This window comes from Microtus pennsylvanicus, chromosome 11 (assembly GCF_037038515.1).
Source record: "Microtus pennsylvanicus isolate mMicPen1 chromosome 11, mMicPen1.hap1, whole genome shotgun sequence".
In the NCBI taxonomy this organism is placed as follows: Eukaryota; Metazoa; Chordata; class Mammalia; order Rodentia; family Cricetidae; genus Microtus; species Microtus pennsylvanicus.
Window position 1 is genome coordinate 30502211 of NC_134589.1, and position 72089 is coordinate 30574299.

The window sequence follows — 72089 nt, forward strand, 5'->3', positions numbered from 1 at the left end:
ATTTTTTTTCTCAAAAATGAGACAGATGAAGGAAAATAGTAACATCTCAAAATCCCTATACTGTGAAAGTTGATATGTGTACTAGAAATGAAAACATGTCATGGAAGCATACTATTTTCCTTTCAGTTAAAAATTATTCATTCACCCATATATCCATTCATTCAACAAATTCGTGTTAAATAATAGCTACAGAGTATGTGGAAGGCATTGAATTTTCCAATATGTGGTCAAATTTAAGACTTTATCAAGTAGGAAAGACACAGAGAAACCCTTGAAAGGAAAAGATATTCGATATCCAATTGAGTCCCTGGTGTAATGTTAATTAACCGAAACGGAGACTTTGCTTCATACACTATTTTTAGAAATGGCTGATTCTTTTGCAGCTTCATTAACATATAAGTAGAATAGCAAACAGAATATATTTAAGGAGTACAATTGAGAAGTTTTGACACACGTCTTCCTCTGTGAAACCCACACTGCAATCACGATAATGAGCGCATTCTTCACCTCCAAGGTTTCATTGAACCCTTTTTATAATCCTTCCCTTTGTGTCTCCCAGGTTTTCTACTCAGGCAGCAATTGGTCTGCATTCTAGCAAAATAAATTATTGTTCATTTTCAATAATTAAACAAAAATGAATCGAAGTCTAACTATATTATTTCATATGTCTTTTTTTATTCACAAAAATTATTTTAAGCAGAATCCACTTTCTTGTATGTATCAGTCATCCATTCTATTTTTATAACTGAGTAGGATTTTACAATACAAGTAGATGAGTTTGTTTCTATATTGAATATTTGATGAGTGTTTGTGTTCCTTCCAGGTTAGAGATATTAAAAATGCAGATTCTGTAAACACTCATTTACAACTCTTTGAATGGACATGTGATTTCATTTTTCTTGACATTTATCTACAAATATGGAGGCCTGTTATGATAGTGAATGAATATTTAATTTTAAAATAAAGTTCTAAATAGATTTTGAGAGTGATTGTACAATTTCACATTCCCATTATCAATGTCTCAGAACTTCGCATGCTCTATTCCTAGCTAGCCCTTGTACGATCAATATTGATAAATATGGTCATTCTAATTAATATGTAGAAATATGACATTTGGGTTTAAATTTTGCTTTTCTGCTGGCTAAGGGTATTGATCCTATCTATTGGCATTTATTTGCAATTTCTATATAGCACACAGGCACAATGAGGTGTCTGTTCAAATAATTTGTATTTATTTTAATTGGATTTTTGGCTAATTATTGACCTTTATGTGTTCTTAATATATACAGGAATATAAGCTCTTGGCTGATAATCTGTTCTAAAGGCATGTGTTGCCTTAGATTGACTTTTAAAATAACAAGAAAATTTTAAATTTTGCTAAAGTCATGTCTTTTTATAATTTGACATTTTAAAACATCTTTGACAATTCCAAGATTTTCATCCTTGTTTTCTTCTACATTTTATAGTTTGAAGTTGTGGTAATGATCCAATACTTTCTTTTCAGTGCTGGGATATATCTATTAAATTCACCATGTAGCTTACTCACAATTAGAGAGTTGGCAATATTCCTGCCTCAGCCTCCCAAGTACTGGACATAGAGTTATGAGTTGACATTCCCAGCTTAGATAGATCAATATTAATGGGAACAGAAAATATACAACTATTGAGTTCTCTAAATTATACTATACTTGGGCCAATAGTAGAGCTATGGGGAACAGAGCTAGGCAGAGAAAACTAAACTGAATGCTGGGAAAAAGAAGGGCAGAGTCAGAAAGAAACCATGTAGCCCCACTAGAGTCAGATGAAACTTTAGCCAGTAAGCCACAGCCATGTGGCAATACACAGATTAATAGAAATGGGTTAAATTAATATGTAAGAGTTAGCCGATAAGAAGCTAGAGCTAATGAGCCAAACAGTGATTTAATTAATACAGTTTCTGTGTGATTATTTTGGGGCTAAGCAGCCAGGAACCAACAAATGGTCTCCTCCTTACAACACAGAAATGTTTGTTTTGTAACATGTTTCATAGGGTGTAGTTACTATATTCTCTACAAATTCTTTCTTGTATAGTACCTGCTATTTCCAGTGCATTTTCTCCTTCAGTTGAAGTTTTCATTTATTATATTTAATTTAATATTTTATGCTTACATTTTATTTTCTGTGTATCTGTGCTTTGTATGCACCTATGCCTGTGGACCATGTGTTCACTTAGTGCCCATAGAGCCCAAAAGCTTATGCTGGATCTCCTGGAACTGGAGTTATTGATGATTATGTGCATCCATGTGAGTGCTGAAAATCAAACATGAGTCCTCTGAAAAGAGGCAAGTGCTCTTAATCACTGAGCAGTATCTCAAACCCCTGATTTTGGGGGAAAAAAAAAGATTCTATGTCTCTGTTTAGCAATATCAAATTTTTTGCAACTTTTTGAGCGCTCAGTTTAAAATTATAACTATGATAAGGTTTTTTCCTAATTCCGGAATCTCTTTTACTCCTCCATATTTGATGTTGGTTGAATTGTCATCATATATGACATGTTATCTTCTTCTTTGTATGCCTTCAAGCTTGTGTCCAAATGAGAGATCCTGTACCTTTTACTTTCCACATAAGAGAACATTTTACTCCTATAAATATCCTTAACTTTGTTCCCTTACATAGCTAAATGACATGGAATCAATTTGATTATTCCAAAGTTTGCTCTTAAACATTTGAAGGTGATCATACAGAAAAGAAAATTAAATGTAGGACTAGCTTTACTTCTCAATTGAGATAATATCCTTGAAAGCATTCTTACAAATTCCTCTAAATTAATAAGAGTATTTTTACTGTGGATGATGTTAAGACTGTTGTTGTAAGATCCCCTAGGAAGCGTCTATGTGGATGAAATGTTTTCTTAGCCCTGAATGATTTCTTCACAAGGAAGCATTCAATTTAGTTATTTCTCTCTCTCTCTTCTCTCTCTCTCTTTTTCCCTTCCCACTTCTAATTAGCATACTGCCTTTGACTTTTCCCTTGTCAGACTCTGTCTGACTCACTGAAGGTTCTAGAACATTTTATCTGTTACTTCCCTGTGATACTACTTGAATAGTCCAGGATCTAATTTAGAGCGATATTATAATTTATCCTGTTTGTTTTTTCTCATCAATTTCACTGTCTGGTGATGTCCTGTAGTAGTAAGAGCGGCGGGGCTGCATCCCCGGCATTCGGCCGCCCCCACAGCTAGCTTTACCTGAAATAATTACACGGAAACTGTATTCTTTTAAACACCGCTTGGCCCATTTCTATCTAACCTCTTCTAGGCTAGCTCTTGCACCTGGACTAGCCCATTTCTAATAATCTGCTGTAGCCCATGAGCTGGCTTACCAGAAATGATCTTAACCTGCGTTTGTCTGGAGTGTGAGAATCATGGCGACTCTCTGACTCAGCTTCTTTCTCCCAGCCTTCCTTTCTATTTATTCCACCCACCTAAGGGTGGGCCTATTAAATGGGCCTAGCAGTTTCTTTATTGCTTAACCAATGAAATCAATGGATTGATATATGACACTCCCACATCACTTCCCCTTTTTCTGTTTAAACAAAAAAGGAAGGCTTTAACTTTAACATAGTAAAATTACATATAGCAAAACAGTTATCAAGCAAGAATTATAGTTACAATATTTATATCTATTTTATCATTTATCATAACTAAGGAAAACTATATCTATTTATTCTTCAAGTCCATCAAAGACTCCAGAAGGATATAATACTACATAAGTAAACAAGAAATAAGAAAACTCTAGAAATGACAGAGACATCTCTCTGCCTGGACAGTCGCCCAAAGTTTTTTTGTACCTTTGGGGCAATGTCCCATATAAATCAATGCTTCATATTCATTTTATTATTTGAGATTGAAGGATATGGTCCTATCAGTCCATCTTGGAAAACTTACATAATTCTGCTTCATTATGTTTTTGATTTACAATTGGAGTTTGCTGCACTAGTTTGCAATTTATTGTGCCCATATGTTCAAACTAATTTCATTTTCTGCTTTTGTGGGTGTGTTCTTTTGAAAATTTTTGTGTTCAAATTGCCAAAAAAAAAAGGAGTTGGTCTTCAAGAACAAAAAGGAAAGGTCTGTACAATATTACATAAAAGTGTCTCATTTTAATAAGACTATTGCAATGCTTTTATTAACATTTCAGATAGTACAACAAGGGACCATTTCAATGAATATCAAACTGTCTTTAGTTCCTTTAGTGATATGAGGGCAGGAAATATTTAATATGAGGTACATAAAATCTGCAGGGATATAAAAGCTGGTAAAAATTTACAAGGAGCTAAGTGGTTCAAACAAAAGAGATTATGAACAAAGTATCATTAAGTGTTTTTCATGTGGATGCCAAGTATTGAAGAAAGTGGTATTGGTTGGTCTTTTACATTGAAGTATTCCATATTATTTTGAATGTTCAAGCCACTGGATTGCAAGTTTACTGCAAGATGAAGTGCTAATGTTGTTTCTTATAATTCAAGTGTCAAGATTAAAAAAATAGCACAGGAAATCATGGTCACTTATCATTCCTTACAAACTTCTCAAGGTTAATTGCTTACTGTGACCAAAATGGAGCATGAAGTAAATCAAAATGTTTTGCAAAGGGCAGAAATTATCTCTCAGTTGTCCTCAAATTTAAAAGTGAAGAGTAAATTTTTTCCCTACACTGACAGCTTTTCTCATAACTAGAAAGTTTTCAGAAAAGCATCTGATAATAATTGTCTTCTAGTGTCTCTTGTCCACCCTTGTATCTCTTGAAGTCACCACACTTTTCATCAATGACATTTTCTTTCCACTCGTTTCATTGCCACCCAGTTAACATCTACCTTCACCAGATGTCTGAACTGGTAGATAAGGGAGAAAGGCCTCACAGTGCAGCAGCAGCATCCTGAACTCAGAGAACTGAGATTGGGAGATAAGACTTCAAGTGAATCTTTAGACCCTGAAGTCTATTGACACGGGTGCAAATTATTAAACATTTTTGCCAAAACACTGTGGTTGATCACATCAAACTTCAAGCTTTGGAAGTGGAAGGTTGCCACTTAAAAACTGTCTAATAGCAAAAGTTGGCAACGTTGCAAAGATATTATACAGAAAAATACAAATTTGAAACTGTCTAAAAGAAACCACATTTTAAATTTTTGCAGAGCAAATATTTTAAAAAACAATGTTATTTTGTTGGATTAATAAAATGGAAAAAGTGAGTCTACATAGATACAGCATTCTCATTTAGGAAAATGATAAATACAATTTCCAGGCAATTGCAATCATTAACTTAAATTTTTAGTGCTAACTATACGGAGGATGATGATGCAGTGGAATCTGTGTTAAATTCAGTCAATCATCCATAGTAGAGACTAGGCAATATTTTATTTGGTTTATTTTTCTATTAGCTTAAATTATTGAATAGAGGATTATGCATTTATTTCAGAGTTTATTTCATGAATATAATTTTAAACCTAACTGATTTAAAAATATTTAGCAATTTAACATTTCTTTCTGAGTAACTTAAGTCTGAGAACTTTCCCCATAAGCTTTAATTGTGTTGGTCTGAATAAAGTCTTAATTTTTGAAGGAGTTTTCTCTACAGGAGAGGGAAAAGTCTTAGAGCAATGCATTCCTTTGCTTACACATATAAGCAAATAATTACCTTTTTCTACATTTCTTAATATTCTTATAGGATGCACCATTAAGTTAAATTAAGGAGAATAAACTGGTGGTGGTCCTGGTAAATATTCCACAACAACTTAGAGATGCTGTCTAAATATATACACTATAAACAATAACCAGTATTTTTTAAAATGAGAGTCAAACACTGCTCTACACAGCCTGGGATATTTTCTTCAGAGCTCTATTGATTCCTCTCTTTCTTCCCCTTAAGTGTAAACACCTCCATCTGCCATTACCATCCAACCATAACAAAAGCTGCTCTTCCCTGTCACTCAGAGCTATTGATTTTCCTCGATGCTAATAAAGGTTAGTGACCAGCAGAGTGCTACTTTTGATTTAAAAAAATATATATAAAATGAACACCTGTCAAGAAACACACATTTAGTAATTACTAAAACAATATTAAAAAGTGATTTCAATGAGAAGTGAGTGAAGGATATTGTTTCTTAATTAGGGGATGCTTGAACACAATTGCCAAGTAGCATACAAAACCCAGTCAATATCCTAATGCTAACCAACCATAATGTTTGTGTTTTAACTATTCTCCAAAATCTAGATTATTTATATCTACTGCTAGATGTAAATCCTTAAGTTAATGCCTGCCCTTTCCAAACTGAAAAGTAGCCTGGTCAAGAAAAAGTCAATCAAAAGGGCAAACCTGGATCTGCATTCAAAGGACATGCAGTAAGCTCTTGTGTCAATTCTAAGTTTTCATAATATTTTGACAGTGCCTTGAACATAGCTGACATTTACTAGGTATGTGTGGAATTGGATGAATGGATACCAGCTGGATCTGAAGTTTTCATGGCATGTTGTGGGTTTTACTGGTTAAAAACAGTTCTGATTAAAGGCCATATGAGCAATGTCAAGCAGGCTTCACTGGACAAATAGCAAAATCACGGAGGCCAAGGAATGCAGAAGGGATGGGATATCTGGAGAACTCTTTCACCGAGGAAGTATGATGGAAATGATATATAAAAAGTAGCATAAAATGGGGAGATGTCCAAGATTTAATGCAAATAGATGCAAAGTATCTTAATTGTGTATCAAATGGATAACATAGCTGCACTGGTAATAAGTTACCATCCTGTTATTTTGCACATAGCAAAATATAAAACAATACTTCACATATCCTTATATAAGGCAATAGACTATGACAACTTTTCTTGGATTTTCTGATCAAAATGTAAATGTAGATCTAATCCTTTATATAAAAATCTCTATAACACAAATTAAAGTTCATTCTACCAAGGAACTGGTTCATACATTTTAAAATGTGAAATTTATCAAAGTTTGGAATTTTAATCACAGTCTACGTTGAAGAAAACTGAAGACTCACATGCTTGTGGGATTAGAAAAAGAAAATCATTGGTATATTTGCAGAACTGACAGTAAAATTTTAATGAAGTCTATAATAACAGCATCTCATTAGTGTTAATGTCCCATTGTATTATTATTGGAATAAATATATTGGCATACATAGAGACAGAGAGGCATTATATATGCACAAAAGAGAATGATAAATGTAGAGGTAACTTGGGTGACAGATATATAGGATTCTTGACACCAATTTTGTACCTCTTATATGTGAGCCTGAAATTATTCCACAATAAAACTTTCAATCCTATATCAAAGTTTAAATTATTATGGGTATGGATGTGTGTGAATGTGGGCATGGTATATGTGCACTTGTAGGTGGGTGGGGTATTTATGCAGAGGAGGACATCCAGTGTCATCCGTCTCTGAGTTACTTAAAGTAGAAGAGTTTTTAATTTACAACAATATTTATGTGCTTTTCTGATCTATATTTATTATCTATGATCTCACAACTATATAACAGCCTTCTTCCAAAGTGTCTGTACTGATTATTTAGCATGCCAAATACAGAAAATATATGAAATATAGAAAACCAATGTAGTTTAAATACATGGATGCTCTTCCCTGAAACAAGTATGGCACAATAGACATCAGCCAAAGAAATAAACCAAAATTTCACCATTGCCATTGAAACAGTCTCTGCTATCCTTGGTGATTTGATTAAAAGTTTAGGTCAGGCTCTTTCATCAAATCCAGATGTCACATACGTCCTTCCTTAGAAATTTCTGTGCACGCCTTCACACATTAATCTATCTATTCATCAGCACTTATGTGTTCATCATATAACAGGTACTGAATGCTAATTTTAAAGAGCTAAAAAATCATTTACAACCTTCAACCACACTGTATGCGACTTTCTTTTCCCTACAAATACTGGAGTACAGTGCTTGTCCTGAATCCTCCCTCTTTGAATATCTTAAGAAGATCATCCTTAACTAGTCCTTCAGAATCCAGCTTCATACCTGTGATCTGTATCTTGAAAAGTTCCTCTTTGCAGAGTCTGAAAAGAGATTTGAATGAAATATGGTTGAGTGACTATTTTAAGTGATTCCTGCTTTTCTTACTGCTTTGTCTAAAATTCTAACTTTATGTTAGTAATTGGAAGTACGTATGCATGAATGGACTAAATTGTGTTGGAAGACAATTTCATTCTAAATGTATACAATATAACATAGTGTTTTGAATGTATAATGAAATATATGTAATATACTAAAAACAAGACAAAACAGTAAAACAATGTTTATTTTTATCTTTATAATATTGGAAACTAAAGTTATCATCGCCATAGATTCCCTTTGGATATTAGGTGAACTTTTAAGTGAATTAAAGTTGAAAGTATTTGATAAATCAAAGGGAATAATTTTACCTGCCTTATTGATTAAGTTATGCTTACCCTAGGATAGTTGTAATTTATCCCTCTGCCTAAAAGAATATTGACCCCTAAGCAATAATGCTTTTTAATATTGCATATTTAATGTGGAAATTTGCCCTATTCCAATCTATGTTAGTCTATCTTTCTTAAACTGAAGTATAACAAGGTCTTGTAGATGAATTAGAGCAATAAAGCGAAAATTTAGTTTAAAATGATGTAATTGCTAGAGTTGAATAATAGTTAGATTATTGATTAATTTGTCTCACTTGTATAAATCACAGTCATTTCTTTTCCCAGTAAGAATTATAAATCGGAAACCTCTGAGTTAATGCTAAAATAATGACAACAAATTATAATATAATCAGCCATACCTCATCACTTCTATAGCCTTTCAAAGTCTCATAGGAGCTGTGCATTATAGAAAACAACATGCCTGGACCTCCTTCTCCTTTGCCATTTAACCCTGAAAAATTGAAATGATATGAAACCAATGGGACCACACCCACTCCAAGTAATTAGCAAATGGACATTTTTTTTGCCTCGTGTGTTAATTAAATTTTTGTCTTTTTGGCTAACAGTAAATAAATCATGGCTTGAATTCTAGGCGTTGTGTGACATTGGGGCATTTTCCCAGTGCTGATTCTGACAGTCATGCCACCCTCTCTTTCAGGCAGAAGAACTAACACGATTTGTATTTGTCCTATCTGTATTGAGTTCACGTGGCTGGAATGGAAAGAAACTCCAGCAAAGAATTCATGCATTATTCTCCCAGGGCTAAAGAACAAATCAACCTGCCTGCCTATGGGATTTGACTTAAACCTTGCAGCCCCTTTCTTTTGGATCCTACTACACCCGCAAAGCTTTATGTCTGAGCCTCTTAGGTTCTTGTGACTATTGCTCATAATGACTTTCTTGTATTTCAAAATTCTTTATCTCTTCACTTTGATTTGTTCCATGAACCAATTACTGAACTGCCTCTGTCTATATTTATGCACCAGCTTGGGTTCTTACACAACCTCAGTAGTGCAAGATTGTTCTGTATACACATGCCTCCAAACTTACACCTAGACTCCTCTTCCTGAACTCTGGGTTCACTTATCCACTGCCTACTTGACATGGCTACTTGAATACCAGACGACAGACCTCTACTCAGAATGCCACTCCTAATCTTGCTCTGTCTGCCAACCACCCTTCCGTTCTCAAGGTCGGAGAAGTCAAGACTATCACTTTTGTTTCGTTTTATCAAGATACAAGTCTCAAGATCATTTTGAGTCTTGTGCTATTTACACTTTTCATCTAACACATCAGGAACTTGTTCATATTTTAACTTCAAAATGTATCAAAGACAAACACATTTATAGCTGTTGCCCACAGGACCATAAATGATGCTAACTAATATCTCAGTGGAAAGATGTACAATGTGAAACAGGATATTTAGGCAAAATCAAGTTATCTCTTCAAATATGTATAAATATAAAATTTATATATATGCAAATAAAATATGATTGTTTTACAGGAAATATTGTAGAAACCACTTTTAAAAAGTCATCACCAATCATGTAACATGCCAACATATGGTGCATGCTGATAGAGTACACCAAGGACCTATGTGTCAGTGCTCTACACTGGTGCTAAAATTGCAGTGCTGGAATTAACCCCGAAAGAAAACTGAGCAAGCCCAAGTTGAGATATATTTCAGAGACAGCTAACACTTCAAATGTGTTATAAACCACAGAAACTGAGGGAAAGCTGGGATTGCAGAAGGCATGGCAACCATACACAGCATGGCTCCTGTGGGCTACTGTGAGAGCTGCCATGCTCTTCTCTTTCACTCGGTCCTTTTGGTGTTAGTGTTTCCGTAGTGAAAAGGGCATTTGGTCTATGACCTCCATCCCCCGCACAGAAATTCTGGTGCAAACTAATTGAAATAAGAGGTCTATTTTGTTGCATACGTGAAAACCAGTAGTACAATAGGGAAGGTTTTTTATAAAAACTGTCTTGGGAAAACCAAAATGGAGACAGAAAGATAACTCTCACAGGATGAAGGTTATCGGAATCACTCTAGAAATAATTGGAGAAGTTGATAAACTTCCTATGGAATCTCCATAGCTCTGACCTTTGGAAGCCATTGCGGGATGACGGAGAGACCTTGTCTTTAAGCAGAAAAGTGTCTGTTTTCATGAGATGTCAATTTGCACAGAGGATTACATATTTAATTGAAGTCAAACAAGTACTTAACTCCATTTAGTTAACCGTTGCATAAATTAAGTAAACCTTAGGATTGGCTTGTTTTGCTCCTACTTTTAGATAAGATTTCATTTGACAACTTAATGGTCTTTCTTTACGATTATACTCAAGCCACATCGCTCATTGCGCAGGTTAGCATAGAAAGGCTCTTCTGCAGACATGACACCCGAGATTACAAATTATTCATCATGAAACTTTCCACAGCATGTGTTCTCTCATTTGAACCATGCTATGGTGTGGCTTTGTTCTGGAAGATCAAATCTTTGGGTATATACCAAAGGAGCAATGCATTTTTAAAAAAAGAAAATAGCTTTAAAGTTATATCCAGAGCTGGGAACAATAGCACACAGACCCAGGGACCCCAGATTTAAATTAAGAATATTGCTTTTATTGTACAATGAACTATATTTTTCTGCTCAAGCTGAGACATTCAGCAGCTAACAATGTTACTGTTAAGCACACATTAGAAAAGAATCTTGGATATTTCTTTGCGTGGAAACAGCATAATGGGCAAAACATGGCCATCATATCGAGTTTTCTAATGGCACCACAGAGAAATGAACAAAGAACAGCGTAGATAAAACTTTTAGATAAACCATAGAGCGAGCCAGTATGAAAGGAGTTTATTATAGAGACATCTTTGCAACAATCAGCATTGCGTTTGAAAGACTAAAACCAGAAACTCTTTCTCTCTGTGTCATAAAGAATGTACTATACAATGCAATGTTTCACAAAATTCTTTGTAATTAAAAATGTTAATTATTCAAACTAATAAATTTTAAGATGATTAGTCAAAGAAGTGTTACCCTTTCAAAAGGTCATATATTTGTTAGAAAAATCCAAGTATTGATTTTTCATATTGCTGTCTGTATGGTATAGTGTGGGTATGTGGTATACATGTGAGTGCTCACATAAACATGCACTTGGAGGCCAAAGGAAAATATCTAGGTTCTTACTCCATCCCTTTGTCTTATCATCTTGAGACAAGGGCTCTCATTGAACTGGATGCTTACATTTCAGTTAGGCTGGGTCTAGAGTTTCTGTGAGTCTGCTCTGCTCTGTTCTATTCTGCCCTGCTGTGCTACACTATGCTATGCTATGCTGTGCTATGATATTCTTTAGTCTTCTATGTTGTTCTGTGTTGTGCTGTGCTGTGCTATGCTAAGCTGTGCTATGCTATGCTATGCTATGCTATGCTATGCTATGCTATGCTATGCTATGCTATGCTATGCCCAGGCTCTCATGTTTGCTCATCAAATGCTCTTACCTACTGGGCTATGCCCCAAGCCCCAAACATGCTTCTTTTTAAAATCGTGTTTTCATAATAATCTTTGTTCTTTGGGTCAGTATGTTCATTTTCACTAAAAGATCAATATTTCTCCCCCTTTTGTCTTCACAAAAGGCTTAATATATGCTTTTCTTCTTTTCTCTGCAACTTTGACTTGTAAAATATTTTTTAAAAACATGACATCATGGGTTTACCTGGTTGTAAGTTGCCTGAAATAAGCACCACGTTCACCTTTGGGAAAATTTTTGTTTTGTTTTGTTATCTTTTAAATAAACACATGCCAATCTTGTTGGGCTCACTTGCTGTGCATGTATTTCTAAGTTGTCATAACTTGGTTGATAGGTTCGTTGAGCTTGCTTCTGAAACCAAATACTAACCTCAGTCTGTGGGGTACTTCACTATGATGGAAGATGCATGCAGGGCTCCAGTCAGAAAAATAGTGTAGATCAAACCTTACAATTTGAGCTGAGCTTAACGGTTCTATTATGCTCATCCCAACCCCACTATTTTCTCCACTAGGAAATGGATAAACTACCATTTCAGCTGCTCTGGGAATTAAAAGATTATATACAAAGTGCCTGCCCTATTGACCACACTCTGAACTTTCTTTTCCTTTTGAGACACCTCCTTAAGAAAATACGCAATAAGAAGCTAAATACAATCCAAACACAGTATTGCTGTTGTTTATTTTGGGAGTTTTATATGGTTTAACTTGTTGGTTGGACTTGATTGGTTAACTGTTGTGTTTGCTACACAAATGTCTCCCTGCATTTTCTTCCTTTTCTTTTTCCTTCACCTATTACCACCCCCCTTTTCCTCTCTTTTTCCCACTTCCCTCTTGAATTTATGGAATAATTCAAGCTCCTTGCAATATATAGTTTCCCATGTAAGCACTCGCTCAACACATCCTTGTGGCCTTTCATTGTTGAACGTTAATTTCTTTACTCAATGCGTTCTGAAAGTACATAAAGAGGGTTTGTATATTGGTTAATGTTTGACAAATATGTTCTTTGAGGGATATATGTTCCTTTTTAGTATTTATAATTGCTGACAAAAGACTAGATCTATTTGATGCTTATAGTCATGAAACAGATGGTCTTAACTCCACCCTCCAGTCTCCCTTTGTTTGCCAGAACATACCAGCAAAGAAAAAGACCTAATCTACTCTTTTATTCTATTTTAGAAGAATATAAACATACTTATTGTCAAATTGCAAATATATATATTGCAATTTGACAATAAATATAAAGAGAGAGAGAGAGAGAGAGAGAGAGAGAGAGAGAGAGAGAGAGAGAATTAGAAAGAAAATCAGCCATAAAGGATGCTTCCGTTTCTCATAAATGACCTACATTTGGTTCCCAGGATCCATGTCAGGTAAGTCACAACCACCTATACTCTGGAGAATCATGTAGCTTCCTCTTCTGACTTTCAGTGTCAAACACACTCATGCCCAAAAATACACATATGTGCACATACTCACATACCCATAATGCAAAACATAAAATAACTATGTCTAAAAGGTAGGAAAAGGTTGATGTTTCTACTTTGCCCATTTTTAAATGGTAAGTAAAGCTATTATCAACTAACTACACCGCCATTTTTTCTTATCATTAACCTCATAGGTTTGAACATGTGATGTCTCATCCTTTGTGTTCGTTGTACCCCTTTGTTGTCCTCCTTCTCTTAACTGCCATTAGAAGTATCTCTAGACCGAATAAACAGCCTTCTCATTATTATTACTTGTGCTCATATTTTGAGTCAGGAATGTTGACTATACCCTAGGCTGGCTTCAAAGTCACAACGTAGCTGATATGATGCTTAACTTCTGATCCTCGTGGCCTGATCTTCCATATTCTGGGATCACACATGTGTGCTACCATGCCCAAGTTATACAATGCTAGGGATCAGTCCCTGGGCTTCACACATACTAGGAAAGCATTCCACCAATTGACCCTCATTCTCAGATCTTTAATAAATATTTTAATTATGAATATAGCAATCTATCATTATCTGTCTGCATTCTGGTTATTTCAAAATAATCTGAGTTCTTTTATACTTTTCTTTACTTTTAAAAAAGCCTGATTCCTTTTAATAGTATATATAGTATTTGGAGATTATGGTATGTGCATTAAGGTTATTAACTATTACTAAGTCAATAAATATTTAAATCTTTTCTATTGACAGAGTGAAACAATGATGTTTACCCATGTGAATAAAATAAACCAGAAATGTATATTTATGCTACTACAAAATTTAACCTCTTTGACCGACATACATTTTTCTTTTCTAATGAGAAATGCAAAAATCTTAATATTTCTGTGAATTAAAGGATCAAGACCTATTTTATGTTTGAAAACAACCATTAATTTACAAGGTCATAACTTCTCACTGGTATTCAAGTGAAATAAAATCACATGGCTCTATGTTCTACTACAATTGACAAAAATAGCAAGTAATGGTTACCATTTACCTTGTAACTCTGTTTAAATAATATAGTAAGCTCATGCAAATGTATTATTCCTCTGTTTGCAAATAAAAATGTGAAGCAAGGATGTATGGGGTAATCATAGTTATTGGAAGAGATAATACTAAAAATATCTTGATCACTAATAGTCTAACAGTAGAATCTGCAAAGTGAACCAATTACTAATGACTATGCGATGGGTCCTGCTTAATTAATAATGTTCTCTTTCTGTTATAATTATGAAATAAGCCAAGCGTATACAACAATACCCTCATGGCAGTTAGAAAAAAGAAGTGGTACATAAAGATTATGGCCCTGTGGCTTGTAATTTCACACATACTGTGGAATTATATATGCATGTGCAGCCTAGGTAAGTCAATCAAAATTAGCTTGTGGGATCACTTGATTTATTTGACTCCAGCCTTCTGAAGCCATGCTAGAAAGCCCCTTCATGTTCTGAATGGCTCCTTAGATGGCACAGATATGTTCTCTGAGGCTGTGGTTTTAAAAGCAGTTAATTAATTTAAAAGACTAGTATTTTATATGTTTTATTAATGGTTTGGTTCGAATTCCTTTTTACTAGAAACTGTTCAAGGACTAAAATGTTTCATATTTCATTTGTTCTGAGGCTGTGAGAACAAAAAAAATAAAAATTAAGCCATGGTATTGACTTTTAGTTTTATTTTATTTTATTAAATATTGGCATCCTGAAATGTAATAGTAGCCCTTTAATATGAGTCGTTGTTCCTGGTTCCTGTGTAGCAATAAATGGATAACCACCTTCTTGTGGCCATGGAGCTTTGATTCTTCTTTATGAACATCAAACAGATCATTGTGGACTAGATACTAGATAATTTGGGTTCCTCAACCATCTGTGTTTTTCTTATAATGTGCATTTGAATTATGGCCTAGATTGGATCTATGGAGTAAGTTCATTGCTGGCTCCATTTGTACCTATCACAGTTACAGAGCACACCACTAATCTATATTAGTATAACACTGAGCAGTGACATAACAGTTGATAGCCACTAAATAAAGAGCAGGAGACTCTCTCATCAGGAAGGAAATTTTGACAAGAGAAAAGGTCAGTATAGTTCACTGTTGACAGTGTAACTATGTATAGTGACAACATAGTGATAATACAGTGTCAATACAGTGTGTGCCTATGTGTGTGTAAAGTGTGTATACATCATAGCTATATATAGTGCCAGCATAATGACAATATAGTATATATATATAATATAGTGACTATAACTGTGAAATAATAAAAGGTTGTCTAATACCAAAGGTTTATCTAATGCATGTATGCAACACAATACTGTTACAGTTATGATTCGTATTGCTTTCACAAAAATTATGTGAAATGTAACAGGGTTCTCAATCCTAGAAAAAGAATTTGAGGCAACTAAGGAATGCTGACATGTGGAGAAAGTAGTCTCCCCCAGGTAAAAGTCCTCCCAAAACCATATACATATAATTCATATCTACAAACTAAAGATATTAGATAGACAGACAGATGATAGATGGATGTATAAATACATAGATATAGCAACAATTTTTAAAAGATTACAATGGGTTCATGAATAGAAACAGATAGAGGGTAGGGCACAAAGAACATGTTGGAGGGAGAAAAGAAAGAAAAAATACGTAATTATAGTTTCATATTTAAAAAGCTAAACAGAAGTTAATCCAGTCTAAGTGGGTTTTTTAATTATACCTAGAAATTAAAAAAATTATTTTTGTTTGTTTTTGTTTTTTAATAAGTGTCTCATTCTGCTAGCCTGGAACTCACTATATAACAAAGTTGTCCTCAGATTCACTATAATTTTCTTGCCTCAACCCCTGTCCCAGGAGTTGGGATTTTCAGATGTGAGCCATCTGGTCCAGCTTTATAATCGCTGATATGCTTTTTAAATATATGGCAGAAACTGTACAAACTTCAGTGAGGAGATGGGGAATAGCAATATGCTCTCAACCACTGCTCAGAGGTTGCTGTTTGATCATAAGTAATCAGTTGCACCCTTGTATGTTCTTTCCAGCTTTTCTTGGCTACCTTTCAGGTCAACTATACTTCCTTCTACCCATAACAAACTTATTGATAGGAGGTCTTTCTCAGTACTCTGTGATACAATCCATGACCTGTACTTCCTTAGATCACGTAAAACAGTTATCCATACTCTATGTCCATAGTACCTTCCCCAGATCGTTCCATGCTAGAGTTTCCTGTCTAGTTTCTTCAGAGGCATAAGGCTTCCATATTGCCATTTCTCCAGCTTGGTTCTTTAAAAATCTTCTCTTCTCTAGAAGTATCAGATGAATATAGAAGCAAGAGGCTACGACTGTGTTGGGTAGTCATATAGGAAAAGCTAAGTTGAGCCTGGCAGCAAAGAATCTCAGCTAGCAGAAAGCAGCAAGAAAAATTGGAGAAATTCTAGCAGAAATTGAGGCAGTGCCTTGGCCTTTAAAGAACCACCCCAAAAGAAGCAGGCAGATTTTTGTGAGTTAGAAGAGCTAGTTCTAATACACCCAGGGCTACACCTAAAAACCTTATATCAAAATAATGATAATAAGACTGTGAATCTACTCATCCATCTATCCATTTACTTTACCATCGCATACCGAATACTGTTTAAGGAACTGTAAAAATTCCTTTTAGAATTCCTCCCCATGTCAGTCCCTTAATAACATTCTGTAGGTACTCTAAATCCTATTGTGTTGCTTCCTTACTAAAATCACATAATATTTTCCCATCGATGCATAGTATGACTTCTGACAAAATAATTCCACATAAAAAAATAGAAAGTAGAAATTGAAATAATTATCTTAACAAGGTGGCAGGCATAAGTGGATCCTTAGAGCTGTGACTTTTAGAGTATGGCGTGCTCACATTGGTGTTTGGGTAAAGGAGCTGCTATGAGAAGTTTTGGAGGTGAAGGCTACACGTTCATTTCCTGACCAACCAGACCCAAAATAATTACATAGAAACTATATTAATTACAACACTGCTTCGCCTATTAGCTCAGGCTTTTTATTAACAAAGTCTTACATCTTAAATGAACCCATTCCTATTATTTTGTATTTTACCACAAGGCTTGTGATTTACCAGTAAAGTTCAGTTTGGCGTCTGTCTCTTTTGGCAGCTACATGGCATCTTCCTGACTCTACCTTCTTTCTCCCAGCATTCAACTTAGTTTTTCCACATAGGTCTATTCTGCCCTGACACAGGTTAAATCAGATTCTTTATTAACTAATGATAATGAGACATATTCATAGCATACAGACAGGAATCCCACAACACCTTCCCTTTTCTGTCTAAATAAAATGGAGGGTTTTAACTTTAACATAGTAAAATTACTCATTACAAAACAGGTACTGAGCAAGAATTACAATTGCAATATTTAGTCCATTTACCTTTGGCAAATTAAGGAAAATATTCTATCATCTATCCTATCTCTGTTAGTTTAAAGTTTTATATCAAATTTATCTTTCATAATTATGACTATCTTTCTTCAACTACATCAAAGACCCCAGAAAGATATAAAATTATCCAAGAAAACAGGTTGTGCATTGTAGGCAACTTCCAAAATTATAGAACTGGCAAAGACATCTTGCTGCCTGGATAGTCACCCAAAGTTCTTCTGTAACATTGGGACAGCCATCTTCAGCCTACAGGCCCATAGTATCTGGCAGACTTTTCAGTGAAGCAGGAAATTTGAAAGACTGTTTCACCTCTATTGCAATTTGTCAGTAACTTTCTTGTCTCTTGCAGAAAGTCTGGCCAACTCTTTCACGAAGCAGGAACCCTGAACGTCCATCTAACCTTTAGGCAAGTTCAGCAGTCATTTTTCTATGGGTTCTGCATGTTCATATACTATACCATCAAACAGTTTAGAAAAGTGCAGCTTCTTTCCCAAATAGCTAACAAACTCCATAAGGAGCTTCTTCAATGCTCATCATCCTTTTGAAGTCAATTGGTGCTGCCAGGAGCAGATGTGTCTCATTGACAAGAAAAGTCTAAGTTCTTAAAACATTTTAAATGCAATATTCTGTTAGTCTTTGAAAGATTTGAAAAAATACATGTGCATCTGAAATACATCTCTGTACATATAGAAAACCTAACTAACATGACTACAAGCTTGAGTATTATCGATAACTGTTTTAAATGATCTGCACAGACACAATACTTTAAACAAGATCAGAAATATACATATAAGAAAATTGGCCTTAAATTTGTATCAATAAACCAAGATCAATACCAATGCAAAGTATTCATCTCTATAGCATATCCCCATTTAAATGTAAACAAACATTATAAACAATATTTGGGAATTTGGGTGTAGCTCTCTCTAAACTGCTTTCTGCTGACTGGAGGCACTGTTAATTAGGTCTTTCATGGGGTATGCTGTGTGGTAGGTCCATCTCAGCCAGAAGTCCTGAAGCTGTCATGGATGCTGGACCATCTGGACCATTGCTTCATGGGATATTGTCTAATATTAGTTGGCAAAGAATCCACAGATTTCTATCCTCTGTGGAAACAAAAGCAGAACCTCTTTTCCAAAGCAACCTATACTTAGGCCCAAAATTTGAAATCAAGATACCTTAAAAATATATGTTGGTTTAGCTTAGCAGCCTGTACAATGAAATGCCTCTCTGTACATAGCTTATTCACAGTCAAAAAATTCAAAGAAAACCCAGTAACATACATAATCCAGACTGTCTGTATTTTCCATCTTTACGTGGTTTATTTCTCTTTATTCCTTTATTCTCCGACTGTCTGTACTCTTTTATATTACTTTTACTGTATCTTTAAAAACTTTGTTTTATGTTTTAAAACCATTTGTTTCGTTTTATACTTGTCTATCTTCTTTTACTCTCTCTCCCAAGGCTATGGACACTTTTCAAATATACTATGACCTGCTCCGAGGTTTATTTTTGTCTGAATCTGTCTTTATTGCATATTTGTTATTAACTTTTGACCAGGAGCACCTTTTTTTAATGTTAAGTAGGTGTGGGTAGGCTCTACCCAGTCCAACATGGTGGAGACGTGTTCACCTCCAGCTTTGGAGCAATGTTCTCGCCCCAGCTCCAATGACACAGCAGGTCCACTTTGCCATCAATTAGCCTGTAGCATCCTGCTCACAGACTCCATTTAAATGCTCGGCCTCCTGAAAGAGCTAGAGCTGTTTTTGCAACTAGCTCAAACCAAGAGGCCTTCCCTTAAATAAACTGCACAATATTTGCCATTAAAGCTGAGTCAGGAGACCACTTAAAGGAGCCACATCTCTGCTTGCCCCCAGCAAACAGAGACTACCAGGAAGGGAAAAAATGTGGCTGCCAAGAAGCTGCACTAAGGTCTGTTTTTGTGTGTGTGTCTAGAATTCCTTTTCAAGCTCCCTCAGGTTTCACGTGGATGTAGTTGCCCATGTTGGGGCCAAGTTTCTACATTTTTTAATTGATTTTTATTGAGCTCTACTTTTTCCTCTGCTCCCCTCCTTGACTCTCTCCTCCCTCATTCAACTCTCCCCCAAGGTCCCCATGCTCCCAATTTACTCAGGAGATCTTATACTAAAGCACGTCGTAAACAAACTGCTGTTCAAGTAAATGATATTAGCATTCAGAAAGAGCCAACTTCCCCTGGTTCTGACTTTTCTTCTCTCCTCTTATTGACAGAATTATTGTTCATTCCTTAATGAAAATCTGTCACAATATGACAAGCTCTAGAGGGCAACTCAACAAACAATACCATGCAAACAGTCATAGTATGAGCTTCCTTTCTGCTTCTGGCATTCTCTGCTCTAAATAGAATTAGATTCAAGACCACATTTATTTCTGGTTTTCCTTTTGTTTCTGTTTTTTTTTTTTAACACTCTGATGTTAGAAGGATGTTATTGTTTTCTTTATCCAAGGACCTTTCAATTTATTCTCTCAAGTTTTAGGTTGAATTTTCACTATTGACTTCAGGGGTTTAAGTTGTTCTCCTCCACTCTCTGACAGAGTTAACCCTGTCAACCTTGCTATTAAGTGTGAACCCAAGGGTCATAAATTGATGAGGGAAAGGTCCAAGCAGGAGGTTTCATAAAAGTAGTAAAAGCAGGACTCTTTCCATCCTAGCAGGTATGGGTTAACCACCTGGTTAAGTCATTTAGAGCATGTGATCAATGGCAGTGACTGGAAACAAAATATCCTCTCCATCTTTACAGTGGGGATTTCTTTTTCAGCAGCAAATACTTGCACTGGCTTTCTCACTGTGGCTGATATAAATCCATTGTAAACACTAGACATCTGATGTTTGAAATATCTTGATATTTTAACATTGGGTGAAAACTGACTGAGGTCTACAACTTTTACATAAGCACTCCAGGAATCTTCAATCATTCTTAAAATGTAGCACTCTCTCCACAGTTTTTAATAATCTATGATTGATTTGACAGTTTTTTTATGTAGATTTTTAGTGTGATCAAACTCACTTGGAAATAAGAATGAAATATGTTTGAAATAATTCGGATCATAATTCTTATACCTTGCCTAAAGTGTTGTGCATCATACAAAGTGACCCAGGAGGAGTGTTTCTTGAAAGATAATCATAATGTGAGTGTTACAACTCTGAAGGGAAAGGTATCTTGACTGTCAGGAAGTCAGGTTATACATGGAGCTGCAAAAGGACATCTCTGGAAGGTTAAAACATAGGTGGGTGGAGTAAACAGAACAGGATGCTGGGAGGAAGAGAGAGTGAGCTCAGATGCCAGGCCGCTGCTCTCTGAGGCAGACGTGAGGAAGCTCCAACCCAGATGGACATAGGCTAGAATCTTCCCAGTAAGCGTACCTTGGGGTGCCACACACATTAATAGAAATGGGTAATCAAGATGTAAGAATTAGCCAGTAAGAAACTAGAGCTAATGGGCAGGCAGTGCTTAAATGAATACAATTTGTGTGTCATTATTTTGGGGCATAAGCCAGCTAGGCGGCCAGGAGCCGGGCTGTGGGAAGAGGCCCGCAGCTCCCACAACAACATATGGATAAAGAGTTGACTATATGACTCTGTGTGTCACATTACAGCTTCCGTGACAAGATCGATTTTTCCTTTTTTTCTTTTTTCTCTTAAATTATGTTGTATTTTATCTCGTGAAGGAGGTTGTTATAATGTTTCAGAAACAAATAACCAAAGAGAAAGTCTCATCACCATTGATATTTCTAAGACAATGAATAGCTCAATGAATAAAAACATAAAGAACTGTCATAAACATGGTTTGCTATGAATTAGCCAGCTATAATCTGCAGTTGCCTGTAATCTTTGGAATGCAGCTTGATTATAGATTTAAGGATTATATTCAATATTACCTGATTTATCTGCACATATTTTACTTTTTGTCAATATAATGCTAATAGTTTAAAATTTCTAATTTTGAGAACATTTTTTGAAATGCGAAGGGAAATTTTATTTTTCTCTCTCTTTTTCTTTATTCTCCTCTCACACGATACATCCTAATTCAGCCTCTGATCCCTCACTCCAAGTCCCTTTTCTATCTCACCTCTCTTTTCCAGATTCACTGCTTGTCCTTTTCCCTTGAGAAAAGAGCAGGCCTCCTGGTAATATCAACCAAACGTGACATAAGAAGATGCAATAAGACTAGGCATAAACCCTCATATCAAGGCTGGACAAGGCAATCCAATATGAGGAAAAGATTACTACAATCAGGCAAAAGAGTCAGAGATACCTCCACTCCCACTGTTCAGAGTCCCACAAGAATACACAGCCAAAACATATATGCTGAAGACCTAACTCAGACCAATACAGGGTCCTTGATTGTCACCTCAACTTCTCTAAGCATGTGTGAACCCTGCTTAGATGATCAAGTGGACCAAGTTGTCCTGGTGTCATTGACCCTTCTGGTTCATATAGTCCTACCTCACCATCTTCTGCAGGGTTCCTCAAACTTTGCCTAATGTTTGGCTGTGGATCTAATGCTCAGCTGCTAAAAGCTAGGTTTGCAAAGGAAAATTTTCATCTAGAAAATCCCTGTTGGGGAAATTAATTCCTTTTTATTCTTCTGACTATTTTTTGATCTATTAATTATCATTAAGCTTTTAACATCATTCTCTAGTACCATGTTTTTAACACCTCTTCCCTGATTTCACAGTCACTTACCAAAGCAAAGAGCTTATCCTATTTTGCCACTCTGAGCATCCTTTATAATTATTCTGTGATAGTTAAAATTGCAGATAATTCACCTACAAAACATATCTATCTTTAATGCATTTCACTTCTTCAAATCTTCTGCCTCCTGTGAAATCTGAAGTTTAATTTAAAGTTCAAAATGAAATCTCTCCAGCATCCATTCAGTATTTCCACTATGAAGATATATGGCATCCCACATGCCTAGATTTTTTTAAACAGGAATGAAAAGAGTAAACATCAAAAACAGGAGGTTCGACTTTGAAAAGAAAAAAGCTAGGAATCTGTAAAAATTCCTCTGCCAGCTTAAAATAAGCCCATGCATTCCAACCTTGACAAACTGTATATCAAAATGATGACAAAATTGAATGGCATTATTTTATGGCCACTGTCACAGATACTGGAAATCTTGCAGTGGCTATACAAGATTTGAAAATTGAAAATGGGAATGGAGAAGCACTGAGAAAAATTAAAGGACACAAAGAGAGCAAGAGAATGGTATGAAGAGAGAACATGCACCCCTCTTTGAAACAAATCTGTACCTTTCAGAATTTTTCCCACAAGCGATCTTTCCCATTCAGGTCAAAATTTCAGAAAAGTCTTTCTTTCCTTTCATGTAAATATTCAGAAAGTGAATTGTAAAATGATGTAGAAAGAAAATATATTTTAGGCAGATCAAATAAATTAGTCTTTGAACAGAAGTATAGAAGGGTATCTGACTTTGGGAGTTACTCTGAAGCTTAAGTAAGATGCATCTACACTGTCCTCAAAAGGGTCACTGGATTCCATAAAAAGAATAGAAAGTCTAAAGATACCTCACACATGTATCCCTAATTGTTTTCCTCAACTGAGTGAAGAAAAGAGTTTTTCAACACAGACTGCTCAAACTTCTGGAAATCTACATTGTAAAACTTATCAAATTTCCATACATTCTCGCTATACTTTACCCAAGCTAATGCATAATGTACAACATGCATAAATGGAAGAACTAAAAGCTACAAAGCTTATATAAGATATATTTGCTTAAGCCATAACATTTCAATCAAAGCAACAGAAGTAAGATATACTTTAAAGAGCCATATTTCATCCAAATTGGTCACATGCTCTTTAAAACATAATTAAGAATTGTAAAACAAGCCACATAACTGGAGAAAATATTTGAAATTATATATCTGATAAAAAATTTGAAGTCATGGTATTTTTAAAACAACAAAATTCTCAAAGCTCAATAATGAATGCACACAGATTCAAATAGGAAAAGGCACAAGATGTAAATGCCAGTTTACAAAAGAGAATATTCCCTCAACTCATAAGTAAGTCGAGTTACTTGACAGTATTAATCAGGTGTTTCATGAGTTCTAATTGGTCTTATTAATAAAAACCAGGAGCCAGATATCAGGGCAAATGCTGAAAGATCTGGAAGAGAAAGGAGCAACGCACAGACAACTCTTACCTTGCTAGCTCCTCAACTGAAAAGAGACTGAACCATGTCTCCTCCCACTTTATATTCCTTCTCCGCCTAGCCATATCATTTCCTATCTGTCTGTACAGACTTCCAGACCTCTACAGTTAACTAGTACCTAGGTCTAGGTCCACCTTCTGATATTCAGGCAAGTTTTATCTGTTAGAGTAAAAACAAGATATCACCACAATATAGAAAGTGGAAATTCAATCTACAACACAATACCATCAATTACCTATTAAGTTGAAAACAATCCAAAACAATTGAACATGTTATGGACTGGAAAAGCAAACAATTGACTCCAAAAAATGTTGAAGAGGCTCTGACATGGTACAGCCAAATTTAAAATGTTTGACTATTCTTTAAAGGTCACACATACAACCACTAACAAACTTAGCTATTCTACTCCTATGTGATAATGGTACTGATTAATCATGATTGTCTGATTGAAGAGAGATTATCTATATTAGGTTCACTAAAGTGGGGAGACCCACTCTGAACAGTACCTTTCCATGGACTGGGACTCTAAACTAAACAAAAGAGAAAGGAAGCTGGACAGGAGCATGCATCTCCTTTGTTTCCTGACTGTGGACACATTGACCCCAGCTGTGTCACATTCTTACTGCTATGACTTCCCCACTGTGACCTACTGCACCAAGGAACCATCAAACAAAATAAGCCCTTCCTTCCTTCAGTTGCCTTTGTCAGTTATTTTGCCATAGCGACACACCAAGTAACTGATGAGACCAGAAAGCAAATGTTCACACACATGCACACAATGTTTCTACAGGTGTTTGTAACAGCTACATTTTAATGTCCAAAGAGAGAAATGATCCTTATACCTGCCAAGAATTAACTCATAAGTAAATTGTGGTCTATTCAAAAGATCAATCAGAAATTAAAAAGGCTGAGGTTGGATACATCCATTGGTATGCATGGTTTTATTATTTTATGCTCATATGTATGGGTGTTTTGCCTGTATGTATGTATGTAACAGCATACAGAGGGGAATCCCACATCACAGGTTGAGCAAGTTATGATTAGCAATGCAGTAAGTAGCTCTCCTTCATGGCCTCTGCATCACCTCCTGCCTCCAGGCTATGGCTCTGTTTGGGTTCCTGGCATAGCTTCCATCCAGGATGAACGACAATGAGGAAGTGTAAGCCCAATAAACCCTTTTCTCTCATCTTTTTTTTTTTTTTTGGTCATGACGTTTCATTTCATCACTAGCAACCCTAATGAAGACAGACAGTTTTTTCTATGACATATTTTATAACATCTGTTATAATTTCATATCTATCTTTGGATATAATGTCTTATTGAAAGAATAACTCATTACTGCTTAATAAATATTTGCTATGGTAAATATAAAAAAATCATTCATTTATGGAACCTTTAGGAGACATATATTTTCTGAACAATATATGTCACTAGAGGTGGATTTTGGGAAATTATAGCTTTTCCAACTTTCTTTTCTATCTATGCTTCCTGTATGCTGATCAAATGTGGTCCTTATGCATCTGGACTTCTGGGAAAGCCTCATGCTCCTATTTGTTTCCAAGCCTTCCTCATCACTATTGATTTTATCCTTCTGAAACTGCAAGTCAAAATAGACTCATTATTTCTTAATTTGGTTTTTATAAGAATATTTTATCAAGCAACAGCAATGGAACTAATAAAAAGCATCAAGTATCAATCCTATATTTTAAAGATGCTATGTAATCATTTTCAAATATTTGGAAAGTTATTGCTTTTAAATTAGTATATATATAGATATATATATATGTGTATTTAAGTATGTATTTTAGCATACTACTCTTTCTTTTACAATTTCAAACATATACTGTATATATTGTATACACACACACACACACACATATATAGTATTTTTTGTTTTTTAGAGACATGGTTTTATATATAATATTTTTATCAGTCTTTCTCATCATCCCCTCTTACCACCTTCCCCATTCGAAAAAATTTCTTTTTCTTCCCTAGTATCCTTACATAATGCTTTTTAAAATCTGTGGCTCACTACTTTTATTAGGGTTGTGTACATAAGCATGGGTTGGGGTTATTTGTTTGGGTGAGGGCAATGTGTTCCTGCAGTATTAAGCTGACTCTAGTGTATAGCTCCTCTAGAGAGTCTGACTCAATCCAGGAATATATGGAAAAAATTTTAATGACCAAGAGGAGCCTGTTTAAAATTTATTCTAATTACGTGGTTAACATATGAAAGCACTAAATTTAAAAGAGTAAACATCACAGCTGATTAAAAGTCCATTTAAAATACAATACTTAATTGCTGCCTTTGCATGACCTTTGGTCAGCAATACTATGATTGTAAGCTCCTTGTATGTCTTTCCATATAAAATAACTTCCATCCTTTGCTCCACTTTTACAACAACGGAATCTGCTCACCAATGCACTATAAGAGTTCTTCGCTCACAGTCGAAAATATCCAAATTCTATAAAGACTCTACATTCAGTGCTTACAATACTGAGGAGTTTGAACTTGGTCTTGATTATTGCATGGACATCTATTACCATGAAATTGTATGTGTATGTGTATCCTCATGTTAAGAATGACTGTCTAGAATCCAAATTCTCATGGCTTTAGATATTGTTATAAGACAAACATGAATTCCTGTATTCAAGCAATACTTTTTCTGTTCTTCTGCACCAGCAGATCTCAGAAATCCCTTATATTAATTATTAGCAGTCATGTTCTTTTCAAATACTACAAGTAACTTGATTATGAGAAAATTTAATAATTATTATTTGCTGAGAATGAATGTGAACACATGCTTTGAGGAAATATAAGTTGTTCTCTAGAACCAATTTTGTTTAAAATAAATAAATAAATAGCCATTCCTCATTTGATACGTGCTTGTGTGGGAGGCTTTTCTGATTTTTGACCCTAATATTTATAAAATTGTCCTATCATCTCAGGATGCAGAGATGCTTAAAAATGTCACAGTCACAGAATGGGTGCAGAAATAGAGCTACCAAAATGTGAATAACCTTGGAATATATAGCAGCATCTTTTCTCCCCAAAATAGAATAAAGTTATGTAGCATATTTTAGAAAAGGAAACTTTTCCCAACTCCTTTCTCTTTAAGATCCAAAACAGTAAGACAGAAAACTTGCTTTTGGCCTAAGAAAGACTGTGATAGATTTTTCACAGGTGCATTTTAGCTTTGTTTGTTATGGGCACCTTGAGAACACCTGATAGATTTAGAGTGCAGGAGGAGAATTATTGCCACCATAGTCTGATATGAGTAAGGGGTGTAATTAAAGTGCATCTTGGATACCATTGTACATGTGCATGTTATCCCTTACTCCTGGCATCCTAATTAGAGTTTAATTTAGATTGGTGCACTCTCATTCATTATACTTGTCCTACATTTAAAAAAAAATTGGATACCAACAATTTAGCCTGAGCCTGAGATTCTGATACAAATTAAAACAACATAGAGGTAGCACTTTGAGTTATTGTTGAAGGAGAGCTGCTTGTTCATCCCAGCTGTCCAGAACCAAAATAATCACACAGAAACCATATTATTTAGAACACCGCTTGGACCATTAGCTCTAGGTTCTTATTGGCTCTTACATCTTAATTTAATGCATTTTTAGTACTCTGTGTATAACCATAAGGTCATGGCCTACCATTTAGCATGTCTTTCTCCAACAGAGGCTCCTGTGCCCATGGAGTCAAACTTTCATCCCAAACATTGAAGATTTTCAACCCAGGAGAATCTGTCAGTGCTAAGACTCAAGTCTGATTTAACCCCTTAGGATTCTTTGCCTCCAGAGGAGTAAGATAAATCATTAGACTTAGTCACAGAAAGGACATCTCCTTTTCTGTTCTTCTCCACTATACCAAGAAGCAGGAAAAGTAAATGTTTCAATATAAAGTATTCAGTGATAGAAGAAATTATTGCTGTTAAGAACAATAAAATGTAAATTATTCCTTTACATATACTATTAAGTTCTACACAGAAGTGGCTTTAATCCAACATGGACTCTGGAATATTTCCTAAGAAAACATACTATTCACTGAAGATACATTGAGTATTACCTTGAATTAACAATACAGTCTTTCATGTAAAAGAACAATTGATCTGAGGAGCCTTTGACATTTGAAGAAGCAGAACATATAGACACATAGAGTTAACTGACCAGGCACAGTTTGATCACATTGTTATATAACACAATATTCACTTTTCTCCTCTGGGTAAATCTGAGTCTGAGGGCAATATACTATGAAAAAGAGTCACAAGAGACCCAAAAGGTTGACTACAAATAGTCTGAAGACATGGGACGTAATTTTTAGTTGATGCTGAGGTCATTGATCATGGGCTGAGCTGCACACTGAATGTCTCTATCAACAAGAAAATTATGCATGACCCAATTTAAACCTTAGTAAATACAAATAAAATAATGACAATATGTTTAAAGATACATAAAGGAACACATGTATGTCTTTCATTGTCCTTTTTAGATTTTTATAGATTCTAATTCTTCCATGACAGAAAATTTTAACAAAAGAATTCTCTTGGATCTAAAGTCAAAGAAGCTCCAAAGTACATTTGCTTTGGTATGTCAATCTTAAATTTACTTTAAAAAGCAAAAAAGGACTGGGGAGATGGCTCGCTCAGTAACATGCTTGTGTTGCAAGCAGGAGGATCTGAATTCAATTCCCAGGATTAGTGTAAATCACCAGGTGTTGTGGTTAGTCTTTTTAATCCCTGTGCTTGGAAAGTGAAGACACGTGCATTCCTGTGGCTTCCTGGGCAGCCAGATTCAGATTAGCCTATTAAGTGAGCTCCAAGCCAGTGATGGACCCTGTCACAAAACCTAAATTTTTCAACAATGTTCCTATCCTGATAGAACGTTAGCTAATAAATATGGGATCTATCAATCGGTCTCCACCTGGGAAATTGATGTGTTAAAAGTTGATACCAATGCTAAAGTTAGTTTTAAGTAGCTCTGTGAGTACCAGAAACTGCTGAGAAAAAAGAAAGGGAAGACTGAAAGGCTGGAAGGAGGGGGTGGGGAGGTAAGAAAGAAGAAACAAAAAGAGGGAGTGAGGAAAGAGTGGGAAGAGAGGGGTATGGAGGGGAGAGGAGAAAACAAGGAAGGAAAGAAAAGGAGACATTTGAGCCTTTGAGTGAAAACAGAAGCATCAACACAATGTTTGTTTCCAGATTTGCAGACTTCTAATAGACAGTAAGATAATAAGGGGTAACAGACAAACCATGACTAACATGAGGCTTTTACGTTTTCTGAAAATGTTCCCATCAGTGAATGGAATAAATAATGTATGGTTCTCCGTATTCCATGAAACAACCGTAGCTTGCAGCACAGTGGGGTTGTGGTGAAGATGAAACCTTTATGGGATTATAACTATAAAGCGTGGAGGAGCTAACATACCCAAGTATTTTAGAGAAATGTCTCTGATCTCCCACAATCCTCGAGGGTGACCTATGCAGGATCCATCTCACAGATGAAACCCTCAACTCAGTAGGTTGCTCCAGATTGTACAATGATAATTGCTGGACCTGAAATGGAAAGCCCATCTATCTATCTTAGTACACATCCTCTTGTGGCCTAATGAGAAAACTGCCGGAATACAAGAGCATCCTATGATCTGCAGGTGTCTTTATTACAGGACTTGAAAGGATGACAGAAAATTGTTCATCAAAGGGGAAAAAAAAACAGAAAGCCTTCACTCATAGTGTTCAAATTCCCTCATTTCTCTTTTGAGCTAATGACTCCTAACCAGGCCTGCAAAGCACTGCAAGAAATTCTGCTCCTTGAATAAACAACCAGGAGGGAAATAATCCCCAGGCCATTTATTATTCCTATTTATGTAACATGCAATGTCAATTAAGTCTCCCTCAAACAATCACAAAGGTAACTATTTAATTCTAATTTTGTTAAATTGTTAACAGGCTTCTATGTGTAGTTTGCTTTAGAGATGGAGAGGCTGTATCAACAGTGAAGCCATGTGGCAACTTGGCATTGGGGCTGCTGTTCATTAGCAACCGAGAGGCCAGGGAACCCCCAGCCCATTTACAGTTCTACACTTGAATTTTTATTACTTGTGCCCACAAACCTTTAAACACAGAGTCATAAATCAGTCGGCAGTACTAGGGAGCCACCTGCTGGAGTGACTGCTGGCACTGTCTCCATGAAATTAAATTCAGTAACTATTAACTCAATAATGAAGTTGTCAACTCCGGGATACTTTGCTATAAATACACATCTTAGGTCACATGCAGACACACGCACTTTCAAATGCAATAGCAAAGTCTCCATTACAAGAGACAGCACAAGTACAACATGGAATGAAACAATCAATGAACAATGAGTAATTAACACAGCTGTTCTAAAGACAGCAGTCGTGTCTTCTAACTAGGTTATTTATTGCTCCGTGATTGCTATATCTTTTATCAGTCAATCTAAGGATTATGTTCTCCAAACACTATAGTTAAATGGCAGGCTATTTAAATGATTGTATTTTTCAGGTGTGTGTGTGTATGTGTATGCACGTGTGCGTGCACACCTCCATGGGCATAGGCATGGATGCCTGTTTTTATGCTTGTAGAAGCCAGAGCTCAACTATAGGTACCACTCTTCAGGCACTGTATGCCTCATTTCTTGAAACATGGCCTCTCAGCATCCTGGAGCTCCCAAACTAGAATGCATTATCTTCAGGAAATCTCTACAACTCAGCTCCTGTGTGCTGGGATCACAATCGCATGCCGCCATTCCTGGTGTGTTTTTCATATGTGTTCTTGGTGCTGTAGTCAGGTCGTCATGTTTTTGGGCCATGCCGAACCATCTCCCCAGGCCAAAATTATTTATTTCTCGAAACCAACTAGTATTAGAGTCAATATCTAATTTGGGATCAAGGGTACAAGTTTCTCTATCCTTTCGCCAGCTATCAGAGATCAATCTGTTGTTAAACGTATTCCCTAGAGTTCTTAGTATTGTTAAATCAAAAAAGTATTGTTTGTTTTTTGTTTTGCAAAAACATAATGAGTGAAATATTTGTTGCAGGCTTTGTTATTCAAATTTCTGAGCTAAAAATAGCCACTCAGTTCCCCGTCTCTGCTACCCTATGCGCAGAGAGAACTCCAAAAACATGTTCTTTAATGAAGCTATTGTGTTGCCAGAGGGTCAAGATTTTAAAAACAGTATCTGTGTCCAGCAAGAAAGCTAAGTGGAACAGACATGAGAGATTAATGTGAATGTGTGTTGTCTGCAAAGTATAGCCTAGAGACATTGGATTCCCTGTTAGCCATTTGATTTATAGTAATTTTCTTCATTCTCAAAAGAACAGTAAACATACTGGTTCCATTTAGCTGAGGTTTCCAGTTTACCCGGGCTATGTGTATATTTGTAATCAAGTACTGTCATGGCAGTGAAAGCACTAGGTAATATGGGTGCAGCAGGATTGCTCTAAAATAATTAGTTTTCTTGGTACTGCTGGAGAAGTTCTTTCCCATTTACAGCTGTATGCTTAACACTCTGTTTATCCAGTTTTCCACCCAAAGTCTATACACTTCATCACATCATAAACCTCTTTTAAAATACATCAGTTGGTGACATAAAAGCTGATATTCATAGAAGATGATAAATATTGTTAGCTGAATGAAGGTTATTGAAGGGGATTTTATCTTCCTTTTATAATATAGTTTCATTCATATTAAGTATATTTTATGTAATATTTAATGGGAATACAGTCTTTTTAGAATAGAACAGAAATTTGTTCAACAGAAAAACAGGTATTTGTTGAGTTGTTCATACATACTAGGATCTCTTAAATGTAGACAGATTTTTTTTGGACCACTAGATCACAAAAAACAACATGGAGATTTATTATTAATTATGAAACCTCAGTCAATAGATTAGGCTTATTCCTAACTAGCTCTTAAAGCTTAAATTAATTCCTATCTTTTAATCTATGTTCTTTGATGTGGCTCATTTACCTTTACTTGGTACGTCCTATGCTGCTTCTTCTCCCATCTGGCTGGTGACTCCCTGCATCTTTGCCCTTCTTCTTCCCAGCATCCTCTCTGCTCCCCAAATCCTGACTAGCTATTGACTGTTCAACATTTTATTAAACCAATCTGGGTGACACATATTCATATTTATAGTATACAAAGAGATTATTTCACAACACCGAAACTATTTAATTGAGGTTTTTGAAAGACATAATGATGTAATATATTCATACTTGAGACAAAGAAATTGAAAGAAGGATACTTATAACTATGTTCAAGTTACTCAAATGCTCCAGATAGAATTTTGCATCTTCTCTGATGGTCTTTCAAATCTCAACTATCAATCACCTCCGTGCAACAGCCATCGAGCTTACATTTAGCACAGTATGGTATCTCACAATCTCAAACTGTGCTTCTTACTCTCCAGGATATTTTCAAGAAAGTCATACAGTAACTGTTTTTAAAAACGTCGGACTTTGTATTAAATTCTGGATGTTTATAGGGAGCAAACTCTTGTACTTTCCTAGGCTCTGGTAATAGATGGGGTAGACAAGATGTATTGACACAAAACCTATAAACCATAATCCAGAATAACTTCATTATGGAAGGAGTTTCAGAAGATTCAAAAGGTTATCACATGAAAGATGAAAATGAACATGCCATGCAACAAGAATAGAAGTGAACTGGAGGGACAGGAAAGCACATGTGAGAGCCTTCAGGCAGGGGATCATAGTAGAGGCTTGTTGAACTAAAGATATATATACTTGAATATACTTGGACTCTAACACTTAGTTTCTCTTAGTAAGGATCCATTTAATTTGTTAATAAAAGGAAATGCTGAGATAAGACATTGCAGGAAACATTTGGTCCATATATTTGGAGTCTTTCTGCAAGTCCTCCAACACTATGGTGTTCTCTCAATTCCCCCATCTGCTTTAACAAAACTAATCTCTCTTGGAAATCTTCCACACACTAATAGAGGGGTCAGCAATCTACAGCTGAGACTATGGGCCAAATTCAGCCTACCATGGGACCAAATCTTTCCACAACCGGTTGTGTTTGATTTATGCTGAAGTGAAAAGCTTGAGTAGTTGCAATAGAAGTTTGATAAACTGAAAAGGCAAAAAAAAAAATACTTCACAACATGGATCTCTATAGTACATTTTCCATGAACTTTGCATATTTTAAAAATATTTCATTCAGACTCTTTCTGGGGAGAGTTTAATTAATAAACAAACAACTTGAGTAATGTTTGATATATTGAAACTCTTCCATTTAGCCTGGTTTCAAAGAAACTATAACATGATTTCACAGGTACTGGCCAAGATCAAAGATGAACAACATGAAGAGAGAATGGAAAAACATGTAGATGTGGGGTGTAAGAGCAAAAAAACATTGAGAAACCAGCTGAGGACTTTGACATAGTAATACAACAGAACTGAGCAAAAGAAGAGTTGTTTGAATGTACCACTGACTCTTCTTAGTTGCAGTATATTTATTTTAAATACTGAAAGTTTAGACAGTACTATTTTACCCAGGATATATCCCCTTGTCCTACTACCTATCCTTTCTTGCCTAGGTCAGATTTGTCACACTGTGCACTTTGAGTATGCCATTATAGACCAAATTCCGACTCTGTTTCACTATGTGGGTGAGACTTAGTGTTTCTTTAATATGCCCCAGTTACTAACCTGAGACATACCTTAAATTCAGACATGGCTCCTGGGTCTCAGAATGACTTATCTTAGTGATCCTGCCACTCTCTGAACACTAATATTGATCAAACTTTAATGTGAAAATTTAATATAATAACCTGGATTACAAAATCAAGTAACAATAAATGGCCAGAAATCCACACAGGAGAGTTACTGTGTACCTACAGAAGCAGAATGAACTATTAGCTCATTTGGGCTCTCTCCTGCTCCAGGTTAATTTGGTTGGCATCCCCATCGTTTTAAAAATTTAAGCCATAGCTGTGGCTAAAACAATAGTGAAAACCAAACATTTTGTTTGCAACAAATCCTGTGGAAAGATAAACTGCTACTATATTGTCTGAGATATGTAATTACCAAATCATCAATAATTTTGTGTTTTACCTATACATTAATAACAAAAGCAAAGCTAACTATCATAACTGGTCCAGGAAAAGGAAAAACTTAATCAGATCCAACAATACAACAGAAAACTATGTAGAGACATCTGAAAATACATAACAGGTCAAAATGACAATATTCTCATTCCCCTCATCTTTACTTACTTCAGCTTATACTATTTAAGGGTGTGTGGGAGGCGTGTGTGGTTCAGGAATTCACAGGGAAAAGGTTAAGTGTTTTAACCTTGGACAATTGAAAAATCTAAAGATTATGTTAAAGCAGGGACAGGATACTCAAAGGGAAATCTTCAAAAATGCACTTACTCTGTGGAAATGTTACTTCTATATCTAGCCAGAAACAACTATAATAAGCAAGTGGCACATTCTGTCACCTTTAGGAATCATGAGTCCGAAAGGAAACAGCTCAAAGTGAAAGTGGGCAACACCACATGTTCGTGTGCTCTCAGAAGTGCAAGCATAGGGAGTCTCAGAAAGGTACAGCTGGTTTGTGAACAAACTAGCCATGTCCACTTGCTGTTTTGTCCAGGTGAGGCACTAGTCTGAGACGACAGCTCAAAGCCTCACTAAAATAATCAAGGCTCACTCAGGAATACACAAAATGTTCAATTAGTCCCAGTGCTAAAGATGCTGGGCATGCCTTCTTTACTGTGTAGGATGTGAATGGTTGGGCATGTGAGATTTTCATTAACACACCCCTTCTGTTACTGCTCTCTACCTAATGTCTAAAGTTTTATATTCCATATTAATTATTTTATACCTTATAGAGGAGTGGTTGTCAACCTTCCTAATGCTGAGACCCTTTAATACAGTTCCTCTTGTTGTAGTGACCCCAACTATAAAATTATTTTTGTTACTACTTCATAACTGTAATTTTACTATTGTTATGAATCATAATGTAACTATCTGTGTTTTCTGATGGATTTGGAGTCACAACCTGGTGTGGGAGGTCCTTCTGTCTATGTGTTGCTTTTATTGGTTAATGAATAAAAAACATGTTGAGAAACACTGTTCTAGAGAATATTATCACTATCGAAATTTTATACATATTGATGAACTGTTTCCTAAAAACCACATTTTTTCGAGGATCTTAAAATTGAAAAGCAAAAAATTTAAGAAAACGAAAAAAGAGTACTTTGTGAAAATGTTAATTAGATTAAAAGTAATGTAAGGATAATAAAAATATTCATGAATATAATGATTAGCTTTAAAATGATTTATGTTCACATAATGAACCTTCATGAAACCATGACAGTGGTTTGTGAAGAAAACTTAATCACAAGATAAAATTCTCTTCTCCCAATCTCAAATGAAAAAGCAATATCAAAACTAATATGCAGGGTGATCACAATGTGTGAAATGTATTTTATATTCTAGCGCCTACAATAAAGAGCTGCGAGTAATGACATAAAATGTTTATCTCAGTGTAGAAGGATCACTGCTAATTTTATTTCCTTTATTATTTCATATTTTTCTAATTTTTATAATGAGCATATATTACTTTCATTACTTTAAAAGCACAATAATTAAATAAATATGAGAATCCCCATCCAGACACCCCAGGGAAAGATCGCACCTCCAGCTATTATTAGTTAACACATTAGAGAGGATTAGGACAGTTAGCTGAGCAAGAGGACGGAGAGGGTGTCTCAGCAAAAGCAAAGACATGAGAGAATCGATTCAATTAAAATATGATAACCCCTTACAGAATTATATTGCTTTGTCATTTAAAAAAGGTTTTGTCTGGTCAGACAAGGTCGTGTACACCTTCAATTCCAGCATTAGGAAGGCAGAGGCAGCTGGATCTATATAGCAAGTTCAAGGCCCACTAAGGCTAAATAGTGAGACCACTACCTCAAAAGGAAACAAAATCCAGGAGTTTCACATCCTTTATTCCATAAGAATAATTTCAACTTGCTAGTGTACAAACACATCAACACGTAGGCCCTAGTATCATTAGTCATTATAAACATGTCTTTTCCAATGTCACAGGTATGCGTGCTTTGCCTGCATGCGTGTCTATGTGCCATGTGTGTACATGTCTGCAAAGAGCAGAATAGAGTGCCAGATTGATTCCCTGGCACTGGAATTGCAGATTGTTGTGAGCCACCGTCTGGGTGCTGAGAATGGAACCCATGTTGTCTGGAAGAGTGCTAATAAACACAAAGCCATGCCTTCATCCCAACATCAGTTATTTTCAGTGCCTAGAAAGGGCCAGTGAAATGACTTAGCAGGTTGGAAATATTTGCCCAACAATCCTGAAGACCCAACTTACAGTGGTAAAACTCATAGTAAAAGGAGAGAATTTACTCTCAAAAGCTGTCATCTGACCCACACATGGGCCCCTGTCCCCCACTGCCACTTAGGAAGACATATATCTACTGTATTTTTGCATTGTACTAACAGGAGATTTATGTAACTAAGGAAATAAGCTTAGCGTTTAGTGCAAAGAATTTTGGAAGGCATGCCCAGAACAGACAACAAATGATGCACTGCTGTTTTTGTCTTCTTGACGATCTTTGATTATGACATGTCCTCTAACTCCCTTTTGGAAACCAAATGCTCCTCTGGCACCAGTATCCACATATATCCCTGTCCCCACTATGCTTCTTGAGTCCTCCCCACCTCTGAATTCAGTAGTCATCTTTTCTTTTCACTGAATGAAGGAAAAATGATGGTATACGACGGGATTCACCAATGAAACACCTGCTCAGGGTTGAACTATTCCTTTCCCACTCTAAAGATGCTATTCAATTGTAACAATGTAACAAATAAGAGAAGTAGACAAGGATGTAGAGTTTAATAGCTCACCTCATCTACACAAGCCTCAACTTCTGATTTCCTTTTCTTGGCTGCACCCTCAAGCCCTGGTCCTGGGCCAACGACAGCTGTGCATCAATCACCACGGAGAGATAAAGGCCTTGAGGGGAGTCCAATGACCTATCAAGCACTCAGCTGGGACTTGTTCATCTGATATGTGTGTCTTAAGGCTGAATATCAGTTCCTTTTAGTTATTTTATTTTGAACAATGGAGAGTTGTGATATTATGTTTGCTTAAAGAAAGAAAGAGAGGGAGAGAGGGGGGAGATTAAATGGTGCATCCCAAAAGAGAAATCATGGGGAAAGACAGCTGCCAGGAAGAAAAGGTACCGAGGAGGGGTGAGGGTGCGGTGTAGGCCAGGCTTTGAAGTAGCACTCCTTCCAGGAAATACCCACTAATACTTGAAAGTCCAGTCAGGTTGCTTATCTTGCATGAGAGTTTAAGGAGTCAGGCTCAAGAATCATTAAATGATTTGCTTTAATTTATACAATCCAACCTAAAGAGCTATAATTGCTAACTTAATAGGGGTGATAGGCTACCAAATTCTGGGCTTGACTCATCTCTGCCTAGGAAAACTGGCACCTCATTTATTAAATGTTCATTCTGGGCAAGTCTGGATATTATAGGAATTAGAATAGGAGAGACGTATGAAAAACTGAAGGGATCTTTTTTCTACATATTACAATGGCTATCTTCATATACAATGGCATACATAAAATAAAACTGAAATCACTAGTCGTAGCCTGAGTATTCATTGCATCAAAATGCATATATTGAAACCTAGTCATCAATATGGTGGTGTAAAGACACGAGAACATTTGGAGATTGTTAGATCATAAAGACAATGTTTTCAAGAATGAGGTTATTACCCTTATAAAAAAAACACATCAGAAATCTTATTCCTCCCTACCATCACATGAGAATCCAGCATGAAGCATCAATCAATGACTCGGGCAATACATCCAGAACCTGGGTGTCTGTCCTCCAGAAACATGAAACAATAAATGTGTGTCATTTGCAAATCATAGAGTTCACTGTGTTCTGTTAGAGCAGCCTGGATAGACTAGGACATCTTTATAGCATAATGGGCACGCATATGCCAGCATTGTAATACATGACATAAACCCAAACTGACAGGTCTATGGGTGCCATAGTAGGTACACAAGATGCCATAAGCAAAGAGCCTATTCTTCAAGTGGAATTTCCCACTTGTTTCCTTGTATGGGTTACGTCGGTAGATCTGCGCTTCAACCTTGATCTTGCCTTCAGTATATACCTCCCTTCTACTGTCCATTAATGGATTTTTCCTACGGAAACCTGAGTTCAAGGAAACCCTCTTTCTTCTTTGATTGCCAGCTCTGATAATTCTGCTGGTAGAAGTAACATATAGACTGTGGACCTTGTTAAATCACATTCTGCAGGTCCCATTAGCCTCTAAATGCTATGAGGAACTTTGATTCCTTATTCTTCATTTACCTCTCTTTTTCTTATTTCCAAATACTGTGCACCCTCAAGCCTCCCATCTTACACGTTTTATGCTTCCTTGATCATGTATTATTTGTTTTGTATTTCACAAATATAAATCAAATCATCAGTGCTACCTTCACTTCTCTTCCCGTGCCTTAAATTTCAGTGATCCTGTCAGATAATTCCTTCCTTTACTGTCACCCCAAAACTGTCATTCTTACTATCTCAAGCATACCACACCTCCTATTAGACAAATCATGTTTTCCAAACTCCCAGCTTCTCATTGTATCTTCTAGAGCAGCTTCATGAAAATATAACTCAGCACACAATCAAATTTTCACGTTTTACTAGAGTCATGCAGCTATGCAATGCTCACAGGGTTTAGAGGATGCTCACTGCCATCCCTTGAAGACATACCTATCTATAGTCCATATCTCTAACCCACATCAAGCTCTATCCGCTCAGAAAACAGTCATCTACATTCAGCATCAGTAGATTTGCATTTGAAGGTTATTTCTTATATAAGGAATTATACAGGATGTAGAGGTACCATTCTACTGATTTCTTCTCTGCTGACCTGATGATCTTCCCTTTGTTCTCTCTGTCTCTCTGTCTCTCTGTCTCTCTGTCTGTCTGTCTCTCTCTCTCTCTCTCTCTCTCTCTCTCTCTCTCTTGTGTGTGTGTTTGTGTGAGCACATATATACAAATGTCATCATGAATTTGTGGAGATTAGAAGACAATCTTGGGGTCAGTCCTGGCCGTCCACCTTGTTTGAAATAGGACTTCTCCATAGTCACTGTGTATGCCAGGCTAGCTGGTGCTTAGGAGTATCTGAGGATTCCCCTGTCTGTGGCTGTCATCTCTGCTATCTTTCCGTAGCAGTGCTGGGATTACTGGGATGAGTTATCTAGCCCAGGTTTACATGGGTCCTGGAGATCCAAACTCAGGTCCTCATGTTTAACTAGCCAGAATCTTACCACCTTTCTTACTGAACCATCTCTCTGGGATCTCCTCTTGCATTTTTAATGTCTTCTCTTGTATATACTCTCTCTTCAGCATTTAACTTTTTCAAGTGTGCTATATTTTAAAAAACAAGCATCTCACTCTACTTTAGTTTTTACCTGGTTTTCTTCCAAGACAATCAGTCCTTGCTTTCATTCATCCATTGTTTCACTATTTAGCTCTGGGTGACAAGGAACTTGTGAGGAAAACCAGGCTGGCCTCCAACACACTGCCTTAGAATACAAACTTTGGGATTAAAGGCATGTGTCACCACACTCACCCCAGCCAAAATTTTGAAAATATTTCTAGCTCTTTGTATTCTAACTTTCTGTTTTGAACAATTTCTGACTCTTTCTTACCATGGTCACTACCACCTTCCATACTGTTGTCACCTGCTCACCAGCTCTCAAATAAAGCATCACTTCCTGCATGAGGTCATCCCTGGGCCCATGACATCTCTGGAAGACTTCTCCATCTCGCCACCATTAAGGTTTTGAAAGGGTTATTTGATGGATAGGACTGGCTGTGCTGTGTCTTGTGCACACTAAAATCTAGCAGAATTCTAAGATTCTAGTAGTGGCAATCTGTGTTACCAAGTGTCCCAATGGATGTACAAATACCCCATAGTAAGAAATATAATCTAGACAATCTGTTCTTATTTCATGTTTCAGGTCTCTGTTCATAGAACTTCACCGGATTGCAATTGCCTGCGATCCCTGCTGAAACCCAAGGAGACTGAGTCAATAGTTCTATCATTTATCCTAGTGTTCTCAGGATTTGGGATAGTGCCTGACATAGAAATTAATCAATACACACACACACTCATTCATCCTTGTTGAATCAATAGAGATGATGTCTTTTTTGTCTTGTGGGGTCTTAATGAGCAATTGGTGTATCCTGAAGAAATTTTTCCCTAAACCTCTTAAAGGTTAGTTATTGATGTTGTGCTTTTGGTTGTCGATGCTATAAAGGTTCATGTTAGAACATTTTTAGGACCATATCTGGAAATTATGAGAGCCAAATTAAAGTTACAAGTAGAAAGCAGAGAGGTAGGAAAAGAACTAGAAATTGATTCTGCGTGGAGTTCTATATTCTCCATTGTTCTCTTGTCTTAGGCTGCTAATCACAAGCACATTGGGGCCAGTTTTTAATTTTTATGCTGCAGTATATCCCAGAGAGTGACTCTCTCGGTTTCATTTGGAGAGTCAGTCCATATCTGACAATCTCTCTTGTGCCAAGTCCTTTCCAGTACTGATTCCATAACTGCCAAAAGGACATAGTTATTAGCTACTAGCACTAGTTAATTCATCCACATTCCTCCAGATGAGGAATTATCCCCCAAAGATACAAAGTAAAATGTTAGGGGTTCAGGTATAGCCCCTAAGAAACTATGAATGTGTGATGCTTTTTTTTTTTTTTTTGGAAAGCTGTATAGGCCTTATTCGTAGAATCCAGCTGTGTGCCAAACAAATAATTTCTCCTGGGACCTCACATGCATGGCCATCTTATCTTATGCTTACAACAGCTTTATAATTTTACTTTCCACAAACAAAAAAGTAAAAACAAAATGAAGTCTGTCTTAGAGATCTAGGGTCTATGCTACTCTCTTATTGCTCTATATAGTATCTGCTAAACAACATTTAAGGTTTTTTTTTTCAACAATTCTGCCTTACTAAGCACGGTTGTGGTGTGCAGGCAGTACTATAGACCTAATAAATCACTGAGTGTCACTTCAGTGAAACATTTGGTTTCCATGATAAATGTGGAAGAGAAACAATTATCTACACATAAACAGCAAAGACAATGCAGGAGAGGAGGGGAGGAACCAGGGAAGACATTGACCAGAATCAGGAGAAAAGCCACGAGTTCTGATTGAGGTGAAGCTGAGCTGTGACCAATAAGTTCTTCTGGCTATATGACTTCTTCCTAATCATTTGTAAGTGAATAGGGAATAGGTTTATAGAAAAAGATTTGGATGGACTATGGAATCATTGAGTATAAAGTTACAGTGGTGTAGTACGTGTGTGACCATACATTCATTGAGTTGAGCATCCGCCAAATGACAACTGACAACACAGTGTACTAAACTGACAATAACATCCTTAATTTAAGCCATATTGGCCTAAAAACACGTTTTATTACAATAGAAAGGCTATCAAGAATTGCTAATGCTTGTTAATAGCAAGCATCCTTAACCCACAAATAGTCTACAACCAAAACACCTCACAATTCTTTGATTCATTTGTCTTCCTAGTGGGTCCCACGGGGTTCTTGGTCTCCCTTCCTCCTTTTCTGTGCCTGCTGTTTTTCTGGTAGGCAATTAAACTTTACCGAACTGGTGTCTTTTTCATTTGACAATTATCATCAACAGCTAGTTCTCTGATCAAAGTTAAACCATCTATATCCCCCTTAGTAGAATAGAATGAACAGGTCAAATGGAGTCACTGACCATCAGAAGTCTCCACGTTTTACAGCTCAACAGCTTCTTCATAGTTGTCAGCTCCCTTGATTCTGTGTGCCTACAGAAGCATTTTGCAGATTCACACATGCACAAAGCACTTCACAACTGGTACAGCACTCAGGCAATAACCAATCAGTGGCCACAAAAACTGGCACAACAAATTCCAAATTATCTGTCAACTATTACCCACCATCAGGAAGTCAATAGGGTCTTGTTATAGGCTGATGTTTCTTCCATATATTGAAGCATCAGTCCCTGACCTAGGGATGTCATCTTTATCTCCTATGCATGCTACCTTAATTGAAAACAGTGAGTTTAAGCTAAATTCTAAGATGAACATCAGACATCACTATCTCATGTCACTGATGAAATGGAGCCTTCGGGTTCTACTAGATGTGACTTTGGGACCTTCCTTCGTTCTCTTTACCAAGAAATATTACTAATGTGACTGTTCTAGTGAATGTCTGGCGCCAATTAAGCAATCCAGGGAGTTGACTGACCCCCTGAAAGCAGAGACCTATCATTGTTGAGGGACTCCCATGAGGGGAGTTTGTAAAACAGAGTACCTCTTTGGCTCTGTTGTGCAAACGCAGATGGGTTAAAAGTCAAGTTGACTGCTCTATGTTGATCTCTGTAATGCTTAGACTGACTTCATTGCCTGATGGTCTTGTTTTCTGAGTAACTATCCAGCAAGTTTCTCAATTTTGATCATTGATCTTATTTATTTTTTTATTTATGGACAACCATTTCACATTAAAATGGGTCAGAGAAAGGAGTGTGCTATCCATTACCTTTGAATATAATGTAACTATGTTAGTGTCAGCATGTAAATGTGTGTGCATATGTTCATGGCACGACAGAAACCCCTTCTGGTCAATTCCTCTGTTGATCCATCCTATGACATACTGGTAAAGAACATTGACATAGGAGTCAGAGATAACTACAAACATCTTTTGGTTTTCATGGATTATTGAATTGTGACATTGTATAACTTTCTCCCCCCCCCTTAAAGGCTGCTTACTAAGTTTCTAAATGGAAAGTATTAATGGTGCCTGCTTCATAGGTTTCTTGTGAGGTTCAGCAAGCTATGTATCAAGGTGCTACAAACGGTGCTTAACGTAAGCACTTTAAAAGGCAGACTATGCTTAATATCCATGACTGTCACTGTGCCCATCTAAGATCAACCTTAGGCTCGTTTTACAGACGAGGAATAAAATACCCTGGAAGTTAAATTTGGAAAACCCATGCCCTTAGTAGCACCTCATCAAATAAATTACGTGACCAAGATCCTCTGTGGATTGCAAACTGCCTCTGCTTATGATTACCAAAGAGGAGGCAGGAAATATTTCCTATAGCAGTGTCTTTCTCTACTCTTCACACCCAAGCACAAAGCAGCCAGCTTGAAGGACAGTATTTATAGTGCTGTATAGATTTTTTTTCAGTGTGTATTTATAAAATGCCTATTGTTTTGTTCTCTTGCCCATTCTTCCAAACTGCCTTTCTTCTAGTAACCAACTAGCAAGATGTTCTGGAAACAAGATGTTTCTTAGCAACATTTTGTTTATATAGATGAAAACATGACCTTTTCTGCCACCTCCTAGGAAAGAGAAATCCTCCGCATTTCAATGAAGTATCTTTGTTGGAGCTCTTGGCTTTAGAGTCCAGTGTGTATGCTTATTCTCCCGGGAAGGGAGAGTCCTTCACTTTGACAACAATTCTTCTAAAAGGGCTATGGCTAATTATGTATCTCCTCCTGAGACCCCACCTCTAGAATATGTAAGAACACAAGCCCGTGGGGATGTGTGTGTGTGTGTGTGTGTGTGTGTGTGTGTGTGTGTGTGTGATTTCTGTTGGTTTATAGCAACCATCCCCAGCTCCCCAGACTGAACTGCATCTCTACAAAGCACTCACTTCTACAACTCTGATTATTTACAGTATTTATTCTTTCTCTAAAGAAAAAGCTCAGTGATCTCAGAGGGCTGTTTAGAAAGGGTTGACAAAGGGATCAATAAGTTTTGATAACAGCAGGCCACGCCTATGTCTCCATTATAGATGAATGGCAGTGATCAGATTCTTCAAATCCTGTTCTTTGAACCAAATGAACTGTCTCCCTCATCAGAACATCCTTCAGGATGGGGGCAACCCCTGAGGAAATAGCACCCAGTGCAATTGGAGGGGCGAATGAAGAATGCCACATTTAATTCAATGCATCTAATTTTGCAAAATATTCACCATAGATTTCAGAATTGTTCAGAGTTCTCTAGAAAACCCAGAAGCAATAGACTGAGTGTGAGAAAGAGGAAAGAGGAGAGAAATTCACTTGGAAGAATTGGTTCATGTTGTAGCTTGCTAGCAAATTAAAAACTTTGCAGGATAGTTCCAGCAGGGTGGAAAACAGGAAATTTGAGTTTTTCAATCTTGAATTCAAGACAATCTGGAAGCAAAATTCCTTATTTGTTTAGTAGATCCCAGTCTTGTATATGATACTTTCCTACTGATCACACAAGGCCACACACATCAAAGAAATCTAATGTATCTTCCTCTATGTCAATTACCATAAGTTTCATGCCTACAAATTATCTCACAGAAAAATCGAGACCAGCATTGGATCACCTAAGTGTCACTGTCTTCACAAATATCCCAGTTTCCTGGTCATCTTCTCTTAATGTCACCTACAGGTAAGCACAAATGAAGAAGAACAATGCCTGTTGGGCAAATTATGCCTGCAATCACAAGAGGCAGCCAATATTCTGCCATGAGGGGACATTCACAACTCTCTGACTGGACATTTCCTTCCTTTTCCTTTGAAAGCACGCATTTACTTTTATGTTATGTGTATGAATGTCTTACCTGTATATAAGTCTGTGTACCAGGTACATGCTATGCCCACAACAGTTTGAAGAGGACTTCAGCTTCTCCAGGATTGGAGTTTCAGAGATTATAAACTGCCATGTTGGTGCTGGGGATTGAACCTGGATCCCCAGCATAAGCAGCCAGTGTTCTAAACTATTGCACCATCTCTTCATTTTAAATTACATGTTTAAAAGAAAATATAGATTCACATGTAGCTATGAGAAATTATAGAGATAAATCTTACACATCTGGTGCTCTTTTCCACCATGGGTAAGATCCTGTGAAGCTTTAGTGTATAATCGAGCTATGGTAAAGGCACCAATTGACCTTAAACAATCAAGAAACAAAATTCCTTGTCACCATGAGGATCACCCAATTTCCCCTTTTATAACTTCACTTTCCTCTGCCCCAGCCCCTATGTCACACTTTACAGTCACGAATCTGTTCTTTATTTACAATTTGCCAATTATGTATGCCATAGAACAGAATTTTTATGGCTATTTTGGATAGACTTTTGTCATGCAACATAATTCTCTAGAGGTTCACGTAGATAATGATGTATGCCTATCTGTTATTTTGAACTTACGGTAGTTGACTTATAGTAAAACACATTAGCTTTTTTGATGTGTGTGGCCTTGTGTGATCATCTGTTATTTTGTATTCCTTAGGAATGTTCCTAGTACAATGGAGCTAGAGCTTTTTAATCATTCACCTGTTAAGGCAGACCTCAGGCATTTGTACTTCTTGTTACTATGAATAAAAGGGGGTAAATATTTGTGTGCTGGTTTTTATTCAGAGACAACTTTGTGTTTCTCTGGAATAAATGCCAAGATGTTCAATGGCTGAGTAACATGTTGGGTGCACACTTGACATGCAAAGAATCCATTTCTCAAGAGTCATTTATAGCATTTTCCATGACCTTCAGGAAAACAGGAGAGATCTGGGTTTTTCCCCCCAAAACTCGGTGTTGTCGCTGGCCTTAGAGATGTCATTTTGCCAGGCAATCAAGTTATATGTCACCGTGTTTTAATTCATACTATATTTAATGATTAAGAATGTTTGACCTTTTTGGGTGACTTATGGATACCAGAACAGCTTCCTTATGAAATGTCTCCTTAAATCTTTTGTCAACTTTGTAATGGGATTACTTAGTTCCATTTTTTTTCCCCTGTTGAGTAGTGAGAATCACTAACTCTTTGCCCTTTGTAGTACATGTGCTTTGCACACTCCACTTCCCAGGCTGTGCCTTGCCCATAGTCAACTCTCGGGGTCATTCTCAGAGGAGATGCATGTTGTTATTAAACGTCTAAGCCGGTGTTTTGTTCTGCCTGTGGTGTTCATTTGCCTCAGTACCCTGTGATAAAAATACCATCTATGCAGGACAGTCTGCCCCTTGTAAAAAATCAGCTGGCAGGCTGGGTCTATGGTTAGAGGACAAGGTTTGATTCCCAGCACCCACAGGGCAGCTCACAAATGCCTGTAACTGCAATTCTAGACCATCTAACACCCTCCTCTGAGCTTTATGGGTACCAGGCACTTATGTGTACACAGACATACATGCAGGCAAAATAACCATACAAAATATGTTTTTAAAAGTCAGCTGGATACATTTGTCGGGCTTCGTTGCTATGTTTTCTGATCAATGTGCTCATCTTTCTGTCAATACAAGCCTTGATTACAATAGCAACACAATGTATATCAATATCGGAGTTAGTCCTCTCAATTTTTTTTACTCAAAACTAGTTTAGCCATTTGCATCCCTTTGTGTTTACAAATATATTTCCATATCTCCTTGTCTGTATTCAAATTGTCTTGTAGGTATTTTTGCTGATATTTCACCAAACCTGTATATAAATTTGGAAATAGTTGTAAACCTTATTATGTTAGTCTCCATGCTCTGTTCAAACTTCAATTTCTCTCTCCATGGTCTTTGATTCCTCTCATCAGCATATTTTTTTCACATTTCAGAAGATTATATATGTGAAAATTATGCTTGGCTACTGAAATATTTTCTTAAATTTTATTATGTTTTTCTGTGTATGAGGTTTTTTTTCTCCACGTTTATCTGTGCACCACAAGCATGCCTTGGTGCCTATGAAGGCAAGGAATTGGATACACTGGAACTGAATTTACAGACAGTTGTAAATTCACCCATTATGTGGGTGCTGGGAACCGAACACACGTTCTTTGCAAGAACAAGTACTCTTAATCACTGAGTCATCTCTTTGGTCTAATATTTTTTAAAAATTAATATTACTTTTTATTTATGTATATATCTTTACATGTATGTTGCATGTGTGCAGGTGTCTGTGGAGGTCAGAAGAGGCTATCAGGTCTCCTGAAGCAAGAGTTAAATTCGGATATGAGCCTCTGAATGTGGGGACTGAGAACTGAATGTTCAGATCTCAATATTCATGTAGCAGGCTAGGCATTATGTGCATGCCTGTAACCTTAGGTCTGAGCAGGGCAGAGAAAGGAGGAGCCTTGGGCCTTGCTGGCCTGTAATCTGTCTGAGAAAACAGGAGACCTGGGGCTCAGGGAGAGACTCTGCCTCAAAGTAATAGGGAAGGATAAAAGAGGTCACCCAACACTTTCTTCTGGGCTTGATGCTCACATAGGCCCATATGCAAGCACCCTCATAAAAGCAAGCTTACACACATACACACATGCACTCACATACACACACACACACACACACACACAGAGAGAGAGAGAGAGAAAGAGAGAGAGAGAGAGAGAGAGAATTTTTTATTATTTAAGATTTCTCTTCCTTTCCGTTGTATCTCATCAAATAATATCTTTAAAAGCATTGGTTGTATTAAAGGCCTAAACTATGAAATTTTATGAGCCCAACATTTTTGGGCAAAGCCAAATCTCCACACTTTTCAAGGTTTCCTTAGGCTAACATCCAATATGATGAAAAGCAAGCGTTGGATGCTGAGTTTTTGACACCAAAGGTATACAAAGAGGTAACAAATGAGAGTCCAGGCATCGCGACTGCTAGTGGAATTAATTTGTTGTTCACAGTGTGAACTGTCGATGTAAGACGACCTTGCAGCAGCACAGATATTTCATTAAGTCCTAGCAACGTGTAGTTAATGCCATTTGCTTCCCCATGAGCACGGAGCACGACAAATGACTCCTTCCAGCTGATGAATTGCAGAGCTTTGCTGTAGGTTTGGAGATTCCAGTTTCCTCCAGGTACCTCCACTCTGGTTCCTTGCGGAGGAAGATGCTGTTAGAAGCACTGAGGATAAATGTGACTCAGCTGGGCACCATCTAAAGTAAGTGAACTCTCCCATTAATGCCATGGCAAAATAGCTCAATGTTAGGAGCCTTGGTTTCCCAGACTGAGATGGCAAAGTTCCTTGTGTAAAACCACAGTCATTCAAAATGAACAGTGACCACTTACTATAGAAAGAAGATAAAAATCATATCTCTCTCTCTCTCTCTCTCTCTCTCTCTCTCTCTCTCTCTCTGTCCTCACACCTTCAGCCAGTGAGATAACAGGATTGCGATTCATCTATGACTTCCCCAATTTTAACAATGAACATCTAGTATTCAGAAATACCCCTGGTCTTATTTTTAAAACCGAATACCTATGTCCTGGGTACTTCCACCTCCCAGCAAAACCAGGATACTTCTTACTTAACTTCAAGTTTTCCTTCTCATTTTGAACTTTGGGGTCCTATTGAATTGTTTACCTATTTCTAGTGTGTGCCTATGTGAATTCCTCTGTGTGTGCATGCATGTGCATGTGTGCGCGGGCGCACGTGTGTGTGTGTGTGTGTGTGTGTGTGTGTGTGTGTGTGTGTATGGAAACAGCCTGCTGAGTCCATTGAGTGCTGACTGAATGTGTAAATGCTTAGAGACAACTACTTAAGGATTGGAACACCTATGAGGGAGCTGATCCCTGGAGAAATCTTATGCTTTCTCTTTTAGCAGCCATTAATTGCCTGTAGCTCTTCATCTAAGAATTGATCTTTGTGACTGTAAATGCTCCTCCATCCATACTGGCATGTGTAAGCAACCATACTGTTAAGACTTCATGGGTACAGCTTCCCTGTCATACATAGACAGCACTCCCTAGCAACAAAAATCTTCATCCTCTTGCTCTCGCAGTCTTTCTGCCCCATCTTCCACGATGTATCCTGACCTTAAGATCCACCAACCATGCTTTTTCAGACCCAGGCCAGCTGGCTTTAGTGGGTTCCCGATAGAACATCCCCATTGTCTCAGTGTGTGGGTGCACACCTCGCGGTCCTGAGTTCCTTGCTCGTGCTCTCTCTCCTTCTGCTCCTGATTTGGATCTTGAGACTTCAGTCCGGTGCTCCAATGTGGGTCTCTTGTCTCTGTCTCCTTTCATCACCTGATGAAGGTTAATATTCAGAAGGATGCATATATGTTTGTCTTTGGATTCACCTTCTTATTTAGCTTCTCTAGGATCGCGAATTATAGGCTCAATGTCCTTTATTTATGGCTAGAAACCAAATATGAGTGAGTACATCCACATACTGGCTTTGGGGGAGCCTAGGCAGTTTGGATGCTCACCTTACTAGACCTGGATCGGAGGTGGGTGGTCCTTGGACTTCCCACACATCAGGGAACCCTGATTGCTCTTCGAGCTGATGAGGGAGGGGGACTTGATCGGGCGAGGGGGAGGCAAATGGGAGGCAGTAGCGGGGAGGAGGCAGAAATCTTTAATAAATAAATTAATTAATTTAAAAAATCCACCAATCAGTGGCTGTGCCATCAACTGTGATTTTAAATAAAATCTAACTTGTAAAAATCCAGATCCTTCTCTCTAGAATGCAGTAGATCTTCTGTGTTTGCGTGTGTGTGTGTGTGTGTGTGTGTGTGTGTGTGTGTGTGTGTGTTTAAGGGAGGAAAGTAGGGTAATAAACAGAAACAGGATATCACCACACATGTGCACAGCTCGTCCTCTCAGTGACATTATGACTGGCAGCTGTTAAATGCTACAATGTCCTTATTCCTTGTTTTCCCCACTTAAACTCTGAGGCAAAGAAACAGTCATGAAAATGATGATAGGCCTTGCTCTGAAACTCTCCTCCTTTTCACTCCCTGCCGTAGTTAAAGCAACCTATTAGTTGAGCACCAAGTGTCATCTACGCCCAGTTTACCACTAAATATTGTTTACCTTCTAATTTGCTGATTCTATTCATCTGACATCGCATCATCGCTGCCTGGTAAACCACACAGTTCAGGTGAGCAAGCATGGGTTGTGGATTGGAATAACTATATGTCTATATTCTGAAAGAGTGAAATATAATATGTGCAAACCCAGATCCGCTTTGCGCGTAATAAGCCACCGTTGTGTGTGAAAGGAGGGGAGTTAGCTGTAGATTGCCATCGGCATCCTAATGATGGCATTTAGCAAAGGCTTGACAAAGCTCCAGGTGGAGTTTTTGAGCAAGTTTCTGAAATGCAGATAGACGAGCGCAGGCTAGCAGCAGATTTGAGCATATTCAGGAGGCTTCAAAGTTAATATCTGCAACACTGTCAAGTGCCAGATCCTGTGTTTCACTCTGTTAGTAAATGTAACAGATGCTTCGCAAACACATTTGGGATCTGAAGGCTGACTGACTGCATCGAGCTGATGGAAATAGAAGACAGCCATTTACCACGTCGGAATGTGAGAAAAGAAAAGCTTCAGAATTAAGCTTAAAAGCCAGGGATCTTCCACTGGGTCTGACGTGCAAGAGAGAATGCTGAGTTGAAAAGATCTGCTCCCCAGTCGCTAACTTTTGCATTTCTCCTTTTGTTTGACATCAGTAGGGAAGGTTAGACTAAGGAAGTCTCACCTTCCAAATCCTAACCAAAAACCATACCTGTCTTTTTGAAACAATAGGGATATCACCAACACAGATAGAGCTCTGTTGCCATGGGGATGATTATGCTCTCAGAAAAATCTAGTATTACAACTTCTCCTCTGTGAAGCCAGTGGAAATAAGACAAAATTTTGCTTTTATTTTCTTTAGCCTGGGAACAAGAACACTGCTAACCTTGCAGGGAAAAAATGTTAATAGCAAGCATCCTCTATCTGCCTGACTTCCACACTTACCCTTCCCATCTCCATGATGTAGCATAATACAGGTCAGTCAGGGTCAAAGAAAGTTGTGGCTGTTACTGAGAATGCATGCAATAACACAGTTAGCATTTGTCTTCTGCTGGTTTCAGGAGGAAACAGAGGGCAAGGCAGTTTCCTCAGTTTGAAGCTTTGAATGATAAAGATCAATGACAGGCTTGCTGGAAGTTTCCAACTGGGGATGTGCACAGAATCTCAGGTCACTCCAGGAAGACTGTCCAAGTGTCAAGAAGCTCTGCCACATGTAACAACATTGTTCACAGGTTAGTGCAGTGACCAGATTCTGCGGACATGTATGTTGAGATGCGATAGATGGAAATACTGAAGGCAGGGAAATGATCAATCACACACAGAAAACTGAGATAAGAACAAAGTTGCCTGTGCATAACAAGCATTTTGGAATTATCTGGAGAATCTGAGAATAGGAAAAAAAAAACAAGAAGGATCTTAAGGTCAGGTGGAATAAATTCAGAATAACTCCCACTAAGGAGCTTTCAAGCCTCAAATAAGTCACCATGGGCCTGTTGTGGTTTGAACAACAATAACTAAATGACCCACTTTATCCCAGTCCCCAACTCCAGCAGGCTTTCCCTGGAAACCTACAGGTTTGCCACTCCAGCCAAGGAAGCAGGTGCAGGTGACTGCAAATTTCCACCTCTGCCTCCAATTCTCAAACTGCAGTCTCCACAGTCTCACTCCCAACAGTATCAGATCACTTGCTGCACACCCTGTCTCTGCTCCTGTTTCCAGCGCATCCAGAATATCTTCTCTGCCAATCTTGCTTCCCACTCATTCTGTTATCACTGCCCCTAACTTCAGCAGGCTTTCCCTGACAAAACTGCCAGGGAAGCAAACAGGCTAGAGCGTCGGGTAAGGTAGCTACAGATCTTCACTATTCCTCCATTTCCAATCCCCCAGTCCCATCCCCAGCTCTGGAGTAGGCTACCTGTTGTGACCTCCCCTCATTCTCTGCCCCCATTTCCAGGCGACTAAGCAGATCCTGCTTTCCTCCCTCCTGTGGACTCCCACAGCCCGGCCTCCAAGTCCATCCCTAGTCCAAAGTGTCAGCTTCCAATACGCATAAACACGTTTACCAAAGAAACCCATCTGCCACACCTATCCATATCCCAGAAGAACTCACTACCAGGCAATACACAGCCATCACACCCGCCTAAGAACCAGAGAGGGCAACAGAAACAAAGAAACTAAAAACCCACCTAACAAAAATCAGATATGGGTACCTAGAATTACAATCTTCCAAATACCAGATGCCCAGATGATAGCATTAATGCACAATCACTAAGAAACTTAGCAGTATGTCTCCATTGGAGCCCAGCAACCCTACCACAGTAGGCCCTGAGAATTGCAACATATCTGAAATATAAGGAAAAATACCTTAAATATCTTTTATGAATATGACAGAAGTCCTTAAGGAGGAAATAAATAAATCCCATAAAGAAATCTATGAATACACAAACAAACAATGGAGGAAAATGTATAAAACCATTCAAGACCTGAAAATGGAAAGAACATCAATGAAGAAAACCCAAACTAAGGTAAATATGGAAATGAAAAATGTAGAGACTCAAACAGGAACCTCAGAGACAAGCCTTATAAAAAAATTCAAGAGATGCAAGAGAGAATCTCAGACACTGAAGGCACGATAGAATAAATGATTACCTTGGTAAATGTAAAAATATCCTGGCATAGGTATGGTGGTACACTTTACCTTCCTAGTGCTTGGAAGGTGGAGACAGAAGTTCAAGGTCTTCCTCATCTATATACCCATATGAAGGCAGTGTGGCAGAAATAAGACCCTGTTTCAAAAGAAGAATAGTTCTCTAAAAAATAGACAGACTATGTTTTTGGATACCTCTTTTTAGACAGTGGTATCAGGCAGATACTGAAAACTGGATACAATGTAAAATTTGTGTGTTTCATGACCTCTGTAAATTCAGTATGTCCCCAAATATCATTTATTCTATGTACTGTGGATACTGCACTTGAGAAATGTGTGATTTAATATTTTGACATACAAACTGCATGATACTATGTTCATACAATGAGTCATTATTTTTCTGCATTATTTTTAAAGGGGAGCTACAATTCCCTTTTTATTAGCCAGTTCCCATTTAAGGATGAACTATACCCCCAGGTGCCATTGCAAACTGCATTTAGTGCAAGCTCTACTAACATATTAAGTTAAGGCAGCTTTTCCTTAAGTGTTTTCCCATGGCGGCAGGTGAATTGATCCCAAGAGACTTAATAACTTTGTTTTAAGTAGACATCCTTTATGCATCTGTGATCCCTTCACTTCAGACATTCCATTAAGGAGCTGACATCTGTAAGGCAAATGTCTGAATTCTTCCAAAGCAGTGGGTGGAATGATCACATGCACTAATTACTGTTTATTACAACCGGCGTATCTTCCGAGGGTTGCTTTAAGCATGCAAGATAACATATTTTAACTAAGAGCAAGGTGCAACCAGTTAAACAACAGAAGAATTCAAAGGCCTACCTATTCTTTTAAGTTGCCCATTAGTTTCTCAAACCAATAAACAATAATCGCTCAAAAGAGGATGCATGGCCACTCTGTTAGAGACAAACGCAGCGTGATCAATATATTTTAATTAAATGGGAAGCATTCATCCTCATGGAGGCACACATTACAGGAGCACGCTGATTGCAGCAGCTTAATTGTTGTCATTGTGTTAGGCTGGCTCTTCTTCAAATGCACGGCCATGTCAGACCTGTTAAGCAATAATGTCCAGCTCACAGACTGCGGGGTAAAAAACTGGCTAGGCACAAAGGTAAGTAAGATTGTAGTAAGAACTTTAAAGACTCATTTACTCAGAGAATAAATATACAGGTTACTCCTCTATAGATGAGAAAAATCTACGCTTTTTAAACTACTTTCTAATTATCCTAAAACCTGCTGAAAAGGAAAACGATGGAAGGTAAGAGATGAAATTGCCATCAGTCATGACGGGTGACACATGATATAGAGACTTTTGATGCTGCAATCAGTTGAAGCCCAGATAAATCGGGTCTCTCCTTCAGTAGTTGAGGGATGGTTAGAATAGCTCTTCTCATTTTAACAGGAAGAATACATCTGGTATCAAACACTGGGAGTCTGAAATTACTCGGCCAGCTATAAAAAATAGATTCAGGTTCCTATTATGTGATACTGAACAATACCTCATGGGCACAAAGAGATCTCTAAACAGCTTTCTTTGTTAACTGTCATTCATCTATCAATCTATCTGTCTCTATCTATCTATCTATCATCTATTTCTCTATATCTATCTATCTATTCATCTATCATCTATTCATCTATCCATCCATTTATATGTATATGTACACACACACATATATATATACATTATCTATACATTTAAATACCTATCTGCCTCTTGATCTATCTCCTACCTGTCCATGTATCTTTTTCCCTCAACTGGATTTTACTCTATAGTCCAGACGGGTCTCAATACCTTCCCGAACAGTCCAGAACAGTCTTGAACCTGGGATTCTCCTGCTTCATCTTTCTGAATTCTGTGATTTTAAGAATGAGCTAACATACCTGATTTATTTTCCTCATTCTCAATTCTTTAGTTATGATTAACCCCAGAACAAACTAAGAAATTACCTTTCCTAAGAGTAAGAATAATTTCTTCTAGATTACAATAGTAATCCCAGACGTAAGAACAATGGTTCTTCTATGCACTCTACATCCTTTGGGAGATGAATTAATTAGGTACCTAAAGAAACACGAATGACTGCTTTAAATAATTGGTGATGTATATCCCCCACACCATATCCTTGTGAGCAACAGAAACAAAGAAATGCTATTCTTAGTTTGAGGCTTAAGTCGCTCTTCTCTTCTGGATATTTTAAATGAATAACTTTCGACTGCACTGTTACTGCTCCGTGCAAAAGTGTAAAGCATCGAATGCAGATCAAGAGATGAGAGCCTGACGGACTTCAAAACCTAATGGGGAACATCTGACAATTCCTCTGAGTAAACAAGCAGTTTCCTTCTTCCGTGGTTAGTGGACTATGATCTAAACAAGGTGAGCTGAGACACTCTGCAAAAGACAAACCTGAAGAGGCACTGCTGGAACCCAGACTAGGGAGAGATGAATGAGAGCCCCCCGCCCCTTCACATCCTCACTGTGGATCCTTCTTGCCAGATGTGGAAACAAGTCTTTCTCATACCTGAGCCAACTTGACAGTTTAAAAAACTGCTGTTCTCTCTGGTGTTAAGTTATGAAATCCCACTGGCAATAGTGAGCACCATATGTTAGGAATCACTCCGTCAAACAAAGAGGCGATACTCTTTTCCTATAGCTTAGGAAATCCCTGCTGTCTGTTGCCAAAGCAAATTTAGAAGTTGCTTTGACATTCTTTACTTCAATTTCCTTTAATTTTCAGAACTGTGAAAGTGGAAGTAATGTATTTAACATTCTTGATTTGACAGTAATTCAGCTCACAGAAATTTTCTGTATTAGTTTACCTTAGCTATGGCTTTTAGAAAAAAAATCACTAGATAAAGAGACATTAATCATAATATTTCACCTTGCCACAAATGTCTAATCATGTTGGTAGTATAGAACATGGCACCTAAAATATGGCTGAAATCCCAGCTATCTAAGTACCCAGGGAAATATCCTGCCTGGAAGTCCTACCACAAACCAGGTTTGTGGTACTACGTACATAGTCTGGTCCCTGAACATCATAAACACAGAAAAGAGTCAGCTTAATTGGTGCTGATCATAGATAGAAACATTTTGTAAAGGGAAATGTAGTGGTATTTTGTTTGTGTTTTAACAAATAAAGCTTACCTGAAGATCATATTGTGAGGCTACCCACACTAGTTAGCCATAGGAACCAGGCAGTGGTGGCACACACCTTTAATGCCAGTGCACTCAGGAGACAGAGGTAGACAGATCTCTGTGATTTCAAGGCCATCCTAGCCTACCTGTGACTGAATCAGTCTAAAAGAGAAACAGAGCCAAGTGGTGGTGGCTCACACCTTTAATCCCAGCACTAAGGAGGTGGAGACAGAAAGTGATGGCTGGGAAGAGAGATGAATATAAGGCTATTAGAGGAGGCTGTTCTTTCGTTCCCAGCTGCTTGGACCCTAAACAATTACACAGGAACTATATTATTTAAAACTCTGGCCATATACCTTAAGTGTATTGCTAGCTAGCTCTTATATCTTAAATTAACCCATTTTTATTATTTTATATTTTACCATGGTGCTAATGGTCTACCGGCAAGGTTCCAACTGGTAGTTTGAGTCTTTCTCCTCTGGCAGCTACATGACATCTCACTGACTCCGCCTTCTTTCTGCCATCATTCAATTTCCCGCCTAGCTCTACTCTGCCCTATTACAGGCCAAAGCAGCTTCTTTATTCATTAACCAATAAACACATATACAGAAGGACTTCCCACATCATAAGGCAAGAGAAGACGGGAGCTGAGGATTCAGTCTGAAGTTTCATAGAAAGGACATTCAGCCTGAGGACTTGTAGAGACAGGATACCCCATTTGGTCTGAGGATTTTGTAAAGGTAAGAACTCGTGGCTGGTGGCTCTGCCTGACTGGTCTTTCAGCTTTCATCCCCTAGTATCAGACACCATGTTTTTATTATTAAGACCAATATAAACTGTGTTACAGGGCACAGTAACAATTACCTGTGTTAGGAATTAAGAGCTTGCGTGCATCCGTGTAGCAGGCTCCATGAGGACTCATCCCCAACAAGAGAAAACCCAGACTTACGTCTTGTAAATTGTGACTGTACACTTATTTGGACACAGGGGCTTTGCAGGTATACATGAGTTAAGCATCTAAATGTGAGATTGTCTTGCATTCCTTTAAAGAACACTCAGTCAGGTAGTAAGAGAGGCCATGGAAAGATGAAGACAGAAATTACAGTGATGTTGCCACAGGCAAAAATTAAAAAAAAAGGTTTCGAATCACCATCAGATGTGCGTGAGGTGGGGAAAATGCTTGGTCTATTGGAGAAAGCATTGTCCTACAAGAACCATAAGTCTGGGTTTCTGCCTTCCAGCACTGAAAGAGTATACGTGTCTGTTTTAAAGAGTATATTTATAATGATGTGTTATAAAAGCTAGGGAAAGAAAATGAAATAAGGTTCCAGCAGACATCAAAGGAGAACTTCATAAGAAACCTTAGAAAGCAATACAGGGGAGAAGAATGGATGCTAATTCACATTCAGAGAAGCATCTCAGCAAGTGAAAATTTCTGCCGCCTGTAGATCCAAAACATAAATAAATAGAAAGAAGGGAATCTTACCTTTAATGGCACTACCTGACCTGAGAGGTACAGCTATGAAGGAATATGAGCCCGTGGTGCTGTATCAACATATCTGTACACCAGCCCTGCAGAGAGGCAAGATCAGGGCCTCAGGAAAAAAAGAGGCTAGAGAAGAAACAGAAAACACACTGACCTCCTTCTGTCCCTTGTCTTTCAGTCCCGTGGTGATTTCTTTCATTGTCTAAATCCAAACAGGAGAAGGCACTAAGAGTGTAAGGGTTACACTCTATAGGAATCTGCATTCTGTGGGATATAACAGGATAGAGTCATGGAGAATGAACGGGAACAGTTAAGTAGAGATCAGCTTGCAAAGGTACCAAATAAAAGCTGATTTTAAAAAGTAATCTTTTTTGAAAAGCCATTGGGAATCATATTATTGTATATTACCTAATATTGCATATTTATAATATATATTTTTAATGAAGTTATACCACGAGGTTTGGTTTACCGGGAAGATTCTAGCCTACGTCCATCTTGGGCTGGAGCTTCATCACATCTGCCTCACTTCCCTTCTTCCCAGCATTCTGTTCTGTCTACTCCACCCACCTAAGGGCTGGCCTATCAAATGGGCCAAGGCGGTTTCTTTATTAACCAATGAAAGTAACTCCTCCATCAAGTAGTCATATCTGAAAACATACATACATACAAGCAACACTAAACAGACTCAGCAGGTTGTATATGTATTTGATTATATATGTGTATATGTATATATGTTATAATAATGCATGTTTTGTTTATATATGTAAGAATAATTAAGAAAAGGAGGAAGGAGTCATGAAAGGAGTTGGAAGCAGGAGGGAGAAAATGATGTAACTACATTTTAATTAAAAAGAAATTAAAAGTTATTAAAACTCCAAAAAAAAGTAATCTTTTTGAGGAAATGAAAAACTAAAACTATTTACAGGAATTACTCAAATTCTAGTTATCTCTGATTCACTGAAATGCTGTGTAATCGATTATCTTTCCTAGAATGTAGATCCCTCTATCTTGAAAGAAATTGCCTCAATGAAGTTTACTAAAATCTTTAGTAAATTTCTAGTAATCTTTTCAACCAACCCAACAGAAAGAACTAGAATTTTTATAGTTCTACTAAAAATGTTTTAAAATATAATGTTCCAAAACCACACAGCAAGCAAGCAAACAAAAACCCTTATAACAACCTTGTAATGCATCTATTACTATCACCATGTTCCACAGAACTAGTCCGAGGAACAGTGATATTTATTACAAACTTTTAGCTAGTAAGCAGTAAGGTGAGAGACAAATGATATATACTTGTTCACAAAGCTGATTTGTTATCCTAAATTGATTCTATTTTTAAGATTTATTTATTTATATTCTGGGTAACGAATGTTTGCCTGCATGGATTATGTGTATCACATGTGCAGTGCCCACAGAGGCCAGAAGAGGGCACGCTGGAACTGGAGTTACAGCCTATCACAGGGCAGCCATGTAGGTGCTGGGATTTAAACCTAAATCCGCCCCAAGAACAGCCAGTGGTCTTAAACACTGAGCCTCCCTCCTACCCTGTAGGGGGAGGCTAACAAGTGGCTTGGGGTCAGTCTTGCATGTGCATGAATAACTTCCCTATGAGTCAATCAGAAGTCTGCCTCAAGGCCCGGAGACTTCTAATGTTATGAGGACCTGGGCCAAGGACAGAGAGACAACACAGCATTCTACATTGGTACCGCTCCTGGGTCCCAGGTGGGGATATCAGAGCCCTGCCCATACCCTCAATAAAGGAGTTGGCTTTTGCTTTTACCTGGCTCCCAGAGTCTATGCCATTGATTCCATACCGTCTTAACCCCTTCCCTAAAAGGTTACCACTTGGACTTGTCCCTTGCAATACTTGTCAACCCAACATGGGGCTCCCATGCTAGCATCCCGCGTGGATCAGGGCATATTTTTAAATTTTGCTTTCGTTTCACTACCGATGCCCAAGTGATCACCTCTTCTTTGCTGCATGGTCCAGCACCCCCTTCTGGGGTATTATTCAGTAAATTGCCCCCCCATATATTCCATGTCATTTGCCTCCCTTGTAAGTGAGCAAGGCGTTCTCTCTTTGCTTTCTTCGTCTGTCTGTCCTTCAGTTAGAGAGGCACACATCTTGTTTTTGGTTTGCCTGGTGCCTCTATACAAGGGCTGACCCCCTAGGAGATGGAACCCAAGAGTGACTCCCGATTGTCACTATTAATCTGGAGACACTGTGTGGGCATACAGCTGTGCCTAACAAACAGTGGAAGTCTCCCACTAAGCACGAAATTCCTGGGTTCAATACACCTTTTTTCTATTTGTCTATCTGTGTTGTCTAAACACACACACACACATACACACTCACTTGCACACCACATACACATATATGAAAGAAAAGACTGTAAAATAATGAAACAAGCGTATCATGCATTCTAGACCATTACAGATTTGTCTCCTCACCTCCACCTTTTCCTTCTGATAGAGATGTTATCATTGATAAAAGTCCCTTGATAGAATAAGCTCATTATTAGGAGAAAAGCTCAGGTGTGAGAAATGACTAATGAACAGGCACTTACTTCAGCCTCTCCCTTTCTTTTCCCCCTGAGGTTTTTCCATTTTTCTCTCCACCTGCCAATGCATATTGGCCTCAGGGTTTACTTCAATCCCATTAATACTTTGATTCAATCCAAGCCAAGTCTCTCTCTTGATTCCTCTTAGTGCAGCTAAAGTAGATTGGGGATTTTAAAAAAGACTTCTCTGAGCACTAAGAGATTTACAAAAGTGAAGTAAGCACAATGACTCTGAGAACTCTAAACCACTGGGGTTAAAAAACGACAGGAATCTGAGTCCTTTAAGTTGGCTCTCACCAAGTTAATTGCCCAGCTTCCTAATCTGCTCAAAACTCATCTCTGTGAAGACATGGAGACACTTTTATACATTCTCAGTCAGGAGACCAAAAATAAGGGAGTGTATTTCTCTTGTTGTAGTAAGAAAGAGCAGCCGGGCTGTGTTCCGCCACCGGCTGGCTTTACCCTGAAATAATTACACAGAAACTGTATTCTTTTAAACACTGCCTGGCCCATTAGTTCCAGCCTCTCATTGGCTAACTCTTACATATTGATCTAACCCATTTCTAATAATCTGTGTAGTCCACTAGGTGGCTTACCAGGAAAGATCTTAACCCGCGTCTGTCTGGAATGGGAGAATCATGGTGACTCTCTGACTCAGCTTCTTTCTCCCAGCATTCTGTTCTGTTTACTCCACCCACCTAAGGGTTGGCCTATCAAATGGGCCTAAGCAGTTTCTTTATTAATAAGAAATCACTCCCACATCATCTTGTCATCTAACATATTTCTTAATTCCCAATCTGATGTCTAGCATCTTGGCAGGATTGTTTTAAGGCACAATGTTCCTATTGAATTGTTTTTACTGGACCTCTAAACATGGTGCCCTAAAGGGCCCATAAACATCTGTTGTCCCTTCTACACTTCTGTATTTCCACACTTTATGATTAGGGACAAGCCACAAAATTAGAAGTCGTCTTTCCTGGGTCATAGTATATAAAACTTAAGCTATTCCTTTGTTGCTTGTTTTTGTGTAAGAGGTGGCAATTAAGGAGTTAAGATTGGAGAAGGGTCCTGTCTAGTATCTGGTAAGAAGAAATTATTCAGATGAACAGGGGGAAAGATTCTAAACACAATACTCAATGGCCTTCTCCATTCCATTTATTTTGTCATTATTGTGCCCCCCTTTTATCCACTAACACTAACTACATTGTATATTGCCTTCCTACATTGAGCTTAAGAATAAAAATGGGTAATTTACTTTGAGTCTTTGGGTCTGCGATCTGAAGGTCCTTGTGCCATGTAAAACGATGTTCTAATAGATTCATTCCCTTCTCTGTTTTTCATGTCTCCTTTGTCATAGGGGTATCAACCTTGAACTTTGTGATGGGTCAGTACCCTCTTTCTCATGTTCAATTATTTCAGCAGACACAAAGATACAAACTTGTTTCAAATATGGAACCTGTGATATGCCTGTATCTACTTACAGCTTTGTATCTGTGTGAAAATCCTTTTACTTCCTGTCACTCAATAGCCATCCATCCCTTATGAAGAATTGTATACACAGAAAACCAGTGTAAGACTATTTCCAGAAAGGAAGTTAACCATTCCAACACATTTACTTTTTTTTTTTTTTACAAATACCTTGGAAAACTGTTCTTTGCACTGTCAAAGAAAGTGCATTTCTGTGCATTCTCTGCTCCAACAGAAGAGCTGCAAGCATGGTAGACACTAACAGGTCAGAAGAACAACAGGAATGCTAGAAAACCAAAAAGACAAAAAGGAGTGGCACCACATGGGTGTTAGAATCTTCCTTCCAGCTTCCTGTTATCACTGCTGCCAGAGCTATTGAACCTGGGGACAACATAAATAAGTCCTGATTGCTAAAATCTAGAAATGCAAGCAGCAATCTTTATGGTGAGACAAAATCTTTAAAGTCTTACCAGCAAATCTCTAGACCTTGTAGAACAGCCCCTACCATGATGTCATGAAATTCAAAGTATTTCTTTGAGTTGTCTGTTGACTTTTATAAATATATAAATACCAAGGAGCTATTGATAGATGAAACGCCCTGTTGACAGATGTAGTTTACAGAGGATCGAGTGATGAACACAGGAATTTGGGGCCAGGTAGGATAGAAGATAGTACTGTCAAGACTCTGAAGTACCATGAGGTTGTTTAAAAAGAATATTCTTTACCAGGCGAAAGGGTTACTTCTTAATACCATCAAAAACATGCAGCAATATACAATATATTATTCTTATTGTTATTACTATGTACTTCATTTAGTTATTTAATTAATGCCTGAACCAATGAGCTCATAGAAAAGGGTCAAAAGAGAGTCCTTGAGAAAGGGAATTTTAGGAAGAAAAGGAGAGCTGAGGGGAAGGAGGGAGACAAAACACAGTGGGCAGTGAGACTGACCAGAATGCATTTAAATGTGTATGAAATTGTCAAAGAATAAACTTAATGTAAAAAATGAGAATTCAGATTAGCATACAGATAGCCATAGAAGGAATGCAGGTATTCATTTACAGTAGAATTAAAACTAATAAAGGCAAAAATCAATTGCAATTCATGAGAAGCAGTTAATCGGTTTTCTATGGGCCAGAATAGTATATATTACTGTTAATTTTCTGCCACATAGCAGAACTACAAATTAACAAAAACAAAAAGAGAAGCGACTGTAAGCTAGAAAAATGCACAACATAGCACAATAGAATTTTGTTTCCTTCCTTCTTTCCTTCCTTCCTTTCTCTCTTCCTTCCTTCCTTCCTTCCTTTCTTTCTCTTATAACTCTGCTACTTCAAAACTTCTTGGGCTGAGGAGATGCTTCAAGCCTAAAGGTCTCACCGCGGAACCATAGAACCTCCTTCAAATCACCAGAACACATGAAAGGTTGAGTGGGGTAGTGCACATCTGCATTGCAACAATGGTGATTTGGGAGACAGAGACGGGAAAACTTATGAAAACTCTTGGAGCAGATACCTTATTTACTTAGTGGCAAATAATATGAGATTCTATCTCAAACAAATTGGGAGGCAAAGCTCTGACCACACATGAACAGGCACACACATATAAACACACGCGCGCACGCACACACACACACACACACACGCAAGCATGTACTCTCTTTCTCTTTGTCTCTCTCTGTATCTGTCTGTATATATCTTTCCTATAACTTTTTAAAACTTCAGTTCTTCCTAGATAAAGCAAACAACTTTCAATAACCAATAAAACTTTCATTGAAATAAGTCCATTAATCATAATTCCACTAGTGATCAAGTTGGTCATGTACAAGAAGGCACTGCACAAACTGCAATGGGCTTTACAATGTAGGTATTAGAGGTAGCTCACCATATTCATTACTTCCTCATACTCCACATAGCCATTGCTACACAGAAAATACGGTGGCCAATTCATATGTCTTTCCCAGCATCCCAAATTCTGAAACAGCCCTTCATCTACTCCAAAAGTCTCCAGAATATTAAAAGTTACACTATTGGAAATACACTCCAAATTTAAACTATCTTAGCACATCAAAAAGTTATTTTTAAAAAGCTCTTCCAAACAGTTCTCCTCCAAAATGGAAAACTTTCAAACAGTAAAGCAGAGAAAATGGATGAAAGTTGTGGCGGTACAATTAGGAAGACAAGAAAAGGCCACAATGTCTATATGGGACCCACAGCCTTTAGATATAAGTTAATGAGGACTTTAGCCTCCAAACTGTTCAAGCCTTCAGAAAGAAATTAATTTTTAAAGCCCCACCGCACTAGAAAACAGCTCGAAACTCCTGCCTTCCCATGTGGGCATTGTGAATTTTCCCTCATACACCACCACGATTCTATCTAATGCGCTATGACATTTCAGGCGATGAGGAGCCTGGTGAGGGCATTCACAATGCAAACCTTTATTTTCATTCACACTAATGATTTTATAATGAGTGTTTTTATTATATTAATGACAACTACTGGGAGCCAATAAATAAATAATAAATAAGTAAAAAGAAGAAGAAACCAAAGGAACTATTCATTGAAGGAAATATTGGTTAACAGGTGTGTTGACAAAGGTGGTGAAAAGGAAAGCAAAGGGCCGGATGGTGATTAGTCATCATGAGTTTGATGTGAGTCACAGTAATTACCAAATTAATATATCCATTATTGTTAATTGTTTGGTGTATATTTTTCTCCCTATTTTCCCCCGCAGCATGAAATAAACTGTTTATATATCTTCAGCCTTAGAATTTTTGTTGATCAGTTGGTGTATAAGGTCAAGTGGATTTCAAGACCTTCACACATTCACCCACCCTCAGACAGGATGATAAAACTGAGGTCCATAACACATTTGTCTATTCCCATTATACAAAGTTCTTGAATGGTGTATAGGATTTGATGTGGCAAGGTGCTTCTTTGGAGGTTAAAATTGGCCCTCCCTTCCAAGGTTAGAAGAAACCTATAATATCTCTTCCTGTGTGAACAGGCCTGCTCTCCAACAAAATGATTCTGCATCATTTTAAACTATGCAGTTTCTAAAGGGCACAGTAAGTTCCGGGCTTGTGCAGGGAGCTTTCTTCACAAACATGAGCATTTCAGGATGCCAATTTATCAATATTTGGAAGACAATATTTTCCTCAACACCCTAAAACCAACCGAGTGCACGGAAAGAGGAAGGTTAATTTAGGAGTAGAGATAGCTCGAGGAAATCGAGTCAATACTTGTGGGTAATTATGACTTACATTGCTCCTTAAAAGCAATAGAGAAAAGGAAATGGTGCAATTTGCCATGTCTGTTTGTTACTCTAGCAATATGCAGCTTGTAATAAGATTTCACACTTTAATTCATCTGAGAACCTTGTGGTGTTTTACAAGCACTAATTAGGGAAAATCTTGCCATGCTTAACTAAAGACAAGCAAAGGCTGCAGTACAGACCCTGTTCTTCAGGTTGATAAATCGAATTGAGAAAATTTGTCATCCGCAAGAGTATCGAGAGGGAAATAGGACCAACACAGCTGGCTGGTGTTACCATTTTTTTATTTTCTTTTTAGGCTATAGGAGCCATAAAAGTATGGAACTCAAAGTAACAACGATATTTCTAATGAATCCTTATTCAAAAGTTATCTTGTGTTAATCTATGGGCTAGATACATTTGAAGCTTGCAGGGTAACTGGGTTTGTTTGCAATGACAGACATGCACTTCGGCTATTGTAAAAACCCTCCCTTGAGTTCTGAGTTGACGTGCATGGAAAGATGAAAGCAAGAGGGACAGGAAGCAGAGGGTGCACATCACTCAAGAGACTTAAAATCGTGGTTGGAAATAGCTGTGCAGGAATAGAGAGTGCTTTTGCAGACCAACAAAGCCAAACAAATCCCCTCATTTGCAGGCAGGAAGACATGTCCCAGAGCTGGAAATTATCCAATAGCCTTGAGGTTGAGATGTAAAAAAAAAAAAAAAAAAGAAAAAGAAAAAAGCAGTAACAGGGATCATCCCTACACATGAGACAGACAGAGAAAGTTAAAGGGGGATGTTGCGGAAGTTGGGACGAAACAACTCATTCAAAATGCAAACCCCCATGCTCTTTTAAACAAAATCTGAACTGAGATCACTTGATACTTTAAAATTAAATCAGACAAACATGCTCACAAGCCCACTTTGTAACAGTAATTCCCAACATCCGATTAATTAATATGGCAGATGCTTTGGTTCTTAGCTTCTCCTAATCTTGTTAGTGAACCATGAATTAGAATCTCTTATTCCAAGATTTTCCCCCAAGACAGATTAGAAGCATTGTAAATTAGTTTCCTTACTTCATCAAAGGTAAACAATTCTACTTTTAATATAGATATAATATATGTGCTGGCATTTGCTTTGGTAGCATTGCAAAAAGTTGGGCATTGAAATGAAATAAAAAATATTTCTTTTGTTCTTCCCCTGAAGTTGAAAACTCAAGGAAAAACATATTTATTCAACTTCCTCCTTCTATAAAAGCCTCAGAACTAGTTTAAACTTCAAAATCTTGAAATAACTGTTGACAAAAAAAAAAGATAAAAAAGATGAGAGAAGCTTTGCCAACCAAAATGTCATTACTGTCACTATTAATTCAGTCTAAATTGTCCAGGAAAGGAGATTCTCATTTCCTGCTACCTTCTTTCATTGGCTTAAAATCAAGCTGGGGATATGATAGTTTATAGACTCAGACATGAAGTAGATGATAAATATTAACCTTTCAGTCTACATTTCCACTAGAACTGCATCCCTAACAGACTAAAGGAATAGGAGAATTTGTCACTCAGTTAAAGTACTGAGTCACAGTCTAGAAAAGCAATGTCATGTGTCCCTACTTGAAATGACCAGACAGCAGCCCAAATTATTCCTGGTCAGATCAGAGGCCCAATGCATAAATAGGGGGCCAAGGTTCTAACATAATCTGAGATTTTCACATTTGGTTTCTCTTTTATATTTTCCCAAGTTTAAAAGATGTTGTCTTAAAGAGTTTTGGAGAGTTTATAGTGCTAAAAAGCAATGTGTATTTAGGAGAGATTGTATTTTAAAAATTTCCCAAGGATAGAGATGTTTAATTTGATCTTTTCTCTCAGTGTGATAGAGAAGCAGCAAGCCACGGCTCCTGTACATCAATGAGACCAGTAGGGTCAACAGGTCATAGTCTATGTTACAGTGGTGCACAATTGTTAGGAAACAGGAATTCAATAAATTATTTTTTTTTACTATCTTCAGGCAAGCTTTTTTGTATGTTTTTTTATTGAGCTATATATTTTCTTCACTACCTTCCCTTCTTCCTCCCTCCCTTTTTTGCCCTCTCCCATGATCCCCACACTCCCAATTTACTCAGATCATATCTTTTTCTACTTCCCATGTAGATTAGACCCATGTATGTCTCTCTTGGAGCCCACTTTGTTAGTTCCTATTATTTTAGTTTTTGTTGTTGGTGGTGTTATTAATAATGTGTGCTTTTCCCTTCTTTAGGATTTGCTGCTGTGATATCATCTATTGTCTGTGATTTTGTGGATGTAGTTAACTTCTTTGGATTTGAGTTTTCCTTCTACTACTTTGTGGAGAGTTGGGTTTGTGTCTAGGTATTGGGTAAATCTGTTCTGTCATGACATATCTTGATTTCTCTGGCTATGGTAATTGAAAGTTTTACTAGGTATAGTTGTCTGGATTAGCATCTATGGTCTCTGAATGTCTGCATAACGCTTGATTGGGACTTTCTGGCTTTCATTATTTCCATTGAGAAGACAGGTATAATTCTGATAGGTCTGCCTTTATATGTTTCTTGGTCTTTTTCCTTTCCAGCTCTTAATATTCTTTCTTTATTCTGTATGTTTAATGTCTTGATTATTATGTACAAGGGGACTGTTGGGGGTCCTTTTTGTTGTTGTTTTTGGTGCAGTCTATTTACTGTAAGCATTCTTGTATCTTCATATGCATATCTTTCTTTAGGTTGGGAAAGTTTTCTTCTATGATTTTGTAGAAAATATTTTTTGTACTTTTGAGTTGGGCACCTTCTCCTTCTTTCTATCTCTATTAATCTTAGGTTTGGTCTTTTCATGGTGGCCTATAGTTCCTGGATATTTTGTGTTAAACTTTTACTAGATTTAATGTTTTCTTTTACTGATGAGGCTATTCCCTCTATTGCATCTTAAATGCTTGAGATTCTCTTTTCCATCTCTTGTATTCTGCTGTTTATACTTGCATTTGTGGTTTCTGATTGTTTTCCTATATTTTCCGTTTCTAGAATTCCTTGGTTTGTGATTTCTTTATTGTCTCTATTTCAGGTTTCAAGTCAAATCATTTCTTTCACCTGTTTGATTGTTTTTATCTTTGTTTCTTTTAAGGGATTTGATGATTTCTTCCAATGTTTCGTTTGTCTTTTCTTCCATTTTTTTAAGATAATTTTTCATTCCCACTTTAAGGACCTCAAACATTCTCCTGAAGTTATTTTTAAAGTCATTTTCTTCTGCTTCATCTGTATTGGAGTGTTCAAGTCTTGCTATTAGAGAGCCACTATCTTTTGGTGGTGCTGTGTTGCTGTTTGTGGTGTTGAGTGTGTTCTTATCTTTTCTACCCATCTTTTCCTCTGATTGGTGTAGTTGGAACTCTGTCTCTGGTGATCACTCTTCCAGGTGCCAGAGAATCCAAGGCTCAGATAGTTGTTCCACGTGGTGGAGTGGGGGCCATAGTTCCAGTAATTTCAGAGGTCATGTGGGGCTCACAGAGGTCATTTTGCAATCTTGAATGTCCTTCAGGCCTGCTCTCAAGAGGTCACAGGCTGGGTCTTGCTCTGGCAGAGGCTGGTTGGCTCAGGCCTGCTCCCTAGGAAGTTGCTCCCTCGTACCTGCTCCAAAGGTCACTGGTTTCGGCATACTCCTGCAAAAGTCTCTCAATAAATTATTAAGACCAGGCATTACTTATTATACAGTAGCTTTTTGTTAGATAGTTTGATTTTTGTGCAGCAATGGGCTAATATAAGCTTTCTATATACATTTAAGTTGGCTCACCTAAGCTATGATTCTTGGTATGTTAGAATTATTAAATGTATTTGTTTATTTAGAATATGTCAAACTTAACGTAGGCATATCAGAATAATCTATCATAGAAAGAAGATTTTGTTAGAGCTTTTTGTATGGCTCACTCTTTCATCTATTCAAATATATTGATCCTCTATTATAAACAAATAAGAGTATGATACTGAAAATTCATAAATAGAAAATTCTACAATTTTCTATGTGCTTGGAAGATTAATTAGGGAAAATTCCAAGAGGTAAGCATCACAAAATGTATTTAAGAACATAGACGTCACCATTGGTTCTGCTAGAAGAGTTAATGAAGGCTTCATATTTGTATTAAGCAATTGACGTCATATGACTTTCCCGTGATAAAATTATATACTGCCCTGTGTCATACCACAGGGTGGTTGTGTCTATGATCCATTAGCATTGAACTTGGTTATGTCCCATGTTTTCTAACAGGGAATGTTAATGGATTGAAGACTAACAGTAACACAACACTTGTTTGTGAATTGTGGGTTCTCCTTGCATCCCAGGATAACAGCCAATAGAAAATTTATTTTTCTTCATCAAGGGCTCAAAACCAACCAGAAGCTTAGGACTAAGCCCAGTTAGCTCTATCCTGAATGAGAACAAATATCCTTATATCCAAGTGTGGGTCACTGAACAATCAATCTGATGACCTGGAAACATAATAAAAGCTCTTCATGGTGCCCCTCTGTTTTTCAAAGCTGTTTTGTTTTAACATAAAAGTTGACAAATACAATATTTAAGTTAGATTATAAACATAAATAAGATGACTTAATAGGGACAAGCATGACACATCCCATAGAGAGAGAAAATACTTTGTTGTTGAAAAGATGGAGGCAAGAAATTTCATGATGTATTTAGAAGATATTAAGTAATTATATATGCTGCCAACATAAGTCATTTTTACAGTACCCACCTTAAAATTGGACTGGATGAAGGTTACTAATCAAAGGCTTGCCTAGCATATGAACAACTGAGTTTACTGAGTTTGTCCTCAGGCTTACACACACACACACACACACACACACACACACACACACACACACACCTAGAAAGATTGGCTAGGATCACACTGTTAACAAGTTTGAAATATACTCCTTAAAGAAATATTATCAGGGAATGAGTTATCACAATTACTCTCTGGGCTCACGTGCCAGTAATAAAACTCAAAAGGCCCATTTGGGCTTCATCCAACACACAGATTCAAGGTTCAGATTTTACTGATTGAACCCCGTCATGACTGTACACAGCGGAAAGGTTATTTTTTGGTTCTTGCAGGGGCTAAAACTTTCCTATAGCAAGTGTTGAACGACTTTCATCATTTAATTTGGCTTTAGGGACTCTAAGACACAGAAAGAAAAGGAAGCAGCCTTTGACTTGCGTAAGTCTCCATTGGACAAGGAATCATCATGAAAAACTATTTGGCTTTTAACGACATTTGCTCAGGGATTGGCCTTAATACAGTGCTTTTTGGACCCCCTACAAACCTCCAATCTTCCTGCAAACACAGCAAAACTCAAGAAAATCTGTCAAAGCCACAGGAAGCAAAGCATCTCAGAGGCCCTCTGTAGACCCTTAAGGAGGCAAGGGACGTGACTACTGCCGTAGCAAATATGCTCGAGATTGATGGGGTCCATAATTGTGGTACAGGGTGCATGCTCAAGCAAATATAAATCTTGGTAAAGGAGTCAGACAAGCCATATAAAGAGACCACTAGGAAAACCACATCCATCCCTGGCTCTACTTATTAGCAACACAGAATCAAAGAAGGCTATAAATCTTCCTTACATATAGATAGACCCACCTCATTCCAAGCTGTTTTTATATTTTGTAATATTGTTATATCAACAACCCAAACTATGAACAATAGTTACAAGAATTATTAAAATGGCAATGCTATAATTTCTCACATTTACACAGAGCTCTCTTTTTAGTGTCCAGAGAAATTTCATGCTTGCTCTCTTAAAGCTCCTACAAACTTGTGAGTTAGTCAGGGAAGACATTTCTAACCTTCCACAGATAAGAAAACAACAGCTAATAGCATACCGTCAGTGATAAGATCAGGATTCAAGGCAGGCATTTTGATGTCTGATCCAAGACCATCCAGGCAAATTCAAGGATTCACCTGCCACACTGGTGTATGAGTGCTCAGAGTTAGACCTGTACCTAGGATACAGTTCCACTTATTTTGTTCCTGGGTATTCTTCTTCCTAACATTATGTGTTTATTATATAACAGCTAATTTAGTGAAATCAAGAGAGGGCTTCTGGCGGAATGGAAGCAAGTGGTTAATCAATGAAACCATAGTAAAATTCGACATTGATAGAAAGCTTCCAAGTTGACAAAATACTTGCAAAATATGTCTGCAAATTATTGATTTTAAGTCTGTTATAGGCTTTCTCAAATGCATGATTTATGTCAATATAGCTTACATGGTAAGCCAGAATTCTTATGCATCATTGATTAAGATTAATAAGTTTAAATTTCATAATTATTCACTTAAGGAAATATATGTCCCCAACAGGGTAGGACTTACCAAGTATAAACAATTATGTCAATTAAACAAGACTCCAAAACTGTTATCAGAACTCCAGGGTCAGACATACAATTATAAATACTTGTTAATGGGCTGTCTTAGTGTTGGGAAGAATCCATTTATCTCCATGTTAGCCCCACATACCAACCAATGCACACAAACCACATACATAGGCAAATTCACACACAAACATTTATGAAAGCACACATCTGTCCATGTACTAATGTATACATGCCCACACATATGTAACCCATGTATTCTCATTTACAAATGTAGAATCTCATGGTTTTTAAATCAATGCTTTATTTTTGGAGTAACACGCTTTTACACAATACACTGAGATAACATTCACCCCTCCCACTCCCCATAATTTTCTCATTTATTCGAACCCCTTTCTTCTTCCCAACTAGTCCCATGAATTTCCTCATGTCCAGTATTCCGTTTCTTCTCCCTTTGGAGTAAAAATGCAGTCAGCATCAGATTTTGTGGGTTTATGATTGAAACATACATGTCCTACCCAGGAACCTTTGGTCCACTGTATTTCTCCTCATCTTTTAGCTTCATCAGATTTTGTGTGTTTATGATTGAAACATACATGTCCTACCCAGGAACCTTTGACCAACTGTATTTCTCCTCATCTTTTAGCTTCATCAGATTTTGTGTGTTTATGATTGAAACATACATGTCCTACCCAGGAACCTTTGGTCCACTGTATTTTTCCTCATCTCTAAGCTTCCAGTCTTCTCCTGCTCACTCCCCAGTGGCGTTTCCTGGGCTTTAGCAGAGTCATGGAGATGTCCCATTTAGAGCAAACAACTCAGCAGCCTTTCATTCTCAGCTCATTGATTACTTATGAATCTTCTCTTTGACCATCAGCCACTGCTGAAGAAAAGCTTTCCTGACTTGAAGGTGATAGCAACACTAGTCTAAGGCTATAAACATAAATAGTTAGAAGGAAACTAAACCACCTGACCATGTGGCAAAATATGACTGGTAGATTTTCCCACATGGCTTATGACCTCAATCGTCATAATACTAGGCATATATTCTCTTCCATAACATCACCAGCCCAATCAGGAAGAAGTTGGATGGTACCAGCAGATAAATCCTGACAGGCATGAACTTCAGGATTCTGTAACCATCTAGAGTCCACATAACACCACCTTGTTCATTGTAACATAAACGATTATTCTTATCACGTCTCATAGTGTT